Genomic DNA, 72,089 nt, shown 5'->3' with positions numbered 1-72,089 from the left:
ACGAGCAATCGTCTGCTTAGAAGCAGGAGCACCCAGTTTGTTGGGTGCATACAGGATAAACAGCGAGTCAGATTTTCTGACTCCAGCCGTCCTGGAAACATATATTTTCAAGGCCCTGACAACGTCAAGCAACTTAGAGTCCTCTAAGTCCCTGGTAGCCGCAGGTACCACAATAGGTTGGTTCATGTGAAATGCAGAAACCACCTTAGGTAGAAATTGAGGACGAGTCCTCAATTCCGCCCTGTCAGAATGAAAAATTAAGTAAGGGCTTTTATATGATAAACCCGCCAATTCTGACACACGCCAGGCTGAAGCCAAGGCTAACAGCATCGACACCTTCCATGTGAGATATTTTAAGTCCACAGTGGAAAGTGGTTCAAACCAATGTGACTTTAGAAAACTCAACACCACATTGAGATCCCAAGGTGCCACTGGAGGCACAAAAGGAGGCTGTATGTGCAGCACCCCTTTTACAAATGTCTGAACTTCAGGTACTGAAGCCAGTTCTTTTTGGAAGAAAATCGACAGGGCCGAAATTTGAACCTTAATGGACCCTAATTTTAGGCCCATAGACAGTCCTGTTTGCAGGAAATGAAGGAAACGACCCAGTTGAAATTCCTCTGTAGGGGCCCTCTTGGCCTCACACCACGCAACATATTTACGCCAAATGCGGTGATAATGTTTTGCGGTTACGTCCTTCCTGGCTTTGACCAGAGTAGGAATGACTTCTTCTGGAATGCCTTTTTCCCTCAGGATCCGGCGTTCAACCGCCATGCCGTCAAACGCAGCCGCGGTAAGTCTTGAAACAGACAAGGCCCCTGCAGTAGCAGGTCCTGTCTTAGAGGTAGAGGCCACGGTTCGTCCGTGAGCATCTCTTGAAGTTCCGGGTACCAAGTCCTTCTTGGCCAATCCGGGACCACGAGTATAGTTCTTACTCCTCTCCTTCTTATGATTCTCAGTACTTTTGGTATGAGAGGCAGAGGAGGGAACACATACACTGACTGGTACACCCACGGCGTTACCAGAGCGTCCACTGCTATTGCCTGAGGGTCCCTTGACCTGGCGCAATATCTGTCCAGTTTTTTGTTTAGACGTGACGCCATCATGTCCACCTTTGGTTTTTCCCAACGGTTTACAATCAGGTGGAAGACTTCTGGGTGAAGTCCCCACTCTCCCGGGTGAAGGTCGTGTCTGCTGAGGAAGTCTGCTTCCCAGTTGTCCACTCCCGGAATGAACACTGCTGACAGTGCTATCACATGATTTTCCGCCCAGCGAAGAATCCTTGCAGCTTCTGCCATTGCCCTCCTGCTTCTCGTGCCGCCCTGTCTGTTTACGTGGGCGACTGACGTGATGTTGTCCGATTGGATCAACACCGCCTGACCCTGAAGCAGAGGTTTTGCTTGACTTAGGGCATTGTAAATGGCCCTTAGTTCCAGAATGTTTATATGAAGAGATGTTTCCATGCTTGACCACAAGCCCTGGAAATTCCTTCCCTGTGTGACTGCTCCCCAGCCTCTCAGGCTGGCATCCGTGGTTACCAGGATCCAATCCTGAATGCCAAATCTGCGGCCCTCTAGTAGATGAGCACTCTGCAGCCACCACAGGAGAGACACCCTTGTCCTTGGCGACAGGGTTATCCGCTGATGCATCTGCAGATGCGATCCGGACCATTTGTCCAGTAGATCCCACTGAAATGTTCTTGCATGGGATCTTCCGAATGGAATCGCTTCGTAAGAAGCCACCATTTTTCCCAGGACCCTCGTGCACTGATGCACTGAGACCTGGCCTGGTTTTAGGAGGTTCCTGACTAGCTCGGATAACTCCCTGGCCTTCTCCTCCGGGAGAAACACCTTCTTCTGGACTGTGTCCAGAATCATTCCTAGGAACAGTAGACGTGTCGTTGGAATCAGCTGCGATTTTGGAATATTTAGAATCCACCCGTGCTGACGTAACACTACCTGAGATAGTGCTACTCCGACTTCTAACTGTTCCCTGGATCTTGCCCTTATCAGGAGATCGTCCAAGTAAGGGATAATTAAAATGCCTTTTCTTCGTAGAAGAATCATCATTTCGGCCATTACCTTGGTAAAGACCCGAGGTGCCGTGGACAATCCAAACGGCAGCGTCTGAAACTGATAATGACAGTTTTGTACTACAAACCTGAGGTACCCTTGGTGAGAAGGGTATATTGGGACGTGGAGATAAGCATCTTTGATGTCCAGAGACACCATATAGTCCCCTTCTTCCAGGTTCGCTATCACTGCTCTGAGTGACTCCATCTTGAATTTGAACCTTTTTATGTAAGTGTTCAAGGATTTCAGATTTAAAATTGGTCTCACCGAGCCGTCCGGCTTCGGTACCACAAACAGCGTGGAATAATACCCCTTTCCTTGTTGCAGGAGGGGTACCTTGATTATCACCTGCTGGGAATACAGCTTGTGAATGGCTTCCAAAACTGCCTCCCTGTCGGAGGGAGACTTTGGTAAAGCAGACTTCAGGAACCGACGAGGGGGAAACGCCTCGAATTCCAGTTTGTACCCTTGCGATACTACCTGTAGAATCCAGGGATCCACTTGCGAGTGAGCCCACTGCGCGTTGAAATTCTTGAGACGGGCCCCCACCATATCTGAGTCTGCTTGTAAAGCCCCAGCGTCATGCTGAAGACTTGGCAGAAGCAGGGGAGGGCTTCTGCTCCTGTGAAGCGGCTGCATGGTGCAGTCTTTTTCCTCTTCCTCTGCCCCGGGGCAGAAAAGAGTGGCCTTTTGCTCGCTTGTACTTATGGGAACGAAAGGACTGAGTTTGAAAAGACGGTGTCTTTTTCTGCTGATGTGGAGTGACCTGGGGTAAAAAGGTGGATTTTCCAGCCGTTGCCGTGGCCACCAGGTCCGATAGACCAGCCCCAAATAACTCCTCCCCTTTATACGGCAATACTTCCATGTGCCGTTTGGAATCCGCATCCCCTGACCACTGTCGCGTCCATAACGCTCTTCTGGCAGAGATGGACATAGCACTTACTCTTGATGCCAGGGTGCAAATATCCCTCTGTGCATCACGCATATATAGTAATGCATCCTTTAAATGTTCTATAGTTAACAAAATATTGTCCCTATCCAGGGTATCAATATTCTCAGTCAGGGAATCCGACCATGCGACTCCAGCACTGCACATCCAGGCTGAGGCGATTGCTGGTCGCAGTATAACACCAGTATGTGTGTATATACTTTTTAGGATATTTTCCAGCCTTCTATCAGCTGGTTCTTTGAGGGTGGCCGTATCAGGAGACGGTAACGCTACTTGTTTAGATAAACGTGTGAGCGCCTTATCTACCCTAGGGGGTGTTTCCCAACGCGCCCTAACCTCTGGCGGGAAGGGATATAATGCTAATAATTTTTTAGAAATTAGCTGTTTTTTATCGGGGGAAACCCACGCTTTTTCACACACCTCATTTATTTCCTCTGACTCAGGAAAAACTATTGGTAGTTTTTTCTCACCCCACATAATACCCTTCTTTGTGGTACTTGTAGTGTCAGAAAGGTTCAATGCCTCTTTCATTGCCGTGATCATGTAACGTGTGGCCCTACTGGACATTACGTTTGTCTCGTCACCGTCGACACTAGACTCAGTATCTGTGTCAGGGTCTGTGTCGACCCACTGAGGTAACGGGCGTTTTAGCGCCCCTGACGGTGTCTGAGACGCCTGGACAGGCACTAATTGATTTGCCGGCTGTCTCATGTCGTCAACAGTTTTTTGCAAATTGTTGATATTATCACTTAATTGTTTAAATACAATCATCCAGTCAGGTGTCGACTCCCTAGGGGGTGACATCACCAACACAGGCAACTGCCCCGCCTCCACATCATTTTCCTCCTCATACATGTCGACACACGCGTACCGACACACAGCACACACACCGGGAATGCTCTGATAGAGGACAGGACCCCACTTAGCCCTTTGGAGAGACAGAGGGAGAGTCTGCCAGCACACACCCAGCGCTATATATATATACAGGGATAACCTTATATAAGTGTTATTCCCTTATAGCTGCTGTTATTATCGTTATTTGCTGCCAAAAATGCCCCCCCCTTCTCTTTTTTACCCTGATTCTGAAGCAGGACTGCAGGGGAGAGTCAGGGAGCCGTCCTTCCAGCGGAGCTGTGAGGGAAAATGGCGCTTGTGTGCTGAGGACATAGGCTCCGCCCCTTCACGACGTCCTTATCTCCCGCTTTTTTGTGTAAAAATGGCAGGGGATTAAAATACATCCATATAGCCCAGGAGCTATATGTGATGTATTCTTTTTGCCACCTAAGGTATATACTGTTATATTGCGTCTCAGGGCGCTCCCCCCCAGCGCCCTGCACCCTCAGTGACCGGAGTGTGAAGTGTGCTGAGAGCAATGGCGCACAGCTGCGGTGCTGTGCGCTACCTTAGACTGAAGACAGGATGTCTTCTGCCGCCGATTTCACCGGACCTCTTTGTCTCTTCTGGCTCTGTAAGGGGGACGGCGGCGCGGCTCCGGTGACCCATCCAGGCTGAACCTGTGATCGTCCCTCTGGAGCTAATGTCCAGTAGCCTAAGAAACCCGATCCACTCTGCACTCAGGTGAGTCCGTTTCTTCTCCCCTTAGTCCCACGATGCAGTGAGCCTGTTGCCAGCAGGACTCACTGAAAATAAAAAAACCTAAACTAAACTTTTATTCTAAGCAGCTCAGGAGAGCCACCTAGATTGCACCCTTCTCGGCCGGGCACAAAAATCTAACTGAGGCTTGGAGGAGGGTGATAGGGGGAGGAGCCAGTGCACACCACCTGATCCTTAAGCTTTTATTTTGTGCCCTGTCTCCTGCGGAGCCGCTATTCCCCATGGTCCTTACGGAGTCCCAGCATCCACTAGGACGTCAGAGAAACTTAATCGAGAGCCAGTTCCGAGCCTTCAGCGCTTGTCGTTCTGCCCTTAGGCACGCATCACAGTCATTCTTGCCCGGCACCTTGAATGAGCGAATGAACCGAATCATGTGACGTTCAACAGCTTTCACTTCTGCTGGGGTCCACGGATTGCGCTTGGCACCCCTTTTGTCACCTGTGCGGGAGAAGAAAGGTCAGTCACCACGCAACGCCACCACCAGTCATGGACGCATCTCAAATGGAATGGACAGTCACACCCACCTTTAGCTGCACCTCCATCCGCCGCCACCACGCTGCCGGCTTCTTTTCCCATGTGCCCCATGGGAACCTCAGTATCTTGACTCTCTGACTCATCCCCAGAGTCATCGCTCACCACCTGGATCGGCTCTGTGGATAGAGGACAGGGAAACCGATCACACCAGCCCACTTAGACAGTCAGTCCGTGGAGCCACACTGTCAAGTGATACCTACCGTTTGGATCAATGGAGATCTCTTCCAGATTGTGGCCCCGGAATTCAGCCATTCTCCCTTGCTCGAGAGCCAGAAAGAGCTTGCTCAACTTGGCCAGTTGAAGGGTACCCTCCGGGAGGCGGTAATAATGCCGATGCACCCGGATATCATGTCCAAGGAAATCAGCAAGCTGATCCATCTCTGTATCGCTCAGGTTGAGGACCCTGGAAAGTGTAGCCACATGCTTCCGTAGGCGGGTGGAAGATAATGCTTCGGGGTGCTTGGCCCCACACTCCCGGGCGCAGAGACGTATGCAGTCGGATCCCCTATAATGGGACATGGCTGTTGGCCTAGCAAACATGTATATATTGTGTGGGGTCACATCACATTCTGTCCGCTTCTCTGTGAGGAGCTCCATCGCTTTCTGCATGCTTGGGGATAACAGGACAGGGACTTTCCTGCCTCTTTTCCCAGGAATCTCAATACGGGAGAAGTGACGACAGAGTGCCTTCTCCAGCTCTGACAGGGCCTGAGCCACATCACCCTGCAAATCGGCTGTGTGCCGTAAATCGAAGGAGGAGAGCAACATCTTGGAAACCTCACCTTCTCTCCTGCGGTTGAAGAGAATCAACTGTGTGAGGGTAACTTTGGCCAACATGGACCACTGCTGTTTGGAAGGGTGGGCGGACAACTCATCAATGTACTCTCGCTGACGGTCAAGGAGGTACAGGTTCAAGCGCTTAACATCATCAGTGAAGGGCAGAAGCAGCGGTGCATTCCATTTTATCTCTCGAAGTGTCTTCAGGGCAGCAGTGGAGATGAGCTCGCTCCACCTCGCCTCATAAATTTTCCGAAAGTTTCGGGCACGCTCCACTGTCAGGGCACTGCCCTCCATCAGTGCCTGACACTCCACCATAGCAGAAATCTTCTGCAAGCTGTGTCCCACCTTCAGAGCCAACGAGGGTATTTTATATGTATTGGTGCAATCATCGTAACCAGCCAGGCTCCTCACAGCATGCACCACTTGCAGGAAATTCGGTGGGCAAATGAAATCTTCCATACACCGCAACGGTGTGACCTTCATCGCCTTCAGCAGAAGCCGCCCCACCTCTCTGAGCTTCTGACGGATGTAATCATGCTTGCTGACATCAGACCCCAGACGGTTATAGAGGTGCTGACCGAACTGCATAATACAGCGGTCCCCTTTGATTACCGGTACCACATCATCATAATTCATTTCGCTCAGCAACTTCCAGAGGCCGGTGCCAACATCTTTCGGGAGAGGTGTGGCGTAAGTGAAGAGACCCTGCACCCTGGTTCTTCCAGGTTTGGGGCTGTCACTTTTGCGGAGCGGGCACCTCTTCACATGGCGCCACAGGTGCTTCCTGGAGAATAGCCCTTTACATTTTACACAGTGCATGAAATCTTGGGGAGCCGTTGCTTCTTCCGGCTGCTTGCACGGTAGGAGGACTCCGCTGCCCTCACGGAGAACCCCGACATTATGGGCAAAGTTTCCCCGGGTGCGAATCAGGTCTAGCTGCACCGTCCTTTCCCTGGAGCGCTTCGGAAAGCTGAGTGCCCTTGCTACCTCATGCTCATTGTGGTGGACAGCTTGCACATGTCTCGCAATTTTTGAGAATGGCCTCTCGCACCACAGGCAGAAATTTTTCTTGTTACATGCAATCGAACCATCTGCTTTTCGGGTAAGTACCTGGACCGACACTGCGCGGGCCGGATGGAGACTTGGTTCAGCCTCCGTGGAGCAAGCCCCGGACACTTCCAGAACCTGCCTGCCGTGAAAAGACATCTCCTCCCCTCCACTATCATCCAAGCTGCTCAACTCTGACGAGTCGGGGAGATAGTCTTCGTCACTGCCGTCGGTTCCGTCCATTGCCTCAATGTGACCAGCAGACCCAGGACTTCCGGGGTTTGTGGCGCACACACCGTACCAAGCCCGCGCTTTCTGTCTAACCACGCCCACCGTGAATAAAGGTCCCAGGCCCCAGCACGTGCTTTCTATTACACATCCGGAGAGGTGGTTCTTACTAGAGTCACGTGTCGGGTGGCGCGCGCAACACTTTTGCATCACATGCTCCGATTTTCCCCAGGCTCCCGGAAGCCTGTCCCGGCCCGAGGGGTGCCAGTCCGCACTCAACGGCCAGACTTCCACAAATTGCAGTACCCGATTTGGCCCGCCGGGGGGCGCTGCCTGCGGGGGAAAAGGAGACGTGCCCGGGCCGTACGTCGGGCTCCAACGGACGCCCGTCGCGGACCGTTAATAGGAACCATAGGGGAGATGGTCCTGCCCACGCTGTTATCCGAGCTCCACGGCTATCCTGTCACGCGCCCATTCACCAGAGCTCCAAATGATTTTGCTTTTTGGGACCCGGTTCCTGGAGCCCTGCCTGGGCAAAATCGGATGCAAGAAGGCCCTGCCCATGCCGATCTCTGAGCTGTTATCCGAGCTCCACGGCTATCCTGTCACGCGCCCATTCACCAGAGCTCCAAATGATTTTGCTTTTTGGGAACCTGTTCCTGGAGCTCTGCCTGGGCAAAATCGGATGCAAGAAGGCCCTGCCCATGCCGATCTCTGAGCTGTTATCCGAGCTTCACGGCTATCCTGTCACGCGCCCATTCACCAGAGCTCCAAATGATTTTGCTTTTTGGGACCCGGTTCCTGGAGCCCTGCCTGGGCAAAATCGGATGCAAGAAGGCCCTGCCCATGCCGATCTCTGAGCTGTTATCGGAGCTCCACGGCTATCCTGTCACGCTCCCATTCACCAGAGCTCCAAATGATTTTGCTTTTTGGGACACGGTTCCTGGAGCCCTGCCTGGGCAAAATCGGATGCAAGAAGGCCCTGCCCATGCCGATCTCTGAGCTGTTATCCGAGCTCCACGGCTATCCTGTCACGCTCCCATTCACCAGAGCTCCAAATGATTTTGCTTTTTGGGACCCGGTTCCTGGAGCCCTGCCTGGGCAAAATCGGATGCAAGAAGGCCCTGCCCATGCCGATCTCTGAGCTGTTATCCGAGCTCCACGGCTATCCTGTCACGCGCCCATTCACCAGAGCTCCAAATGATTTTGCTTTTTGGGACCCGGTTCCTGGAGCCCTGCCTGGGCAAAATCGGATGCAAGAAGGCCCTGCCCATGCCGATCTCTGAGCTGTTATCCGAGCTCCACGGCTATCCTGTCACGCGCCCATTCACCAGAGCTCCAAATTATTTTGCTTTTTGGGACACGGTTCCTGGAGCCCTGCCTGGGAAAAATCGGATGCAAGAAGGCCCTGCCCATGCCGATCTCTGAGCTATTATCCGAGCTCCACGGCTATCCTGTCACGCGCCCATTCACCAGAGCTCCAAATGATTTTGCTTTTTGGGACACGGTTCCTGGAGCCCTGCCTGGGCAAAATCGGATGCAAGAAGACCCTGCCCATGCCGATCTCTGAGCTGTTATCCGAGCTCCACGGCTATCCTGTCACGCGCCCATTCACCAGAGCTCCAAATGATTTTGCTTTTTGGGACTCGGTTCCTGGAGCCCTGCCTGGGCAAAATCAGATGCAAGAAGGCCCTGATCATGCCGATCTCTGAGCTGTTATCCGAGCTCCACGGCTATCCTGTCACGCGCCCATTCACCAAAGCTCCAAATGATTTTGCTTTTTGGGACCCGGTTCCTGGAGACCTGCCTGGGCAAAATCGGATGCAAGAAGGCCCTGCCCATGCCGATCTCTGAGCTGTTATCCGAGCTCCACGGCTATCCTGTCACGCGCCCATTCACCAGAGCTCCAAATGATTTTGCTTTTTGGGACCCGGTTCCTGGAGCCCTGCCTGGGCAAAATCGGATGCAAGGCCCTGCCCATGCCGATCTCTGAGCTGTTATCCGAGCTCCACGGCTATCCTGTCACGCGCCCATTCACCAGAGCTCCAAATGATTTTGCTTTTTGGGACCCGGTTCCTGGAGCCCTGCCTGGGCATAATCGGATGCAAGAAGGCCCTGCCCATGCCGATCTCTGAGCTGTTATCCGAGCTCCACGGCTATCCTGTCACGCGCCCATTCACCAGAGCTCCAAATGATTTTGCTTTTTGGGACCCGGTTCCTGGAGCCCTGCCTGGGCAAAATCGGATACAAGAAGGCCCTGCCCATGCCGATCTCTGAGCTGTTATCCGAGCTTCACGGCTATCCTGTCACGCGCCCATTCACCAGAGCTCCAAATGATTTTGCTTTTTGGGACCCGGTTCCTGGAGCCCTGCCTGGGCAAAATCGGATGCAAGAAGGCCCTGCCCATGCCGATCTCTGAGCTGTTATCCGAGCTCCACGGCTATCCTGTCACGCGCCCATTCACCAGAGCTCCAAATGATTTTGCTTTTTGGGACCCGGTTCCTGGAGCCCTGCCATGGCAAAATCGGATGCAAGAAGGCCCTGCCCATGCCGATCTCTGAGCTGTTATCCGAGCTCCACAGCTATCCTGTCACGCGCCCATTCACCAGAGCTCCAAATGATTTTGCTTTTTGGGACACGGTTCCTGGAGCCCTGCCTGGGCAAAATCGGATGCAAGAAGGCCCGGGGACTTGGCCGGAGGCACCCCGTCCGCCCGGCGTGTCAGCGCCTCCGAGCGCGGCGGAGCGCGGAAGGGGGGGTCCTTCCCTGGTCCGCCCGGGGGCCGACGTGGACTCCCTGGCCGAGCTTAATAGTCGGGGGCGGGTCCACCGGGAGGGGAGGAGGGGCCGGAAGGCTTAAGCCTCGGGCCGTCAGGACGGCTGGAGCGAGTCCGGGCCTGGCCGCCTCCTCGTTCCGGCCAAATCAACCCCCGGTCCGTCCGGCGGCTCCACGGCCTGGGCTTCCCGTCCAGCGGAGGACACCCCTCCTCTCGCCTGATCTTCACCCGGCGAGAGCCCGGGGCGCGGGCCGGGGGAATCTCCGGTGCCGCGGAAGCCGCAGCACCGGAGATTATTCGGGGAATGCTCCCCAGCGCTGCAGGGGAACTGTTTGCTTTAAACACACTCTGCATTGCATACACACCGACACCCATTCCAGTCTGGTAAACGTGATTCTCGGGGACTTGCGAGAATTGTATGCTGGGTAGTTGAGACATGACTCCTCTATCACCTCCCAGGGTCAGACTCGTGGGGACCTCATTTTAGGTCCCCACCATGTCGGAGGTCCCGCCAGTGTTGGTGTGCTGTCTGGCCCTTGTCCCCATTAGGATATATAAACAAGTGCACACACACACACACACACACACACACACACACACACACACACACACACAAAAATGATTAATTCAGCCTGTTAGATAAAGAGCTTTATTTCCTTATAAAATATAAGTGGTGATTTAGTCTAGAAATTTCTTTCACTTATATGTTCCCTTTACCTATATATTGAGGCATTGCCTTATAGTTAATTTTCTACACTAGTCTCTTTTTTTTTTTTTAACTAGAATTTCATGTAAATCCAGTTATAATTGATGTATAAAATGTATATGTAAGATACTGTAACTATAACTTGGTAGCTTTGCTCTTGGTTACTGTGACATCACACCTAGCCTGTGACATCACTAGCCTGTGACATGACAATGCTACTTACTGTAACATTCTATCTACAGCTGCTGTAGTTTCCAGTTACCATGCAGGAAGACAGGTAGGAGGAGGTGAGTCCTACATAGCAGCATATGATGGAGGGGGGTAAGGAAAACAGAGTGCAGTATAGTCAGCTGAAAGGCAAGACAAGATAGACAGAACAGGGAATATAGGTACAAGGACACATAATTAGGAGAAGCTCAGGAAGGAATTATATATTTAGGAATAAAAATGTAGCATTACAGAAATAAAGAGGGCAGTATGGAGGATAAGCACACATACAGGGGATGCAGATAAGCATCTATGAGGCAGGATCTTGCTTTGGAATGAAAAAGTAAATAAAATATATAAATGGCAAATTGAGTAGTTTTTGCTTATGGAAAAGTGGTTGACTTATGGGCATTTTATTGTACTTAAACTAGTACTATGTTTAAGGTTAGTCTTTTGTGTTTTTTAGATCATCATCTGGCAAAGATATTTGCAGAGTGTCAGCTGACCGGCAAAGAGATCTGCAAAGTGTCAGTTGAAGACAACGGGAGGGAGTCACAGAGCAGAGGCAGCAAGGACTGGAGGATAGCATGCAGGAGGTAAGTTAACATACGTGTGCGTGTGGAGGGGGGGGATAGGGGTATTGAGAGCACAGTACAAAACAGAGACTGGGGTGGGGGAGAGCACAATACAAAACAGGCAGATGGAGGCAGCTCAGTATTGGACATACATATGGTATGGGGGCAGGAGCGGTGCTAGGGTGTTCGGCGCCCCCCTGCAAACAATAAACCATACTTTGAAAAGTGACAGTGGTGTGGTCTCACAAAGGGGTGTGGTCTCACAAAGAAGAGGCGTGGTCACACAATAGTACTCCCAATTCAATTTACATCACACAATAGCACAATCTTATTCACATTACACCAGACGTAGTGCCCCTGATTCATAGTATGCCACATTGTGGTTTTCCTTATTCACGTTATGTCACACAGTAGTGCCACCTAGTCATGTTATGCTACACAGTAGTGCCCTTTATACACATAATGCCCACAGTAGTAAAGCCCCTTACAAATAATGCCCACAGTAGTAGTGTTGCTTATACACATTATGTCCACAGTTGTGCCCCTTATATGCATAATGTCAACAGTAATAATGCCCCTTATACACATGATGCGCACAGTAGTAGTGCCACTTATACACATAATGCCCACAGTAGTAGTGCCCCTTATACGCATAATGTCCACAGTAGTAATGCCCCTTATACACATGTCCATAGTAGTAGTGCCCTTATACACATAATGCCCCTTATACACATAATGGCCACAGTAGTAGTGTCCCTTACACATAAGTCCCATAGTAGTAGTGCCCCTTATACACATTATGTCAACCGTAGTAGCCCCCTTACATATAATGCCCACAGTAGTAGTGTGCCTTACACATAATTTCCACAGCAGTGGTGCCCCTTATACACATAATGTAATTTCTAAAAAGTCAATAAAATAGATAAATTGCAAATGAATAAAGTTGAAAGTATGTAACAAAATGTAGCAGTACAATTATACACATAGTATGTCTGAAAAAAGGGTGTGGTCACAAAGAAGGGGCATGGCCACACATTAGTACTGGCAATTCAAATTACTTCACACAATAGAACAATCTTATTCACATTACACCACATGTAGTGCCTGATTCATAGTACGCCACATAGTAGTGTCCCTTTTTCACATTACATTACACAGTAGCGCCCCCTAGTCATGTTACGCTACACAGTAGTGCCAATTATACACATAATGTCCACGGGAGCAATGCCCCTTACAAATAATGCCCACTGTAGTAGTGCTGCTTATACAAATTATGCCCACACTAGTGCCCCTTATATGCATAATGTCAACAGAAGTAATGCCCCTTATACACATGATGCGCACAGTAGAAGTGCCACTTATAAACATAATGACCACAGTAGTAGTGGGGGGCCTATTTTTATCTGTTAGTTTCCCTAATATCAAAACTGGATAAACTGCTCCTCTGGAGATAGTGAAATGGCTGGCCTTTTTATTAATGAACTGGGGGCAGATATACTAAGCCTGAAAGAGTGATAAAGGGGAGAAAGAATAACTAACAACCAGTTACTATCATTTTTCAAACACAGCCTGTAACATGGCAGCTAGGAGCAAATTGGCTGGAACTTCCTCTCCACTTTATCACTCTGCAGGGCTTAATACATCTCCCCCATAGAATAACCAAATGATGAAATGGAACAAAATGGTATAAATTATGTAAAGTAGAGCTGCAACAAGTGACTATATCCCTATCTTTGCATATAATAAAGGTGACATAGCCCTTTTTCCTAGAGTCCTTTTCCTTACCGCACAGGGGGCCTGATTCACATGCGGACGCAAAGCTGCTGTTGCACGTAAGTGGCTCAATGGTCTTTCATTGCGCATGCGTGTAAGCTGCACTGCGCACAAGGGGTCTAATTCAGTAAGGATAACAAATTCTGCTAATCAGCAGAATTTGCTATCCTTTTCCTAGCATGCTGGGGGCCGCCTATCGCTGGGCAAGGCCGCCCAGCATGCTGACCGGAGCCTCCCCCCCTTCAACAAGCAGAAATTGTGAGTGATCGCAATTTCTGCTTGTTAGCAGAAATACTGGATGCCTCCTGCCGGCGCAGCTTAGCTGCGCCCGCAGGAGACCCGCCACCTTCTCCCTGATCATGGCGGCTGCGTGTGACGTCACACAGCAGCCGTGATCACACCCATGACACTCCCCTGTTTGACCGACTTCCGCTCCGTTCACGCTACACTGCCCACCTCCCCGCCCCGCGACCGCCTCTGCCTGATTGACAGGCAGAGGTGATCACATTTTCTGCGGCCCCCCGCAAAAAGTGCGGGCACAGGACGGGCACTGTGCATGCATCCGCGGGTCGATCCAACCTGAATTAGCCCCAAGATGCGATCAAGCTCACATCGAGGATCCCATTACAAAGTGTTTGACAGGAAGTCGGCATTTGGGGTGGTAACGAGGGTGGCTAACGGTACACAGGCATTTCAGTGGTGTTCAAAAACCTTTCCATGCGCGGGCATAAATTACCCATTGTGACCTGTTTTTCTGCTGGAGAGCCCTCTGTGTCTAGGAGACTTGCTCAGCCATGATCGAATCAGGCCCACAATTACACCATTATATTTTACTATTTTATCGCATTTAACAACCAAGGGGTCAGTTTAATTAGGTGCGAGTTTGTCTTACAACAGCTGCACTTTCCGGCAGCCCAAACTCGCTCAAAAGTGCCCGCAGCCCTATCTGGCCACAAAGGGTGCGAGTTTGGGTGCCGTTGCCAGTGTTGAAATGTCGCAGCAATGGCAACTTGTACCTAATAGGATTAACCCCTAAATATTAGCAATTTATAGCTGGTCAAATTTATTTTCTGAAGGTACCCACTTATTACTATAAGAAAGTGTTATGCACACCAGTGCCTGCAGGAAAGTACTGGTGTCAGAACTGTTATGCACTCCAGTGTCTGCTGGAATGTACTGGTGTTTGAACTGTTATGCAAAACAAATGGACTTACAGACAACCTGGGGAATATGACATAACGTACACAGAAGGTAATAGGGTAACAAAATACACACAAAGTGAACAGAGAAGCCCAGAGGCTAAGGAACTGGGTATCTCCTTTGTATTAGAACTGCACAGATGGAAAAAGCAAGATGTTGTGTTTTAATACATAGAGAACCCGAAATGCTGTTGCTAAGGGCAACAGCAAAACCCTAAAGGGTTACCAACGGGTGTGGCAGTAAACTCCTTGGTCAGAGATGGAATGATAGACACAAGGAGAGTCTCCACAATCCTATTTCTCACTTGCAGTGCACAGGTTTTAGCTTACTGCCACTAAACTGACCCCTGACACCTAGCACAGTGAGACAGGATTAGACAGGCAAGTCTTAGAATACAGCCGCAAACTTGCTAAGTTCACAGAGTGGTAACAGAACCCCAGCAAGCTAAACGACTGACTCCAGTCTTACTGCTAGGTCTGGATTGGCAGAGTGTAATACCAAATCCCCAGGCCTATTTGCAGTAAGCAACAAACAAATACAAAGCTACACAGTACTGGCTAACTTTCATGAACTGACTAACCAACAAAGATTCAGCAGCATCTGCTTACCCTGAAAAGAGGCCTTATAAAGCAGGTGCTGTCCACGCCCCACTCAGACCTCACAGACTGTGAGCACAAAAACCAGCACCGGATCCCCTGCCGTGCACAGAGCCTATAACCACTGCACAGCAAAAGACCCGAACCGGAGTATCAGCTGCGCTCAGGTTACTCCACTAGCACTTGTCTCCCGGTTGCCATGACGACGTGGCAGCACAGGGCAGGAGACCCTAACAGTACCCCCCCTCTGACGAGGGGTCAAAGAACCCCTACCACCGGGTTTATCGGGGAACTGCGAGAAGAAAGAGCGTATCAGTCTGGGGGCATGAAGATCACAACTGCGCACCCACGACCGCTCCTCCGGGCCATACCCCTTCCAGTGCACCAAAAATGACAGCCGACCCCGAACCACCTTGGAGTCAAGAATCCTTTCAACAACAAACTCCCTCTGGCCACGTATCAGAAGAGGGGAAGGTCTTCCACTGGAAGAAGGATTACTAATCGCCCGGAACAATGAAATGTTTTATTGATACCCAAAGAACGGGGCAGATCTAACTGAAATGCCACCGGATTGATAACCCTGGTGATCTTATAAGGGCCGATGAACCGGGGCCCTAACTTATGAGATGGCTGTCTCAACTTCAAATTCTTGGTAGACAACCAGACGAAGTCTCCTAATTTGAAGCTGCAGGGTCTTTTCCGCTTATCAAAAACCCTTTTGGTCACTAATGACACAGACACAAGGGCTTTCTTCACTTTCCGCCAAATACCTCTAAGGACCGAAACCACAGAGGAACCACCAGGCGTGGAGTCCAGGGGGTCAAAAGAATTGGCCTTAGGATGATGCCCATACACACAAAGGAAGGGAGAGATCCCTGTAGCAGAGTGAGCCGCGTTGTTATAGGCAAACTCCGCCATGGACAGATGAGCAACCCAGTCAGTCTGACACTTGGAGACATAACACCTGAGGAACTGCTCCAAGGACTGGTTCACCCTTTCAGTCTGCCCATTAGACTGCGGATGGTAGCCTGACGACAAGCTGACAGAAATCTGGAGATCGGAACAAAATGCCCTCCAGAATTTGGCCACAAACTGGGATCCGCGGTCAGAGACCACATCAAGTGGCAACCCGTGGAGACGCACAACATGCAGCATAAATAATTCAGACAGACAGGCGTCTGGCTGATGGCAGCCCAACCAGTGGAACGAAGTGCGCCATCTTCGAAAACCTGTCAACGACAACCCAGATGGCTGTCATCCCCGAGGATTTGGGCAAGTCCACCACAAAATCCATTGAAATGTGGGTCCATGGCTTAGATGGGATAGAGAGTGGATGTAATGGGCCAACAGGAACCCCTCTAGGAGTCTTATTTCGGGCACAGATGTCACATGCCCGAACCCACTGATCCACATCCTTAGCCACCGAGGGCCACCACACCGCCCTAGATAGCAACTCCCGAGTTCTGGCAATACCCGGGTGACCTGCCGACTTCTTGGCATGGAATTCCAGGAACACTCGCTGTCTTAACCTAGGAGGCACAAACAAAAGACCTACCGGAAGGTCTGGAGGAGCCTGCTCCTGTGCTCTAAGGACTAATGATAAGAGGTCCTGGGTAATGCCCACTTTAATACATGATGGGGAAACAATGGGCAACGGCTCCTCGGTGGTCTCCTGGATTGGAGCAAAACTCCGCGAGAGCGCATCAGCCTTGATGTTTTTTGACCCAGGGCGATATGTTATCAAAAAATTAAAGCGAGCAAAAAACAAAGCCCATCGTGCCTGCCTGGCATTGAGACGCTTCGCTGACTCTAAATATGCCAGATTCTTATGGTCAGTGAGAATTGAGACCACAAACTTAGCCCCCTCAAGCCAGTGTCTCCACTCCTCGAGTGCATCCTTAATAGCCAACAATTCCCGGTTACCCACGTCATAATTCATCTCGGCAGGCGAAAATTTACGGGAAAAGTAAGCACAGGGATGAAGGCGATTATCAGACACTCCCATCTGAGAAAGCACTGCCCCAATACCCATCTCAGAGGCATCCACCTCCACCACAAAAGGACGCTCTGGATCTGGGTGTCGCAGCACCTTGGCCGAAACAAATGCCCTTTTGAGACGGGCAAAAGCCGCTTTAGCCTCACAAGACCAGTGAGCAACATCCGCCCCTTTCTTAGTGAGTGCCACCAAGGGCGCCACTATAGACGAAAATCCAGCGATAAATCGTCTATAAAAATTCGCAAAGCCCAGGAAACGCTGAAGCGCCTTCAAACTAGTGGGCTGCACCCAATCCAGGACTGCCTGTACCTTGGAACCCTCCATTTGGAAACCTTCTGGGGAGATAATATATCCTAGAAATGCGATTTGCTGAACTTCAAATTCGCACTTCTCCAGCTTCGCCCCAAGCCGGTGGTCTCTGAGTTTCTGGAGGACTAAGCGTACATGCTTCCGATGTTCCTCCAGGGAATGGGAGAAGATTAGGATGTCATCTAAGTATACAACTAAGAATCTATCCAAATATTCCCTGAGCACATCATTCATGAAATCCTGGAAGACTGCCGGGGCATTACAGAGCCCAAAAGGCATCACCAAATATTCATAATGCCCTGAGTGGGTATTAAAGGCAGTCTTCCATTCATCCCCCTCTCTTATTCGGATTAGATTGTACGCACCGCGTAGGTCAATCTTAGAAAAAATGGTGGCAGTACGAAGCTGGTCAAACAAGACCGAAATGAGAGGCAGTGGGTATGAGTTTTTAATCGTGATACGGTTCAATTCCCTGAAGTCGATGCAGGGTCGCAACGAACCGTCCTTTTTACCCACGAAGAAGAACCCCGACCCAACTGGAGACTGTGAAGGTCTGATAAATCCCTTAGCCAAGTTCTCCTGAATGTACTCTGCCATAGCCTGAGTCTCAGGACGTGACAGGGAGTACAACCTGCTCTTGGGAAGCTTAGCATTTGGCAACAAATCAATGGCACAGTCATAGGGGCGATGGGGAGGTAGTACCTCTGCAACTTTTTTGGAGAACACGTCCGCAAAATCTGCATAACACCCTGGCAATCCTGGCAAACTTAGCTGCGAGAGCCTGACTGGAAGGCTCAAGCAACTCCTGAAACAATCAGTACCCCAACTAAGAATCTCCCTAGAGACCCAGTCAAATTGAGGATTGTGGGCCCTTAACCAGGGTAACCCCAACACCAATGGGGCAAAAGTACAGACAGTCACATAAAAGGACAATTTTTCAGAGTGTGTGGCTCCAATAAACAAAGAAATCTGGCTAGTGCAAGAGGTAATTTTACCTTGGGATAATGGTTCCCCGTTTAACCCACAAATCTCAATTTCCGATGCCAAGGGTACTAAGGGAACAGAGTGTTTCAGGGCGAATTGGCGGTCCATAAAAACCCCGTCGGCCCCACTGTCCACAAAGGCCTCAGTCTTGACAGTTTGACCGAGGATCTTCAAGGTCACCGGAATGATAAAAGTCTTCTTGGGAAATTCTGACTTCTGGCCTGACAGGATATTTCCCATCACCCTCAGGCCCTGAAGTTTTCTGGCTTTTCTGGGCATGATACTACCACATGACCTTTATTCCCACAGTACAAACACAACCCCTGCTGTCTCCTCCGCGTCTTCTCACGCGAGGAGAGGCGGGTAGCCCCAATCTGCATAGGCTCCTCAGAAAATTCCTCAGAGTCTGAGGTTCCCTTGGGAAGGAAGGAAATCTCAGTCTCCCTTTCAAGCCTACGCTCTCTCAGCCGTCTATCCACCCGGATGGATAACTGCATGAGCTGATCCAAGCTATCAGGCAAGGGATATTGTACCAGTTGGTCCTTTATCTGGTTAGAAAGACCTCTTCGGTACTGGTGTCTCAGGGCTGGGTCATTCCACTGGGTATCATGGGCCAACCTCCGAAACTCCGTACAGTAAACCTCAACTGGCCTTCGCCCTTGCTTAAGGATCGAAATCTGAGCCTCGGCTGAGGCCGTCTTGTCAGGGTCATCATACAACATGCCCAGTGCCGTAAAAAAAGCATCAACACTTTTAAGCGACGGACAGTCAGGCTGCAACCCATATGCCCAGACCTGTGGGTCTCCTTGTAGCAAGGAAATCACTATGCCCACCCGCTGAATCTCCGACCCAGAAGACTGAGGCCTAAGCCGGAAGTATAGCTTGCAGCTCTCCTTGAAACAAAAGAACTGCGAGCGATCTCCAGAAAAACGATCCGGGAGATTTACTTTCGGCTCCTTAACCCCTGCAGGTGCTGCTGCTGCGGGAGCTCCACCAGCAGCCTGGGAGGTGTGCATTTTAATGGACAAATCATTAAATTGTCGAGTCAGGACCTGCACCTGATCGACCACCTGTTGCAACGTATTTTGAGGGGTATGCTCCATATTCCCACAAAATTTCAACAGGAGTATTAGGCTGCTGAATATGTTATGCACACCAGTGCCTGCAGGAAAGTACTGGTGTCAGAACTGTTATGCACTCCAGTGTCTGCAGGAATGTACTGGTGTTTGAACTGTTATGCAAAACAAATGGACTTACAGACAACCTGGGGAATATGACATAACGTACACAGAAGGTAATAGGGTAACAAAATACACACAAAGTGAACAGAGAAGCCCAGAGGCTAAGGAACTGGGTATCTCCTTTGTATTAGAACTGCACAGATGGAAAAAGCAAGATGTTGTGTTTTAATACATAGAGAACCCGAAATGCTGTTGCTAAGGGCAACAGCAAAACCCTAAAGGGTTACCAACGGGTGTGGCAGTAAACTCCTTGGTCAGAGATGGAATGATAGACACAAGGAGAGTCTCCACAATCCTATTTCTCACTTGCAGTGCACAGGTTTTAGCTTACTGCCACTAAACTGACCCCTGACACCTAGCACAGTGAGACAGGATTAGACAGGCAAGTCTTAGAATACAGCCGCAAACTTGCTAAGTTCACAGAGTGGTAACAGAACCCCAGCAAGCTAAACGACTGACTCCAGTCTTACTGCTAGGTCTGGATTGGCAGAGTGTAATACCAAATCCCCAGGCCTATTTGCAGTAAGCAACAAACAAATACAAAGCTACACAGTACTGGCTAACTTTCATGAACTGACTAACCAACAAAGATTCAGCAGCATCTGCTTACCCTGAAAAGAGGCCTTATAAAGCAGGTGCTGTCCACGCCCCACTCAGACCTCACAGACTGTGAGCACAAAAACCAGCACCGGATCCCCTGCCGTGCACAGAGCCTATAACCACTGCACAGCAAAAGACCCGAACCGGAGTATCAGCTGCGCTCAGGTTACTCCACTAGCACTTGTCTCCCGGTTGCCATGACGACGTGGCAGCACAGGGCAGGAGACCCTAACAGAAAGAACTTAGAGGTGTAGCTTTTATGCCATGATCAATCTCATGCCCGTCCCTGCAATGTATAAGAAGTAAAACAATCGTTAATGTGATCACTGTACTTCTGGGTTTAGACCCCAGCTGCGCTACTTCACATGTGCATTCGTCAGACTGCATATGTGAGAGCAGACAGTAATGCATAGGGATCCTTCTACTGGAAAGAATTGCATAATGTAGCCCACGGGCAGCGCCCGTGCTAGGGTGTTCGGCGCCCCCCTGCAAACTATAAATTTGCGCCCTCCCATACTTTACAAAGGGACACCCCAAATGGGTGTAGTCTCACAAAGAAGGGGTGTGGCCACACAATAGTAATCTAATTTCAAATTATGCCACACAGTAGCAGAATATTATTTACATTACACCGCACGTACTAGTGCAGTTCATATACATAATGCCGTAGTAGCGCTGCTTATGCATAATGCCCCTAGTAGTAGCGCCGCTTATAAACATAATGCCCCCAGTAGTAGTTCTGCTTATACACAATGTCCCCACTAGTAGTGACGCTTATGCATAATGCCCACAGTAGTAGCGCGCTTATGTATACTGCCCCCAGTAGTAGCTGCGCTTATGTATAATGCCCCCAGTAGTAGTGCGCTAATGTATAATACCCCAGTAGTAGCGGTGCTTATGCATAATGCCCTCAGTAGTAGCGTGCTTATGCATAATGCCCCCAGTGGTAGCACGCTTTTGAATAATGCCCCCAGTGGTAGCGCGCTTTTGCATAATGCCCCCAGTGGCAGCACGCTTTTGAATAATGCCCCCAGTGGTAGTGTGCTTTTGCATAATGCCCCCCAGTGGCAGCACGCTTATGCAATAATACCCCCAGTAGTAGCGGTGCTTATGCATAATGCCCCCAGTAGTAGCGAGCTTATGCATAATGCCCCCAGTAGTAGCGCACTTATGCATAATGCCCCCAGTAGTAGCAGTGCTTATGTATAATCCCTTCAGTAGTAGCGCTGCTTATGCAAAATGCCCCCAGTACTAGCACCGCTTATACACATAGGGCCCCCAGTACTAGCACCGCTTATACACATAGGGTCCCCAATACTAGCACTGCTTATACACATAGTGCCCCCAGTTGTAGTGCTGCCAATACACATAGTGCCCCCAGTAATAGCGGCGCTTATGCATAATGCCCCCAGTAGTAGTGGCGCTTATGCATAATGTCCCCAGTAGTAGCGGCGCTTATGCATAATGCACCCAGTAGTAGTGGCGCTTATGTATAATGCCCCCAGTAGTTGCATGCTTATGTATACTGCCCCAGTAGTAGTGTGCTTATGCATAATGCCCCCAATAGTAGCACCGCTTATGCATAATGCCCCCAGTAGTAGCGGCGCTTATGCATAATGCCCCCAGTAGTAGCGGCGCTAATGCATAATGCCCCCAGTAGTAGCGGCGCCTATTCATAATGCCCCCAGTAGTAGCGACGCCTATGTATAATGCCCCCATTAGTAGCGGCGCTTATGCATAATGCCCCTAGTATTAGCGCCGCTTATGCATAATGCCCCCAGTGGTAGCGCCGCTTATGCATAATGCCCACAGTGGTAGCGCGCTAATGTATACTGCCCCCAGTGGTAGTGCGCTTATGTATACTGCCACCAGTAGTAGTGTGCTTATGCATAATGCCCCCAGTAGTAGCACCGCTTATGCATAATGCCCCCAGTAGTAGCGGTGCTTATGCATAATGCCCCCAGTATTAGCCCTGCTTATGCATAATGCCCCCAGTGGTAGCGCTGCTTATGCATAATGCCCCCAGTGGTAGCGCGCTAATGTATACTGCCCCCAGTGGTAGTGGCGCTTATGTATACTGCTACCTGTAGTAGTGTGCTTATGCATAATGCCCCCAGTAGTAGCGGCGCTTATGCATAATGCCCCCAGTAGTAGTGGCGCTTATGTATAATGCCCCCAGTAGTAGTGCGCTTATGCATAATGCCCCCAGTAGTAGCAGTGCTTATGTATAATCCCTTCAGTAGTAGCGCTGCTTATGCAAAATGCCCCCAGTACTAGTACCGCTTATACACATAGGGCCCCCAGTGCTAGCACCGCTTATACACATAGGGTCCCCAATACTAGCACTGCTTATACACATAGTGCCCCCAGTTGTAGTGCTGCCAATACACATAGTGCCCCAGTAATAGCGGCGCTTATGCATAATGCCCCCAGTAGTAGCGGCGCTTATGCATAATGCACCCAGTAGTAGTGGCGCTTATGTATACTGCCCCAGTAGTAGCGCGCTTATGTATAATGCCCCCAGTGGTAGCGTGCTAATGTATACTGCCCCCAGTGGTAGTGGCGCTTATGTATACTGCCACCAGTAGTAGTCTGCTTATGCATAATGCCCCCAGTAGTAGCACCGCTTATGCATAATGCCCCCAGTAGTAGCGGCGCTTATGCATAATGCCCCCAGTAGTAGTGGCGCTTATGTATAATGCCCCCAGTAGTAGTGCGCTTATGCATAATGCCTCCAGTAGTAGTGGCGCTTATGCATAATGCCACCAGTAGTAGCGGCGCTTATGCATAATGCCCCCAGTAGTAACTGCGCTTATGCATAATGCCCGCAGTAGTAGTGCCACTTATGCATAATGCCCCCAGTAGTAGCGCCGCTTATGCATAATGCCCCCAGTGGTAGTGCACTTATGTATACTGCCCCCAGTGGTAGTGCGCTTATGTATACTGCCCCCAGTGGTAGTGCGCTTATGTATACTGCCACCAGTAGTAGTGTGCTTATGTAAAATGCCCCCAGTAGTAAGGGCACTTGTGTATAATGCCCCCAGTAGTAGTGCGCTTATGTATAATGCCCCCAGTAGTAGTGCGCATATGTATAATGCCCCCAGTAGTAGCGGCGCTTATGCGTAATGCCCCCAGTAGTAGTGGTGCTTATGTATAATGCCCCCAGTAGTAGTGCGCTTATGCATAATGCCCCCAGTAGCGGCGCTTATGCATAATGCCCCCAGTAGTAGCGGCGCTTATGCATAATACCCCCAGTAGTAGTGCGCATATGTATAATGCCCCCAGTAGTAGCGGCGCTTATGCATAATGCCCCCAGTAGTAGTGGCACTTATGTATAATGCCCCCAGTAGTAGTGGCACTTATGTATAATGCCCCCAGTAGTAGTGGCACTTATGTATAACGCCCCCAGTAGTAGCACGCTTATGTATACTGCCCCCAGTAGTAGCGCGCTTATGTATAATGCCCCCAGTGGTAGCGTGCTTATGCATAATGCCCCCAGTAGTAGCGGCGCTTATGCATAATGCCCCCAGTATTAGCGCTGCTTATGCATAATGCCCCCAGTGGTAGCGCCGCTTATGCATAATGCCCCCAGTATTAGCGCTGCTTATGCATAATGCCCCCAGTGGTAGCGCCGCTTATGCATAATGCCCCCAGTGGTAGTGCGCTTATGTATACTGCCACCAGTAGTAGTGTGCTTATGCATAATGCCCCCAGTAGTAGCACCGCTTATGCATAATGCCCCCAGTAGTAGTGGCGCTTATGTATAATGCCCCCAGTAGTAGTGCGCTTATGCATATTGCCCCCAGTAGTAGCGGCGCTTATGCATAATGCCCCCAGTAGTAGCGGCGCTTATGCATAATGCCCTCAGTAGTAGCGTGCTTATGCATAATGCCCCCAGTGGTAGCACGCTTTTGAATAATGCCCCCAGTGGTAGCGCGCTTTTGCATAATGCCCCCAGTGGCAGCACGCTTTTGAATAATGCCCCCAGTGGTAGTGCGCTTTTGCATAATGCCCCCCAGTGGCAGCACGCTTATGCAATAATACCCCCAAGAGTAGCGGTGCTTATGCATAATGCCCCCAGTAGTAGCGAGCTTATGCATAATGCCCCCAGTAGTAGCGCACTTATGCATAATGCCCCCAGTAGTAGCAGTGCTTATGTATAATCCCTTCAGTAGTAGCGCTGCTTATGCAAAATGCCCCCAGTACTAGCACCGCTTATACACATAGGGCCCCCAGTACTAGCACCGCTTATACACATAGGGTCCCCAATACTAGCACTGCTTATACACATAGTGCCCCCAGTTGTAGTGCTGCCAATACACATAGTGCCCCCAGTAATAGCGGCGCTTATGCATAATGCCCCCAGTAGTAGTGGCGCTTATGCATAATGCACCCAGTAGTAGCGGCGCTTATGCATAATGCCCCCAGTAGTAGCGGCGCTAATGCATAATGCCCCCAGTAGTAGCGGCGCCTATGCATAATGCCCCCAGTAGTAGCGACGCCTATGCATAATGCCCCCATTAGTAGCGGCGCTTATGCATAATGCCCCTAGTATTAGCGCCGCTTATGCATAATGCCCCCAGTGGTAGCGCCGCTTATGCATAATGCCCACAGTGGTAGCGCGCTAATGTATACTGCCCCCAGTGGTAGTGCGCTTATGTATACTGCCACCAGTAGTAGTGTGCTTATGCATAATGCCCCCAGTAGTAGCACCGCTTATGCATAATGCCCCCAGTAGTAGCGGTGCTTATGCATAATGCCCCCAGTATTAGCCCTGCTTATGCATAATGCCCCCAGTGGTAGCGCTGCTTATGCATAATGCCCCCAGTGGTAGCGCGCTAATGTATACTGCCCCCAGTGGTAGTGGCGCTTATGTATACTGCTACCTGTAGTAGTGTGCTTATGCATAATGCCCCCAGTAGTAGCGGCGCTTATGCATAATGCCCCCAGTAGTAGTGGCGCTTATGTATAATGCCCCCAGTAGTAGTGCGCTTATGCATAATGCCCCCAGTAGTAGCAGTGCTTATGTATAATCCCTTCAGTAGTAGCGCTGCTTATGCAAAATGCCCCCAGTACTAGTACCGCTTATACACATAGGGCCCCCAGTGCTAGCACCGCTTATACACATAGGGTCCCCAATACTAGCACTGCTTATACACATAGTGCCCCCAGTTGTAGTGCTGCCAATACACATAGTGCCCCAGTAATAGCGGCGCTTATGCATAATGCCCCCAGTAGTAGCGGCGCTTATGCATAATGCACCCAGTAGTAGTGGCGCTTATGTATACTGCCCCAGTAGTAGCGCGCTTATGTATAATGCCCCCAGTGGTAGCGTGCTAATGTATACTGCCCCCAGTGGTAGTGGCGCTTATGTATACTGCCACCAGTAGTAGTCTGCTTATGCATAATGCCCCCAGTAGTAGCACCGCTTATGCATAATGCCCCCAGTAGTAGCGGCGCTTATGCATAATGCCCCCAGTAGTAGTGGCGCTTATGTATAATGCCCCCAGTAGTAGTGCGCTTATGCATAATGCCTCCAGTAGTAGTGGCGCTTATGCATAATGCCACCAGTAGTAGCGGCGCTTATGCATAATGCCCCCAGTAGTAACTGCGCTTATGCATAATGCCCGCAGTAGTAGTGCCACTTATGCATAATGCCCCCAGTAGTAGCGCCGCTTATGCATAATGCCCCCAGTGGTAGTGCACTTATGTATACTGCCCCCAGTGGTAGTGCGCTTATGTATACTGCCCCCAGTGGTAGTGCGCTTATGTATACTGCCACCAGTAGTAGTGTGCTTATGTAAAATGCCCCCAGTAGTAAGGGCACTTGTGTATAATGCCCCCAGTAGTAGTGCGCTTATGTATAATGCCCCCAGTAGTAGTGCGCATATGTATAATGCCCCCAGTAGTAGCGGCGCTTATGCGTAATGCCCCCAGTAGTAGTGGTGCTTATGTATAATGCCCCCAGTAGTAGTGCGCTTATGCATAATGCCCCCAGTAGCGGCGCTTATGCATAATGCCCCCAGTAGTAGCGGCGCTTATGCATAATACCCCCAGTAGTAGTGCGCATATGTATAATGCCCCCAGTAGTAGCGGCGCTTATGCATAATGCCCCCAGTAGTAGTGGCACTTATGTATAATGCCCCCAGTAGTAGTGGCACTTATGTATAATGCCCCCAGTAGTAGTGGCACTTATGTATAACGCCCCCAGTAGTAGCACGCTTATGTATACTGCCCCCAGTAGTAGCGCGCTTATGTATAATGCCCCCAGTGGTAGCGTGCTTATGCATAATGCCCCCAGTAGTAGCGGCGCTTATGCATAATGCCCCCAGTATTAGCGCTGCTTATGCATAATGCCCCCAGTGGTAGCGCCGCTTATGCATAATGCCCCCAGTATTAGCGCTGCTTATGCATAATGCCCCCAGTGGTAGCGCCGCTTATGCATAATGCCCCCAGTGGTAGTGCGCTTATGTATACTGCCACCAGTAGTAGTGTGCTTATGCATAATGCCCCCAGTAGTAGCACCGCTTATGCATAATGCCCCCAGTAGTAGTGGCGCTTATGTATAATGCCCCCAGTAGTAGTGCGCTTATGCATATTGCCCCCAGTAGTAGCGGCGCTTATGCATAATGCCCCCAGTAGTAGCGGCGCTTATGCATAATGCCCTCAGTAGTAGCGTGCTTATGCATAATGCCCCCAGTGGTAGCACGCTTTTGAATAATGCCCCCAGTGGTAGCGCGCTTTTGCATAATGCCCCCAGTGGCAGCACGCTTTTGAATAATGCCCCCCAGTGGTAGTGCGCTTTTGCATAATGCCCCCCAGTGGCAGCACGCTTATGCAATAATACCCCCAAGAGTAGCGGTGCTTATGCATAATGCCCCCAGTAGTAGCGAGCTTATGCATAATGCCCCCAGTAGTAGCGCACTTATGCATAATGCCCCCAGTAGTAGCAGTGCTTATGTATAATCCCTTCAGTAGTAGCGCTGCTTATGCAAAATGCCCCCAGTACTAGCACCGCTTATACACATAGGGCCCCCAGTACTAGCACCGCTTATACACATAGGGTCCCCAATACTAGCACTGCTTATACACATAGTGCCCCCAGTTGTAGAGCTGCCAATACACATAGTGCCCCCAGTAATAGCGGCGCTTATGCATAATGCCCCCAGTAGTAGTGGCGCTTATGCATAATGTCCCCAGTAGTAGCGGCGCTTATGCATAATGCACCCAGTAGTAGTGGCGCTTATGTATAATGCCCCCAGTAGTTGCACGCTTATGTATACTGCCCCAGTAGTAGTGTGCTTATGCATAATGCCCCCAATAGTAGCACCGCTTATGCATAATGCCCCCAGTAGTAGTGGCGCTTATGTATAATGCCCCCAGTAGTAGTGCGCTTATGCATATTGCCCCCAGTAGTAGCGGCGCTTATGCATAATGCCCCCAGTAGTAGCGGCGCTTATGCATAATGCCCTCAGTAGTAGCGTGCTTATGCATAATGCCCTCAGTAGTAGCGTGCTTATGCATAAAGCCCCCAGTGGTAGCACGCTTTTGAATAATGCCCCCAGTGGTAGCGCGCTTTTGCATAATGCCCCCAGTGGCAGCACGCTTTTGAATAATGCCCCCAGTGGTAGTGCGCTTTTGCATAATGCCCCCAGTGGCAGCACGCTTATGCAATAATACCCCCAAGAGTAGCGGTGCTTATGCATAATGCCCCCAGTAGTAGCGAGCTTATGCATAATGCCCCCAGTAGTAGCGCACTTATGCATAATGCCCCCAGTAGTAGCGCACTTATGCATAATGCCCCCAGTAGTAGCAGTGCTTATGTATAATCCCTTCAGTAGTAGCGCTGCTTATGCAAAATGCCCCCAGTACTAGCACCGCTTATACACATAGGGCCCCCAGTACTAGCACCGCTTATACACATAGGGTCCCCAATACTAGCACTGCTTATACACATAGTGCCCCCAGTTGTAGTGCTGCCAATACACATAGTGCCCCAGTAATAGCGGCGCTTATGCATAATGCCCCCAGTAGTAGTGGCGCTTATGCATTTTGTCCCCAGTAGTAGCGGCGCTTATGCATAATGCACCCAGTAGTAGTGGCGCTTATGTATAATGCCCCCAGTAGTTGCACGCTTATGTATAATGCCCCCAGTGGTAGCGTGCTAATGTATACTGCCCCCAGTGGTAGTGGCGCTTATGTATACTGCCACCAGTAGTAGTCTGCTTATGCATAATGCCCCCAGTAGTAGCACCGCTTATGCATAATGCCCCCAGTAGTAGCGGCGCTTATGCATAATGCCCCCAGTAGTAGTGGCGCTTATGTATAATGCCCCCAGTAGTAGTGCGCTTATGCATAATGCCCCAGTAGTAGCGGCGCTTATGCATAATGCCTCCAGTAGTAGTGGCGCTTATGCATAATGCCACCAGTAGTAGCGGCGCTTATGCATAATGCCCCCAGTAGTAACTGCGCTTATGCATAATGCCCGCAGTAGTAGTGCCACTTATGCATAATGCCCCCAGTAGTAGCGCCGCTTATGCATAATGCCCCCAGTGGTAGTGCACTTATGTATACTGCCCCCAGTGGTAGTGCGCTTATGTATACTGCCCCCAGTGGTAGTGCGCTTATGTATACTGCCACCAGTAGTAGTGTGCTTATGTAAAATGCCCCCAGTAGTAGGGGCACTTGTGTATAATGCCCCCAGTAGTAGTGCGCTTATGTATAATGCCCCCAGTAGTAGTGCGCATATGTATAATGCCCCCAGTAGTAGCGGCGCTTATGCGTAATGCCCCCAGTAGTAGTGGTGCTTATGTATAATGCCCCCAGTAGTAGTGCGCTTATGCATAATGCCCCCAGTAGTAGCGGCGCTAATGCATAATGCCCCCAGTAGTAGCGGCGCCTATGCATAATGCCCCCAGTAGTAGCGACGCCTATGCATAATGCCCCCATTAGTAGCGGCGCTTATGCATAATGCCCCCAGTATTAGCGCCGCTTATGCATAATGCCCCCAGTGGTAGCGCCGCTTATGCATAATGCCCCCAGTGGTAGCGCCGCTTATGCATAATGCCCCCAGTGGTAGCGCGCTAATGTATACTGCCCCCAGTGGTAGTGCGCTTATGTATACTGCCACCAGTAGTAGTGTGCTTATGCATAATGGCCCCAGTAGTAGCACCGCTTATGCATAATGCCCCCAGTAGTAGCACCGCTTATGCATAGTGCCCCCAGTAGTAGTGGCGCTTATGCATAATGGCCCCAGTATTAGCGGCGCTCATGCATAATGCCCCCAGTAGTAGCACGCTTATGTATACTGCCCCCAGTAGTAGCGCGCTTATGTATAATGCCCCTAGTGGTAGCGTGCTTATGCATAATGCCCCCAGTAGTAGCGGTGCTTATGCATAATGCCCCCAGTATTAGCCCTGCTTATGCATAATGCCCCCAGTGGTAGCGCTGCTTATGCATAATGCCCCCAGTGGTAGCGCGCTAATGTATACTGCCCCCAGTGGTACTGGCGCTTATGTATACTGCTACCAGTAGTAGTGTGCTTATGCATAATGCCCCCAGTAGTAGCGGCGCTTATGCATAATGCCCCCAGTAGTAGTGGCGCTTATGCATAATGCCCCCAGTAGTAGCGGTGCTTATGCATAATGCCCCCAGTATTAGCCCTGCTTATGCATAATGCCCCCAGTGGTAGCGCTGCTTATGCATAATGCCCCCAGTGGTAGCGCGCTAATGTATACTGCCCCCAGTGGTAGTGGCGCTTATTTATACTGCTACCTGTAGTAGTGTGCTTATGCATAATGCCCCCAGTAGTAGCGGCGCTTATGCATAATGCCTCCAGTAGTAGTGGCGCTTATGCATAATGCCACCAGTAGTAGCGGCGCTTATGCATAATGCCCCCAGTAGTAACTGCGCTTATGCATAATGCCCGCAGTAGTAGTGCCACTTATGCATAATGCCCCCAGTAGTAGCGCCGCTTATGCATAATGCCCCCAGTGGTAGTGCACTTATGTATACTGCCCCCAGTGGTAGTGCGCTTATGTATACTGCCCCCAGTGGTAGTGCGCTTATGTATACTGCCACCAGTAGTAGTGTGCTTATGTAAAATGCCCCCAGTAGTAGGGGCACTTGTGTATAATGCCCCCAGTAGTAGTGCGCTTATGTATAATGCCCCCAGTAGTAGTGCGCATATGTATAATGCCCCCAGTAGTAGCGGCGCTTATGCGTAATGCCCCCAGTAGTAGTGGTGCTTATGTATAATGCCCCCAGTAGTAGTGCGCTTATGCATAATGCCCCCAGTAGTAGCGGCGCTAATGCATAATGCCCCCAGTAGTAGCGGCGCCTATGCATAATGCCCCCAGTAGTAGCGACGCCTATGCATAATGCCCCCATTAGTAGCGGCGCTTATGCATAATGCCCCCAGTATTAGCGCCGCTTATGCATAATGCCCCCAGTGGTAGCGCCGCTTATGCATAATGCCCCCAGTGGTAGCGCCGCTTATGCATAATGCCCCCAGTGGTAGCGCGCTAATGTATACTGCCCCCAGTGGTAGTGCGCTTATGTATACTGCCACCAGTAGTAGTGTGCTTATGCATAATGGCCCCAGTAGTAGCACCGCTTATGCATAATGCCCCCAGTAGTAGCACTGCTTATGCATAGTGCCCCCAGTAGTAGTGGCGCTTATGCATAATGGCCCCAGTATTAGCGGCGCTCATGCATAATGCCCCCAGTAGTAGCACGCTTATGTATACTGCCCCCAGTAGTAGCGCGCTTATGTATAATGCCCCTAGTGGTAGCGTGCTTATGCATAATGCCCCCAGTAGTAGCGGTGCTTATGCATAATGCCCCCAGTATTAGCCCTGCTTATGCATAATGCCCCCAGTGGTAGCGCTGCTTATGCATAATGCCCCCAGTGGTAGCGCGCTAATGTATACTGCCCCCAGTGGTAGTGGCGCTTATGTATACTGCTACCAGTAGTAGTGTGCTTATGCATAATGCCCCCAGTAGTAGCGGCGCTTATGCATAATGCCCCCAGTAGTAGTGGCGCTTATGCATAATGCCCCCAGTAGTAGCGGTGCTTATGCATAATGCCCCCAGTATTAGCCCTGCTTATGCATAATGCCCCCAGTGGTAGCGCTGCTTATGCATAATGCCCCCAGTGGTAGCGCGCTAATGTATACTGCCCCCAGTGGTAGTGGCGCTTATTTATACTGCTACCTGTAGTAGTGTGCTTATGCATAATGCCCCCAGTAGTAGCGGCGCTTATGCATAATGCCCCCAGTAGTAGTGGCGCTTATGTATAATGCCCCCAGTAGTAGTGCGCTTATGCATAATGCCCCCAGTAGTAGCAGTGCTTATGTATAATCCCTTCAGTAGTAGCGCTGCTTATGCAAAATGCCCCCAGTACTAGTACCGCTTATACACATAGGGCCCCCAGTGCTAGCACCGCTTATACACATAGGGTCCCCAATACTAGCACTGCTTATACACATAGTGCCCCCAGTTGTAGTGCTGCCAATACACATAGTGCCCCAGTAATAGCGGCGCTTATGCATAATGCCCCCAGTAGTAGTGGCGCTTATGCATTTTGTCCCCAGTAGTAGCGGCGCTTATGCATAATGCACCCAGTAGTAGTGGCGCTTATGTATACTGCCCCAGTAGTAGCGCGCTTATGTATAATGCCCCCAGTGGTAGCGTGCTAATGTATACTGCCCCCAGTGGTAGTGGCGCTTATGTATACTGCCACCAGTAGTAGTCTGCTTATGCATAATGCCCCCAGTAGTAGCACCGCTTATGCATAATGCCCCCAGTAGTAGCGGCGCTTATGCATAATGCCCCCAGTAGTAGTGGCGCTTATGTATAATGCCCCCAGTAGTAGTGCGCTTATGCATAATGCCCCAGTAGTAGCGGCGCTTATGCATAATGCCTCCAGTAGTAGTGGCGCTTATGCATAATGCCACCAGTAGTAGCGGCGCTTATGCATAATGCCCCCAGTAGTAACTGCGCTTATGCATAATGCCCGCAGTAGTAGTGCCACTTATGCATAATGCCCCAGTAGTAGCGCCGCTTATGCATAATGCCCCCAGTGGTAGTGCACTTATGTATACTGCCCCCAGTGGTAGTGCGCTTATGTATACTGCCCCCAGTGGTAGTGCGCTTATGTATACTGCCACCAGTAGTAGTGTGCTTATGTAAAATGCCCCCAGTAGTAGGGGCACTTGTGTATAATGCCCCCAGTAGTAGTGCGCTTATGTATAATGCCCCCAGTAGTAGTGCGCATATGTATAATGCCCCCAGTAGTAGCGGCGCTTATGCGTAATGCCCCCAGTAGTAGTGGTGCTTATGTATAATGCCCCCAGTAGTAGTGCGCTTATGCATAATGCCCCCAGTAGCGGCGCTTATGCATAATGCCCCCAGTAGTAGCGGCGCTTATGCATAATACCCCCAGTAGTAGTGCGCATATGTATAATGCCCCCAGTAGTAGCGACGCTTATGCATAATGCCCCCAGTAGTAGTGGCACTTATGTATAATGCCCCCAGTAGTAGTGGCACTTATGTATAACGCCCCCAGTAGTAGCACGCTTATGTATACTGCCCCCAGTAGTAGCGCGCTTATGTATAATGCCCCCAGTGGTAGCGTGCTTATGCATAATGCCCCCAGTAGTAGCGGCGCTTATGCATAATGCCCCCAGTATTAGCGCTGCTTATGCATAATGCCCCCAGTGGTAGCGCCGCTTATGCATAATGCCCCCAGTATTAGCGCTGCTTATGCATAATGCCCCCAGTGGTAGCGCCGCTTATGCATAATGCCCCCAGTGGTAGTGCGCTTATGTATAATGCCACCAGTAGTAGTGTGCTTATGCATAATGCCCCCAGTAGTAGCACCGCTTATGCATAATGCCCCCAGTAGTAGTGGCGCTTATGTATAATGCCCCCAGTAGTAGTGCGCTTATGCATATTGCCCCCAGTAGTAGCGGCGCTTATGCATAATGCCCCCAGTAGTAGCGGCGCTTATGCATAATGCCCTCAGTAGTAGCGTGCTTATGCATAATGCCCCCAGTGGTAGCACGCTTTTGAATAATGCCCCCAGTGGTAGCGCGCTTTTGCATAATGCCCCCAGTGGCAGCACGCTTTTGAATAATGCCCCCAGTGGTAGTGCGCTTTTGCATAATGCCCCCCAGTGGCAGCACGCTTATGCAATAATACCCCCAAGAGTAGCGGTGCTTATGCATAATGCCCCCAGTAGTAGCGAGCTTATGCATAATGCCCCCAGTAGTAGCGCACTTATGCATAATGACCCCAGTAGTAGCGCACTTATGCATAATGCCCCCAGTAGTAGCAGTGCTTATGTATAATCCCTTCAGTAGTAGCGCTGCTTATGCAAAATGCCCCCAGTACTAGCACCGCTTATACACATAGGGCCCCCAGTACTAGCACCGCTTATACACATAGGGTCCCCAATACTAGCACTGCTTATACACATAGTGCCCCCAGTTGTAGTGCTGCCAATACACATAGTGCCCCCAGTAATAGCGGCGCTTATGCATAATGCCCCCAGTAGTAGTGGCGCTTATGCATAATGTCCCCAGTAGTAGCGGCGCTTATGCATAATGCACCCAGTAGTAGTGGCGCTTATGTATAATGCCCCCAGTAGTTGCACGCTTATGTATACTGCCCCAGTAGTAGTGTGCTTATGCATAATGCCCCCAGTAGTAGTGGCGCTTATGTATAATGCCCCCAGTAGTAGTGCGCTTATGCATATTGCCCCCAGTAGTAGCGGCGCTTATGCATAATGCCCCCAGTAGTAGCGGCGCTTATGCATAATGCCCTCAGTAGTAGCGTGCTTATGCATAAAGCCCCCAGTGGTAGCACGCTTTTGAATAATGCCCCCAGTGGTAGCGCGCTTTTGCATAATGCCCCCAGTGGCAGCACGCTTTTGAATAATGCCCCCAGTGGTAGTGCGCTTTTGCATAATGCCCCCAGTGGCAGCACGCTTATGCAATAATACCCCCAAGAGTAGCGGTGCTTATGCATAATGCCCCCAGTAGTAGCGCACTTATGCATAATGCCCCCAGTAGTAGCAGTGCTTATGTATAATCCCTTCAGTAGTAGCGCTGCTTATGCAAAATGCCCCCAGTACTAGCACCGCTTATACACATAGGGCCCCCAGTACTAGCACCGCTTATACACATAGGGTCCCCAATACTAGCACTGCTTATACACATAGTGCCCCCAGTTGTAGTGCTGCCAATACACATAGTGCCCCAGTAATAGCGGCGCTTATGCATAATGCCCCCAGTAGTAGTGGCGCTTATGCATTTTGTCCCCAGTAGTAGTGGCGCTTATGCATTTTGTCCCCAGTAGTAGTGGCGCTTATGTATAATGCCCCCAGTAGTTGCACGCTTATGTATACTGCCCCAGTAGTAGCGCGCTTATGTATAATGCCCCCAGTGGTAGCGTGCTAATGTATACTGCCCCCAGTGGTAGTGGCGCTTATGTATACTGCCACCAGTAGTAGTCTGCTTATGCATAATGCCCCCAGTAGTAGCACCGCTTATGCATAATGCCCCCAGTAGTAGCGGCGCTTATGCATAATGCCCCCAGTAGTAGTGGCGCTTATGTATAATGCCCCCAGTAGTAGTGCGCTTATGCATAATGCCCCAGTAGTAGCGGCGCTTATGCATAATGCCTCCAGTAGTAGTGGCGCTTATGCATAATGCCACCAGTAGTAGCGGCGCTTATGCATAATGCCCCCAGTAGTAACTGCGCTTATGCATAATGCCCGCAGTAGTAGTGCCACTTATGCATAATGCCCCCAGTAGTAGCGCCGCTTATGCATAATGCCCCCAGTGGTAGTGCACTTATGTATACTGCCCCCAGTGGTAGTGCGCTTATGTATACTGCCCCCAGTGGTAGTGCGCTTATGTATACTGCCACCAGTAGTAGTGTGCTTATGTAAAATGCCCCCAGTAGTAGGGGCACTTGTGTATAATGCCCCCAGTAGTAGTGCGCTTATGTATAATGCCCCCAGTAGTAGTGCGCATATGTATAATGCCCCCAGTAGTAGCGGCGCTTATGCGTAATGCCCCCAGTAGTAGTGGTGCTTATGTATAATGCCCCCAGTAGTAGTGCGCTTATGCATAATGCCCCCAGTAGTAGCGGCGCTAATGCATAATGCCCCCAGTAGTAGCGGCGCCTATGCATAATGCCCCCAGTAGTAGCGACGCCTATGCATAATGCCCCCATTAGTAGCGGCGCTTATGCATAATGCCCCCAGTATTAGCGCCGCTTATGCATAATGCCCCCAGTGGTAGCGCCGCTTATGCATAATGCCCCCAGTGGTAGCGCGCTAATGTATACTGCCCCCAGTGGTAGTGCACTTATGTATACTGCCACCAGTAGTAGTGTGCTTATGCATAATGGCCCCAGTAGTAGCACCGCTTATGCATAATGCCCCCAGTAGTAGCACCGCTTATGCATAGTGCCCCCAGTAGTAGTGGCGCTTATGCATAATGGCCCCAGTATTAGCGGCGCTCATGCATAATGCCTCCAGTAGTAGCACGCTTATATATACTGCCCCCAGTAGTAGCGCGCTTATGTATAATGCCCCTAGTGGTAGCGTGCTTATGCATAATGCCCCCAGTAGTAGCGGTGCTTATGCATAATGCCCCCAGTATTAGCCCTGCTTATGCATAATGCCCCCAGTGGTAGCGCTGCTTATGCATAATGCCCCCAGTGGTAGCGCGCTAATGTATACTGCCCCCAGTGGTAGTGGCGCTTATGTATACTGCTACCAGTAGTAGTGTGCTTATGCATAATGCCCCCAGTAGTAGCGGCGCTTATGCATAATGCCCCCAGTAGTAGTGGCGCTTATGTATAATGCCCCCAGTAGTAGTGCGCTTATGCATAACGCCCCCAGTAGTAGCAGTGCTTATGTATAATCCCTTCAGTAGTAGCGCTGCTTATGCAAAATGCCCCCAGTACTAGTACCGCTTATACACATAGGGCCCCCAGTGCTAGCACCGCTTATACACATAGGGTCCCCAATACTAGCACTGCTTATACACATAGTGCCCCCAGTTGTAGTGCTGCCAATACACATAGTGCCCCAGTAATAGCGGCGCTTATGCATAATGCCCCCAGTAGTAGTGGCGCTTATGCATTTTGTCCCCAGTAGTAGCGGCGCTTATGCATAATGCACCCAGTAGTAGTGGCGCTTATGTATAATGCCCCCAGTAGTTGCACGCTTATGTATACTGCCCCAGTAGTAGCGCGCTTATGTATAATGCCCCCAGTGGTAGCGTGCTAATGTATACTGCCCCCAGTGGTAGTGGCGCTTATGTATACTGCCACCAGTAGTAGTCTGCTTATGCATAATGCCCCCAGTAGTAGCACCGCTTATGCATAATGCCCCCAGTAGTAGCGGCGCTCATGCATAATGCCCCCAGTAGTAGTGGCGCTTATGTATAATGCCCCCAGTAGTGCGCTTATGCATAATGCCCCAGTAGTAGCGGCGCTTATGCATAATGCCTCCAGAAGTAGTGGCGCTTATGCATAATGCCACCAGTAGTAGCGGCGCTTATGCATAATGCCCCCAGTAGTAACTGCGCTTATGCATAATGCCCGCAGTAGTAGTGCCACTTATGCATAATGCCCCCAGTAGTAGCGCCGCTTATGCATAATGCCCCCAGTGGTAGTGCACTTATGTATACTGCCCCCAGTGGTAGTGCGCTTATGTATACTGCCACCAGTAGTAGTGCGCTTATGTAAAATGCCCCCAGTAGTAGGGGCAATTGTGTATAATGCCCCCAGTAGTAGTGCGCTTATGTATAATGCCCCCAGTAGTAGTGCGCATATGTATAATGCCCCCAGTAGTAGCGGCGCTTATGCGTAATGCCCCCAGTAGTAGTGGTGCTTATGTATAATGCCCCCAGTAGTAGTGCGCTTATGCATAATGCCCCCAGTAGCGGCGCTTATGCATAATGCCCCCAGTAGTAGCGGCGCTTATGCATAATGCCCCCAGTAGTAGTGCGCATATGTAAAATGCCTCCAGTAGTAGCGGCGCTTATGCATAATGCCCCCAGTAGTAGTGGCACTTATGTATAATGCCCCCAGTAGTAGTGGCGCTTATGTATAACGCCCCCAGTAGTAGCACGCTTATGTATACTGCCCCCAGTAGTAGCGCGCTTATGTATAATGCCCCCAGTGGTAGCGTGCTTATGCATAATGCCCCCAGTAGTAGCGGCGCTTATGCATAATGCCCCCAGTATTAGCGCTGCTTATGCATAATGCCCCCAGTGGTAGCGCCGCTTATGCATAATGCCCCCAGTATTAGCGCTGCTTATGCATAATGCCCCCAGTGGTAGCCCCGCTTATGCATAATGCCCCAGTGGTAGTGCGCTTATGTATACTGCCACCAGTAGTAGTGTGCTTATGCATAATGCCCCCAGTAGTAGCACCGCTTATGCATAATGCCCCCAGTAGTAGTGGCGCTTATGTATAATGCCCCCAGTAGTAGTGCGCTTATGCATATTGCCCCCAGTAGTAGCGGCGCTTATGCATAATGCCCCCAGTAGTAGCGGCGCTTATGCATAATGCCCTCAGTAGTAGCGTGCTTATGCATAATGCCCCCAGTGGTAGCACGCTTTTGAATAATGCCCCCAGTGGTAGCGCGCTTTTGCATAATGCCCCCAGTGGCAGCACGCTTTTGAATAATGCCCCCAGTGGTGGTGCACTTTTGCATAATGCCCCCAGTGGCAGCACGCTTATGCAATAATACCCCCAAGAGTAGCGGTGCTTATGCATAATGCCCCCAGTAGTAGCGAGCTTATGCATAATGCCCCCAGTAGTAGCGCACTTATGCATAATGCCCCCAGTAGTAGCGCACTTATGCATAATGCCCCCAGTAGTAGCAGTGCTTATGTATAATCCCTTCAGTAGTAGCGCTGCTTATGCAAAATGCCCCCAGTACTAGCACCGCTTATACACATAGGGCCCCCAGTACTAGCACCGCTTATACACATAGGGTCCCCAATACTAGCACTGCTTATACACAGTGCCCCCAGTTGTAGTGCTGCCAATACACATAGTGCCTCCAGTAATAGCGGCGCTTATGCATAATGCCCCCAGTAGTAGTGGCGCTTATGCATAATGTCCCCAGTAGTAGCGGCGCTTATGCATAATGCACCCAGTAGTAGTGGCGCTTATGTATAATGCCCCCAGTAGTTGCACGCTTATGTATACTGCCCCAGTAGTAGTGTGCTTATGCATAATGCCCCCAATAGTAGCACCGCTTATGCATAATGCCCCCAGTAGCAGTGGCGCTTATGTATAATGCCCCCAGTAGTAGTGCGCTTATGCATATTGCCCCCAGTAGTAGCGGCGCTTATGCATAATGCCCCCAGTAGTAGTGGCGCTTATGTATAATGCCCCCAGTAGTAGTGCGCTTATGCATAATGCCCCAGTAGTAGCGGCGCTTATGCATAATGCCTCCAGTAGTAGTGGCGCTTATGCATAATGCCACCAGTAGTAGCGGCGCTTATGCATAATGCCCCCAGTAGTAACTGCGCTTATGCATAATGCCCGCAGTAGTAGTGCCACTTATGCATAATGCCCCAGTAGTAGCGCCGCTTATGCATAATGCCCCCAGTGGTAGTGCACTTATGTATACTGCCCCCAGTGGTAGTGCGCTTATGTATACTGCCCCCAGTGGTAGTGCGCTTATGTATACTGCCACCAGTAGTAGTGTGCTTATGTAAAATGCCCCCAGTAGTAGGGGCACTTGTGTATAATGCCCCCAGTAGTAGTGCGCTTATGTATAATGCCCCCAGTAGTAGTGCGCATATGTATAATGCCCCCAGTAGTAGCGGCGCTTATGCGTAATGCCCCCAGTAGTAGTGGTGCTTATGTATAATGCCCCCAGTAGTAGTGCGCTTATGCATAATGCCCCCAGTAGTAGCGGCGCTAATGCATAATGCCCCCAGTAGTAGCGGCGCCTATGCATAATGCCCCCAGTAGTAGCGACGCCTATGCATAATGCCCCCATTAGTAGCGGCGCTTATGCATAATGCCCCCAGTATTAGCGCCGCTTATGCATAATGCCCCCAGTGGTAGCGCCGCTTATGCATAATGCCCCCAGTGGTAGCGCGCTAATGTATACTGCCCCCAGTGGTAGTGCGCTTATGTATACTGCCACCAGTAGTAGTGTGCTTATGCATAATGGCCCCAGTAGTAGCACCGCTTATGCATAATGCCCCCAGTAGTAGCACCGCTTATGCATAGTGCCCCCAGTAGTAGTGGCGCTTATGCATAATGGCCCCAGTATTAGCGGCGCTCATGCATAATGCCCCCAGTAGTAGCACGCTTATGTATACTGCCCCCAGTAGTAGCGCGCTTATGTATAATGCCCCTAGTGGTAGCGTGCTTATGCATAATGCCCCCAGTAGTAGCGGTGCTTATGCATAATGCCCCCAGTATTAGCCCTGCTTATGCATAATGCCCCCAGTGGTAGCGCTGCTTATGCATAATGCCCCCAGTGGTAGCGCGCTAATGTATACTGCCCCCAGTGGTAGTGGCGCTTATGTATACTGCTACCAGTAGTAGTGTGCTTATGCATAATGCCCCCAGTAGTAGCGGCGCTTATGCATAATGCCCCCAGTAGTAGTGGCGCTTATGCATAATGCCCCCAGTAGTAGCGGTGCTTATGCATAATGCCCCCAGTATTAGCCCTGCTTATGCATAATGCCCCCAGTGGTAGCGCTGCTTATGCATAATGCCCCCAGTGGTAGCGCGCTAATGTATACTGCCCCCAGTGGTAGTGGCGCTTATTTATACTGCTACCTGTAGTAGTGTGCTTATGCATAATGCCCCCAGTAGTAGCGGCGCTTATGCATAATGCCCCCAGTAGTAGTGGCGCTTATGTATAATGCCCCCAGTAGTAGTGCGCTTATGCATAATGCCCCCAGTAGTAGCAGTGCTTATGTATAATCCCTTCAGTAGTAGCGCTGCTTATGCAAAATGCCCCCAGTACTAGTACCGCTTATACACATAGGGCCCCCAGTGCTAGCACCGCTTATACACATAGGGTCCCCAATACTAGCACTGCTTATACACATAGTGCCCCCAGTTGTAGTGCTGCCAATACACATAGTGCCCCAGTAATAGCGGCGCTTATGCATAATGCCCCCAGTAGTAGTGGCGCTTATGCATTTTGTCCCCAGTAGTAGCGGCGCTTATGCATAATGCACCCAGTAGTAGTGGCGCTTATGTATACTGCCCCAGTAGTAGCGCGCTTATGTATAATGCCCCCAGTGGTAGCGTGCTAATGTATACTGCCCCCAGTGGTAGTGGCGCTTATGTATACTGCCACCAGTAGTAGTCTGCTTATGCATAATGCCCCCAGTAGTAGCACCGCTTATGCATAATGCCCCCAGTAGTAGCGGCGCTTATGCATAATGCCCCCAGTAGTAGTGGCGCTTATGTATAATGCCCCCAGTAGTAGTGCGCTTATGCATAATGCCCCAGTAGTAGCGGCGCTTATGCATAATGCCTCCAGTAGTAGTGGCGCTTATGCATAATGCCACCAGTAGTAGCGGCGCTTATGCATAATGCCCCCAGTAGTAACTGCGCTTATGCATAATGCCCGCAGTAGTAGTGCCACTTATGCATAATGCCCCAGTAGTAGCGCCGCTTATGCATAATGCCCCCAGTGGTAGTGCACTTATGTATACTGCCCCCAGTGGTAGTGCGCTTATGTATACTGCCCCCAGTGGTAGTGCGCTTATGTATACTGCCACCAGTAGTAGTGTGCTTATGTAAAATGCCCCCAGTAGTAGGGGCACTTGTGTATAATGCCCCCAGTAGTAGTGCGCTTATGTATAATGCCCCCAGTAGTAGTGCGCATATGTATAATGCCCCCAGTAGTAGCGGCGCTTATGCGTAATGCCCCCAGTAGTAGTGGTGCTTATGTATAATGCCCCCAGTAGTAGTGCGCTTATGCATAATGCCCCCAGTAGCGGCGCTTATGCATAATGCCCCCAGTAGTAGCGGCGCTTATGCATAATACCCCCAGTAGTAGTGCGCATATGTATAATGCCCCCAGTAGTAGCGACGCTTATGCATAATGCCCCCAGTAGTAGTGGCACTTATGTATAATGCCCCCAGTAGTAGTGGCACTTATGTATAACGCCCCCAGTAGTAGCACGCTTATGTATACTGCCCCCAGTAGTTGCGCGCTTATGTATAATGCCCCCAGTGGTAGCGTGCTTATGCATAATGCCCCCAGTAGTAGCGGCGCTTATGCATAATGCCCCCAGTATTAGCGCTGCTTATGCATAATGCCCCCAGTGGTAGCGCCGCTTATGCATAATGCCCCCAGTATTAGCGCTGCTTATGCATAATGCCCCCAGTGGTAGCGCCGCTTATGCATAATGCCCCCAGTGGTAGTGCGCTTATGTATAATGCCACCAGTAGTAGTGTGCTTATGCATAATGCCCCCAGTAGTAGCACCGCTTATGCATAATGCCCCCAGTAGTAGTGGCGCTTATGTATAATGCCCCCAGTAGTAGTGCGCTTATGCATATTGCCCCCAGTAGTAGCGGCGCTTATGCATAATGCCCCCAGTAGTAGCGGCGCTTATGCATAATGCCCTCAGTAGTAGCGTGCTTATGCATAATGCCCCCAGTGGTAGCACGCTTTTGAATAATGCCCCCAGTGGTAGCGCGCTTTTGCATAATGCCCCCAGTGGCAGCACGCTTTTGAATAATGCCCCCAGTGGTAGTGCGCTTTTGCATAATGCCCCCCAGTGGCAGCACGCTTATGCAATAATACCCCCAAGAGTAGCGGTGCTTATGCATAATGCCCCCAGTAGTAGCGAGCTTATGCATAATGCCCCCAGTAGTAGCGCACTTATGCATAATGACCCCAGTAGTAGCGCACTTATGCATAATGCCCCCAGTAGTAGCAGTGCTTATGTATAATCCCTTCAGTAGTAGCGCTGCTTATGCAAAATGCCCCCAGTACTAGCACCGCTTATACACATAGGGCCCCCAGTACTAGCACCGCTTATACACATAGGGTCCCCAATACTAGCACTGCTTATACACATAGTGCCCCCAGTTGTAGTGCTGCCAATACACATAGTGCCCCCAGTAATAGCGGCGCTTATGCATAATGCCCCCAGTAGTAGTGGCGCTTATGCATAATGTCCCCAGTAGTAGCGGCGCTTATGCATAATGCACCCAGTAGTAGTGGCGCTTATGTATAATGCCCCCAGTAGTAGTGCGCTTATGCATATTGCCCCCAGTAGTAGCGGCGCTTATGCATAATGCCCCCAGTAGTAGCGGCGCTTATGCATAATGCCCTCAGTAGTAGCGTGCTTATGCATAAAGCCCCCAGTGGTAGCACGCTTTTGAATAATGCCCCCAGTGGTAGCGCGCTTTTGCATAATGCCCCCAGTGGCAGCACGCTTTTGAATAATGCCCCCAGTGGTAGTGCGCTTTTGCATAATGCCCCCAGTGGCAGCACGCTTATGCAATAATACCCCCAAGAGTAGCGGTGCTTATGCATAATGCCCCCAGTAGTAGCGCACTTATGCATAATGCCCCCAGTAGTAGCAGTGCTTATGTATAATCCCTTCAGTAGTAGCGCTGCTTATGCAAAATGCCCCCAGTACTAGCACCGCTTATACACATAGGGCCCCCAGTACTAGCACCGCTTATACACATAGGGTCCCCAATACTAGCACTGCTTATACACATAGTGCCCCCAGTTGTAGTGCTGCCAATACACATAGTGCCCCAGTAATAGCGGCGCTTATGCATAATGCCCCCAGTAGTAGTGGCGCTTATGCATTTTGTCCCCAGTAGTAGTGGCGCTTATGCATTTTGTCCCCAGTAGTAGTGGCGCTTATGTATAATGCCCCCAGTAGTTGCACGCTTATGTATACTGCCCCAGTAGTAGCGCGCTTATGTATAATGCCCCCAGTGGTAGCGTGCTAATGTATACTGCCCCCAGTGGTAGTGGCGCTTATGTATACTGCCACCAGTAGTAGTCTGCTTATGCATAATGCCCCCAGTAGTAGCACCGCTTATGCATAATGCCCCCAGTAGTAGCGGCGCTTATGCATAATGCCCCCAGTAGTAGTGGCGCTTATGTATAATGCCCCCAGTAGTAGTGCGCTTATGCATAATGCCCCAGTAGTAGCGGCGCTTATGCATAATGCCTCCAGTAGTAGTGGCGCTTATGCATAATGCCACCAGTAGTAGCGGCGCTTATGCATAATGCCCCCAGTAGTAACTGCGCTTATGCATAATGCCCGCAGTAGTAGTGCCACTTATGCATAATGCCCCCAGTAGTAGCGCCGCTTATGCATAATGCCCCCAGTGGTAGTGCACTTATGTATACTGCCCCCAGTGGTAGTGCGCTTATGCATACTGCCCCCAGTGGTAGTGCGCTTATGTATACTGCCACCAGTAGTAGTGTGCTTATGTAAAATGCCCCCAGTAGTAGGGGCACTTGTGTATAATGCCCCCAGTAGTAGTGCGCTTATGTATAATGCCCCCAGTAGTAGTGCGCATATGTATAATGCCCCCAGTAGTAGCGGCGCTTATGCGTAATGCCCCCAGTAGTAGTGGTGCTTATGTATAATGCCCCCAGTAGTAGTGCGCTTATGCATAATGCCCCCAGTAGTAGCGGCGCTAATGCATAATGCCCCCAGTAGTAGCGGCGCCTATGCATAATGCCCCCAGTAGTAGCGACGCCTATGCATAATGCCCCCATTAGTAGCGGCGCTTATGCATAATGCCCCCAGTATTAGCGCCGCTTATGCATAATGCCCCCAGTGGTAGCGCCGCTTATGCATAATGCCCCCAGTGGTAGCGCGCTAATGTATACTGCCCCCAGTGGTAGTGCACTTATGTATACTGCCACCAGTAGTAGTGTGCTTATGCATAATGGCCCCAGTAGTAGCACCGCTTATGCATAATGCCCCCAGTAGTAGCACCGCTTATGCATAGTGCCCCCAGTAGTAGTGGCGCTTATGCATAATGGCCCCAGTATTAGCGGCGCTCATGCATAATGCCTCCAGTAGTAGCACGCTTATATATACTGCCCCCAGTAGTAGCGCGCTTATGTATAATGCCCCTAGTGGTAGCGTGCTTATGCATAATGCCCCCAGTAGTAGCGGTGCTTATGCATAATGCCCCCAGTATTAGCCCTGCTTATGCATAATGCCCCCAGTGGTAGCGCTGCTTATGCATAATGCCCCCAGTGGTAGCGCGCTAATGTATACTGCCCCCAGTGGTAGTGGCGCTTATGTATACTGCTACCAGTAGTAGTGTGCTTATGCATAATGCCCCCAGTAGTAGCGGCGCTTATGCATAATGCCCCCAGTAGTAGTGGCGCTTATGTATAATGCCCCCAGTAGTAGTGCGCTTATGCATAATGCCCCCAGTAGTAGCAGTGCTTATGTATAATCCCTTCAGTAGTAGCGCTGCTTATGCAAAATGCCCCCAGTACTAGTACCGCTTATACACATAGGGCCCCCAGTGCTAGCACCGCTTATACACATAGGGTCCCCAATACTAGCACTGCTTATACACATAGTGCCCCCAGTTGTAGTGCTGCCAATACACATAGTGCCCCAGTAATAGCGGCGCTTATGCATAATGCCCCCAGTAGTAGTGGCGCTTATGCATTTTGTCCCCAGTAGTAGCGGCGCTTATGCATAATGCACCCAGTAGTAGTGGCGCTTATGTATAATGCCCCCAGTAGTTGCACGCTTATGTATACTGCCCCAGTAGTAGCGCGCTTATGTATAATGCCCCCAGTGGTAGCGTGCTAATGTATACTGCCCCCAGTGGTAGTGGCGCTTATGTATACTGCCACCAGTAGTAGTCTGCTTATGCATAATGCCCCCAGTAGTAGCACCGCTTATGCATAATGCCCCCAGTAGTAGCGGCGCTCATGCATAATGCCCCCAGTAGTAGTGGCGCTTATGTATAATGCCCCCAGTAGTGCGCTTATGCATAATGCCCCAGTAGTAGCGGCGCTTATGCATAATGCCTCCAGAAGTAGTGGCGCTTATGCATAATGCCACCAGTAGTAGCGGCGCTTATGCATAATGCCCCCAGTAGTAACTGCGCTTATGCATAATGCCCGCAGTAGTAGTGCCACTTATGCATAATGCCCCCAGTAGTAGCGCCGCTTATGCATAATGCCCCCAGTGGTAGTGCACTTATGTATACTGCCCCCAGTGGTAGTGCGCTTATGTATACTGCCACCAGTAGTAGTGCGCTTATGTAAAATGCCCCCAGTAGTAGGGGCAATTGTGTATAATGCCCCCAGTAGTAGTGCGCTTATGTATAATGCCCCCAGTAGTAGTGCGCATATGTATAATGCCCCCAGTAGTAGCGGCGCTTATGCGTAATGCCCCCAGTAGTAGTGGTGCTTATGTATAATGCCCCCAGTAGTAGTGCGCTTATGCATAATGCCCCCAGTAGCGGCGCTTATGCATAATGCCCCCAGTAGTAGCGGCGCTTATGCATAATGCCCCCAGTAGTAGTGCGCATATGTAAAATGCCTCCAGTAGTAGCGGCGCTTATGCATAATGCCCCCAGTAGTAGTGGCACTTATGTATAATGCCCCCAGTAGTAGTGGCGCTTATGTATAACGCCCCCAGTAGTAGCACGCTTATGTATACTGCCCCCAGTAGTAGCGCGCTTATGTATAATGCCCCCAGTGGTAGCGTGCTTATGCATAATGCCCCCAGTAGTAGCGGCGCTTATGCATAATGCCCCCAGTATTAGCGCTGCTTATGCATAATGCCCCCAGTGGTAGCGCCGCTTATGCATAATGCCCCCAGTATTAGCGCTGCTTATGCATAATGCCCCCAGTGGTAGCCCCGCTTATGCATAATGCCCCAGTGGTAGTGCGCTTATGTATACTGCCACCAGTAGTAGTGTGCTTATGCATAATGCCCCCAGTAGTAGCACCGCTTATGCATAATGCCCCCAGTAGTAGTGGCGCTTATGTATAATGCCCCCAGTAGTAGTGCGCTTATGCATATTGCCCCCAGTAGTAGCGGCGCTTATGCATAATGCCCCCAGTAGTAGCGGCGCTTATGCATAATGCCCTCAGTAGTAGCGTGCTTATGCATAATGCCCCCAGTGGTAGCACGCTTTTGAATAATGCCCCCAGTGGTAGCGCGCTTTTGCATAATGCCCCCAGTGGCAGCACGCTTTTGAATAATGCCCCCAGTGGTGGTGCACTTTTGCATAATGCCCCCAGTGGCAGCACGCTTATGCAATAATACCCCCAAGAGTAGCGGTGCTTATGCATAATGCCCCCAGTAGTAGCGAGCTTATGCATAATGCCCCCAGTAGTAGCGCACTTATGCATAATGCCCCCAGTTGTAGCGCACTTATGCATAATGCCCCCAGTAGTAGCAGTGCTTATGTATAATCCCTTCAGTAGTAGCGCTGCTTATGCAAAATGCCCCCAGTACTAGCACCGCTTATACACATAGGGCCCCCAGTACTAGCACCGCTTATACACATAGGGTCCCCAATACTAGCACTGCTTATACACAGTGCCCCCAGTTGTAGTGCTGCCAATACACATAGTGCCTCCAGTAATAGCGGCGCTTATGCATAATGCCCCCAGTAGTAGTGGCGCTTATGCATAATGTCCCCAGTAGTAGCGGCGCTTATGCATAATGCACCCAGTAGTAGTGGCGCTTATGTATAATGCCCCCAGTAGTTGCACGCTTATGTATACTGCCCCAGTAGTAGTGTGCTTATGCATAATGCCCCCAATAGTAGCACCGCTTATGCATAATGCCCCCAGTAGCAGTGGCGCTTATGTATAATGCCCCCAGTAGTAGTGCGCTTATGCATATTGCCCCCAGTAGTAGCGGCGCTTATGCATAATGCCCCCAGTAGTAGCGGCGCTTATGCATAATGCCCTCAGTAGTAGCGTGCTTATGCATAATGCCCTCAGTAGTAGCGTGCTTATGCATAATGCCCCCAGTAGTAGCGAGCTTATGCATAATGCCCCCAGTAGTAGCGCACTTATGCATAATGCCCCCAGTAGTAGCGCACTTATGCATAATGCCCCTAGTAGTAGCAGTGCTTATGTATAATCCCTTCAGTAGTAGCGCTGCTTATGCAAAATGCCCCCAGTACTAGCACCGCTTATACACATAGGGCCCCCAGTACTAGCACCGCTTATACACATAGGGTCACCAATACTAGCACTGCTTATACACATAGTGCCCCCAGTTGTAGTGCTGCCAATACACATAGTGCCCCCAGTAATAGCGGCGCTTATGCATAATGCCCCCAGTAGTAGTGGCGCTTATGCATAATGTCCCCAGTAGTAGCGGCGCTTATGCATAATGCACCCAGTAGTAGTGGCGCTTATGTATAATGCCCCCAGTAGTTGCACGCTTATGTATACTGCCCCCAGTAGTAGCACACTTATGTATAATGCCCCCAGTGGTAGCGTGCTTATGCATAATGCCCCCAGTAGTAGCGGCGCTTATGCATAATGCCCCCAGTAGTAGCGGCGCTTATGCATAATGCCCCCAGTAGTAGCGGCGCTTATGCATAATGCCCCCAGTGGTAGCGGCGCTTATGCATAATGCCCCCAGTAGTAGCGGCGCTTATGCATAATGCCCCCAGTAGTAGCGGCGCTTATGCATAATGCCCCCAGTAGTAGCGGCGCCTATGCATAATGCCCCCAGTAGTAGCGGCGCTTATGCATAATGCCTCCAGTATTAGCGCTGCTTATGCATAATGCCCCCAGTGGTAGCGCGCTAATGTATACTGCCCCCAGAGGTAGTGCGCTTATGTATACTGCCACCAGTAGTAGTGTGCTTATGCATAATGCCGCTTATGTATACTGCCACCAGTAGTAGTGTGCTTATGCATAATGCCCCCAGTAGTAGCACCGCTTACAGTGGCAAACGCAGGATTTTCATGGGGGGGTTTCCATACATGTATACAATGCATGAATATATATATATATATATATATATATATATATATATATATATATATATACATATATATACATACACTAATATATATATATATATATATATATATATACATACTGGTAGCCAGCACTCCTGATTTCCTTATGGTCACTTTGCGCCATTGCACAGCTAAAACTGAGCTCCTACCAGAGGTCATTTAAAACATGTATGCATCGAGGCGGCACTCTTAAGGACTTGCAATAAAAAGACTCTCAGTCCTGTTGCAATTAACGTTTCAGAACTCTTAATGTGCATACTCACGGTGCAATATGCACTAACTTTCCTTACGATTTGACTATAAGGTCAAAACCGAAAGGAAAGTTATTGCATATTGCACCATGTGTACACAGCTTGCAATGCCGATGCGCGGTTATGCGGGATCGGCATCACAAGAAAAAACAGACTGTGCAGGCAGCCCAACATTGACTATGTTGGTGGCGCCAGGTTCCGGCCACATCACATAGTCAATGTTGGACATTGAGTGCATCGCACCCTGTGTATGCCCCATTACTTTTGTTCTTTCATCAGGACCCTATAAATAAAAAAATAAATTATATATATATATGTGTGTGTATATATATGTGTGTATATATATATATGTATATATGTGTGTGTATATATATATATATATATATATATATATATACACACACACACACATATACATAGTGCATATACATAGGCATACATACAACATACTATCAAACATACACACAGCATACATACATATAGCATATACATTACATACACAGAATACATATATACATTCTGTATACACACACATATCACATTACACACACACACACACACACACACACACACACACACACACACACACACACACTTTATTTATTATAACTGCTTTCCCCTCACTGAGTCTCCCCAATTTATGAGGCACACACACCTGGCAGCTGCAGTCAGTGGGTCAGTCACTGCCTCTCTCTGGTTCAGCCTTTTTCCCTCCACTGATACCTTGCACCTCGTTCGGCTCTCAAGAACTGCCTGCAGCCTGAGAGGAGCTAAGCTGCGTGCTTCCGCTGCAGCTCCCTCTACTGGCAGCCAGCGGATCACTGTCAATGTTAGGAAGCAGCTACAGTACCGCAGCGGCATCGCAGATACTGGCTGCACGTGCGTAAAAATAATAAATTAGATGCTCTGCAGCGCTGACAGTTCAGAGGCCAGGGGGGGTGGGTTTCTAGGTACTCGGAAACCCCCCCTGCGTGCGTGTATGGCTTATGCATAATGCCCCCAGTAGTAGCGGCGCTTATGCATAATGCCCCCAGTAGTAGTGGCGCTTATGCATAATGTCCCCAGTAGTAGCGGCGCTTATGCATAATGGGGGTCATTCCGAGTTGTGCGCTCTGTAAATTTCTTCGCATCGCAGCGATTTTCCGCGTAGTGCGCATGCGCAATGTCCGCACTGCGACTGCGCCAAGTAAATTTGCTATGCAGTTAGGAATTTTACTCACGTTTTTTTCTTCGTTCTGGTGATCGTAATGTGATTGACAGGAAGTGGGTGTTTCTGGGCGGAAACAGACCGATTTATGGGAGTGTGTGAAAAAACGCTACCGTTTCTGGAAAAAACGCGGGAGTGGCTGGAGAAACGGAGGAGAGTCTGGGCGAACGCTGGGTGTGTTTGTGACGTCAAACCAGGAACGACAAGCACTGAACTGATCGCAGAAGCCGAGTAAGTCTCGAGTTACTCAGAAACTGCACAGAGATGTCTTATCGCAATATTGCAAATCTTTCGTTCGCAATTTTAAGAAGCTAAGATTCACTCCCAGTAGGCGGCGGCTTAGCTGCTAAAAGCAGCTTGCGAGCGAACAACTCGGAATGACCACCTATGCCCCCAGTAGTAGTGGCGCTTATGTATAATGCCCCCAATAGTAGTACGCTTATGTATACTGCCCCTAGTAGTAGCGCGCTTATGTATAATGTTCCCAGTGGTAGCGTGCTTATGCATAATGCCCCCAGTCAGTGGCGGATCCAGGGGGGGGGGGCACTCGGGCCCGTGCCCCCCCTGTCGTTACCCAGGAATTGATATGGGTACACAAAAACATAAAAAAACGCTGGGTCCCGACTCACTCAGGACGCGCTGTGAGCCGCAGCGCTGTCCTGTCCTGTCAATCAGTCCGGTGGGAGGGACGGAACGGAGGGAGGAACTTGGAAGAGGCGGAGACCATGAAGAGTGTGATCTCCCGCCCTCCCCTCCTCCTCTGCTCCGCATGCTCTCCCCCCACAATGAACTCCGTCAACGCTGCTGTACCTGAGGTGGGGGCAGTTTGGTCCCTGGTCCCCCAGCTGGATGCCGCCGCACTCCCCACTGATTCCCCTCTTCTCCCTCCTCGACCATGCGGCCGCCCCATCAGCGTTTTCCGCTCCCCCCTGGCCGCATCCTGAGACTCCATGCTGGCGAACTATAACCCCCGGCCTGACAGCGCTGCTGGCTGCTTACAGTGTCCATGGTAAGCAGTGGGGGCCTGGTCCCTGGAGGGAGTTATTTGGTGGGGTTTCTGGCTGCACACTCTCCTGCCTGTCTGTCCCTACCCCCTGGTGCCTCTGTCCCTACCCCCCTGGTGCCTCTGTCCCTACCCCCCTGGTGCCTCTGTCCCTACCCCCCTGGTGCCTCTGTCCCTACCCCCTGGTGCCTCTGTCCCTACCACCTGGTGCCTCTGTCCCTACCCCCTGGTGCCTCCGTCCCTTCCCCCTGCTGTCTCCGTCCCTACCCCCTGGTGCCTCCGTCCCTACCCCCTGGTGCCTCCGTCCCTACCCCCTGGTGCCTCTGTCCCTACTCCTTGCTACCTTTGTCCCTACCCCCTGGTGCCTCTCTCTGTCCCTACCCCCTGGTGCCTCTCTCTGTCCCTACCCCCTTGTGCCTCTGTCCCTACTCCTTGCTCTCTCTGTCCCTATACCCTGGTGCCTATCTCTGTCCCTGCTACCTCTGTCCCTTCTCCCTGCTACCTCTGTCGCTACTCCCTAGTACCATATAAAACGTGTATAACATGCTCTACCTGGCGCAATGTGTATAGAACACTAACTGGTGCAATGTGTGTAACGTGTTCTACCTGGTGCAGTGTGTATAACGTGTTCTACCTGGCGCAATGTATATAATGTGCTCTACCTGGCGCAATCTGTATAATGTGCTCTACCTGGCGCAGTGTGTGTAACGTGCTCTACCTGGCGCATTGTGTATAACGTGCTCTACCTGGCGCATTGTGTATAACGTGCTCTACCTGGCGCATTATGTAGAACGTGCTCTAACTGGTGCAGTGTGTATAACGTGTTGTAACTGGCGCATTGTGTATAACGTGCTCTACCTGGCGCATTGTGTATAACGTGCTCTACCTGGCGCATTGTGTAGAACGTGCTCTAACTGGTGCAGTGTGTATAACGTGTTGTAACTGGCACAATCTGTATAACGTGTTCTACCTGGCTCTGTCTGTATAATGTGTTCTACCTGGCGCAGTGTGTGTAACGTGCTCTACCTGGCGCAGCGTGTGTAACGTGCTCTACCTGGCGCAATGTGTATAGGGTGTTCTAACTGGCGCAATGTGTGTAACGTGCTCTACCTGGTGCAATGTGTATATAACGTGCTCTACCTGTGTGGTGTAATGTGAATTGGTACTGTTATGTGGCCATGCTCTTTCCCCATGAAGCCACACCCCTAAATTTCCTTGGTTTGAAATGTGGCAGGGGGACCACCAATTTACTTTCTGCCAAAGGGCACTGAAATGTCTAGTTACAGCTCTGGGGCAGAGTGTCCTGTTGGCTACACAGCCAAGCAGCATTGTCACCCCCTCCTCCCCCTCGCAATACTTTTGTAGTGTCCAAATCAAGTCTGTTTTTATATTTGAATAATTAATAAGATTAATATGAACCTTCATTCCGATGGGACCCAGAAAAGGACAGATAGGACCCCAATTTTTAAAAGTGAGGGGTCCGTGGGACCCACTTTTCCTTGGGCTCAGCGCGATCACTGACACTTCTTTTTTATTTTTTTTCAAAAGGAGAACCACACTCCTTATCTGGAGCACGCGTGCCTTAGGTGCATGTAAATATAGCTATTACTGTTCCCATATTATGGTGCTCCCCCTTTCATTTTCTTCTGGATCCGCCCCTGCCCCCAGTAGTAGCGGTGCTTATGCATAATGCCCCCAGTATTAGCCCTGCTTATGCATAATGCCCCCAGTGGTAGCGCCGCTTATGCATAATGCCCCCAGTGGTAGCGCGCTAATGTATACTGCCCCCAGTGGTAGTGCGCTTATGTATACTGCCCCCAGTGGTAGTCTGCTTATGCATAATGCCCCCAGTAGTAGCACCGCTTATGCATAATGCCCCCAGTAGTAGCGGTGCTTATGTATAATGCCCCCAGTAGTAGTAGCAGCGCTTATGTATAATGCCCCCAGTAGTAGTGCGCTTATGCATAATGCCCCCAGTAGTAGCAGGGCTTATGCATAATGCCCCCAGTAGTAGTGGCGCTTATGCATAATGCCACCAGTAGTAGCGGCGCTTATGCATAATGCCCCCAGTAGTAACTGCGCTTATGCATAATGCCCCCAGTAGTAGCGCCGCTTATGCATAATGCCCCCAGTGGTAGTGCACTTATGTATACTGCCCCCAGTGGTAGTGCGCCTTTGTATACTGCCCCCAGTGGTAGTGCGCTTATGTATACTGCCACCAGTAGTAGTGTGCTTATGTATAATGCCCCCAGTAGTAGCGGCGCTTGTGTATAATGCCCCCAGTAGTAGCGGCGCTTATGCATAATGCCCCCAGTAGTAGTGGAGCTTATGTATAATGCCCCCAGTAGTAGTGCGCTTATGCATAATGCCCCCAGTAGCGGCGCTTATGCATAATGCCCCCAGTAGTAGCGGCGCTTATGCATAATGCCCCCAGTAGTAGTGCGCATATGTATAATGCCCCCAGTAGTAGCGGCGCTTATGCATAATGCCCCCAGTAGTAGTGACACTTATGTAAAATGCCCCCAGTAGTAGTGGCGCTTATGTGTAATGCCCCCAGTAGTAGCACGCTTATGTATACTGCCCCCAGTAGTAGCGCGCTTATGTATAATGCCCCCAGTGGTAGCGTGCTTATGCATAATGCCCCCAGTAGTAGCGGCGCTTATGCATAATGCCCCCAGTATTAGCGCTGCTTATGCATAATGCCCCCAGTATTAGCGCTGCTTATGCATAATGCCCCCAGTGGTAGCGCCGCTTATGCATAATGCCCCCAGTGGTAGCGCGCTAATGTATACTGCCCCCAGTGGTAGTGCGCTTATGCATAATGCCCCCAGTAGTAGCACCGCTTATGCATAATGCCCCCAGTAGTAGCGGCGCTTATGCATAATGCCCAGTAGTAGTGGCGCTAATGTATAATGCCCCCAGTAGTAGTGCGCTTATGCATAATGCCCCCAGTAGTAGCGGCGCTTATGCATAATGCCCCCAGTAGTAGCGGCGCTTATGCATAATGCCCCCAGTAGTAGCGGCGCTTATGCATAATGCCCCCAGTAGTAACGGCGCTTATGCATAATGCCCCCAGTAGTAGCGCCACTTATGCATAATGCCCCCAGTAGTAGCGCCACTTATGCATAATGTCCCCAGTAGTAGCGCCGCTTATGCATAATGCCCCCAGTGGTAGTGCCGCTTATGTATACTGACCCCAGTGGTAGTGCGCTTATGTATACTGCCCCCAGTGGTAGTGCGCTTATGTATACTGCCACCAGTGGTAGTGCGCTTATGTATAATGCCCCCAGTAGTAGTGCGCTTATGCATAATGCCCCCAGTAGTAGTGCGCATATGTATAATGCCCCCAGTAGTAGCGGCGCTTATGCATAATGCCCCCAGTAGTAGTGGCGCTTATGTATAATGCCCCCAGTAGTAGCGGCGCTTATGCATAATGCCCCCAGTAATAGCGGCGCTTATGCATAATGCCCCCAGTAGTAGCGGCGCTTATGCATAATGCCCCCAGTAATAGCGGCGCTTATGCATAATGCCCCCAGTGGTAGTGCGCTTATGCATAATGCCACCAGTAGTAGTGCGCTTATGCATAATGCCCCCAGTAGTAGTGCGCTTATGCATAATGCCACCAGTAGTAGCGCCGCTTATGCATAATGCTTCCAGTAGTAGCGGCACTTATGCATAATGCCCCCAGTAGTAGCACCGCTTATGCATAATGCCCCCAGTAGTAGCGGCACTTATGCATAATGCCCCCAGTAGTAGCGGCGCTTATGCATAATGCCCCCAGTAGTAGTGAGCTTATGCATAATGCCCCCAGTAGTAGTGAGCTTATGCATAATGTCACCAGTAGTAGCGGCGCTTATGTCTAATGCCCCCAGTAGTAGTGAGTTTATGCACAATGCCCCCAGTAGTAGCAGCGCTTATGTATAATGCACCCAGTAGTAGCGGCGCTTATGCATAATGCCACCAGTAGTAGTGGCGCTTATGTATAATGCACCCAGTAGTAGTGCGCTTATGCATAATGCCCGCAAAAGTGCCACTACAGGTAATAGCCAAACACACACACATATACACACACACATACACAGTACGGGTGGTCTTCTGTATGCCGACTGACGGGATCCCGGCGCACAGTATACCGGCGCCGGCATACCGACAGCCGGCATACCGACACTTATTCTCCCTCGTGGACGCTTATGTATACTGCCCCCAGTAGTAGCGCGCTTATGTATAATGCCCCCAGTGGTAGCGTGCTTATGCATAATGCCCCCAGTAGTAGCAACGCTTATGCATAATGCCCCCAGTATTAGCGCTGCTTATGCATAATGCCCCCAGTGGTAGCGCAGTGGTAGTGCGCTTATGTATGCTGCCACCAGTAGTAGTGCGCTTATGTATAATGCCCCCAGTAGTAGTGCGCTTATGCATAATGCCCCCAGTAGTAGTGCGCATATGTATAATGCCCCCAGTAGTAGCGGCGCTTATGCATAATGGCCCCAGTAGTAGTGGCGCTTATGTATAATGCCCCCAGTAGTAGCGGCGCTTATGCATAATGCCCCCAGTAATAGCGGCGCTTATGCATAATGCCCCCAGTAGTAGCGGCGCTTATGCGTAATGCCCCCAGTAATAGCGGCGCTTATGCATAATGCCCCCAGTGGTAGTGCGCTTATGCATAATGCCACCAGTAGTAGTGCGCTTATGCATAATGCCCCCAGTAGTAGTGCGCTTATGCATAATGCCACCAGTAGTAGCGCCGCTTATGCATAATGCCCCCAGTAGTAGCGGCACTTATGCATAATGCCCCCAGTAGTAGCGCCGCTTATGCATAATGCCCCCAGTAGTAGCGGCACTTATGCATAATGCCCCCAGTAGTAGCGCCGCTTACGCATAATACCCCCAGTAGTAGCGGCGCTTATGCATAATGCCCCCAGTAGTAGCGGCGCTTATGCATAATGCCCCCAGTAGTAGTGAGCTTATGCATAATGCCCCCAGTAGTAGTGAGCTTATGCATAATGCCACCAGTAGTAGCGGCGCTTATGTCTAATGCCCCCAGTAGTAGTGAGTTTATGCATAATGCCCCCAGTAGTAGCAGCGCTTATGTATAATGCACCCAGTAGTAGTGCGCTTATGCATAATGCCACCAGTAGTAGCGGCGCTTATGTATAATGCACCCAGTAGTAGTGCGCTTATGCATAATGCCCGCAAAAGTGCCTCTACAGGTAATAGCCAAACACACACACATATACATACACACACACATACACAGTACGGGTGGTCTTCTGTATGCCGACTGACGGGATCCCGGCGCACAGTATACCGATGCCGGCATACCGATAGCCGGCATACCGACACTTATTCTCCCTCGTGGGGGTCCACGACCCCCCTGGAGGGAGAACAAAATAGTGTTGCGCGCGTAGCGCGCCACCGTGCCCGTAGCATGGCGAGCGCAGCGAGCCCGCAAGGGGCTCATTTGCGCTCGCCACACTGTCGGTATGCTGGTCGCCGGGAGCCCGACCGTCGGCATATCGTAGTGAACCCCACAGTACAGTAGTCTGACTGGCAGGATCTGTAGCAACCTGGGCCCATTTAGCTTTACCCCTTTGTCCAGTTTAACTTCGCCCAGTTTAGCTACGCCTCCTTTCCGCCCTGGACAGACACTGAAGATGATGCTGTCAGGGGGGTAAGTGTAGATTCAAGCTGCCGGCGCCGCTGCCTGCCAAACTGTGACAGGCACAGCAGCCGGCAGCAGCAGCAGGGGGGACAGGATGTCGCAGCAGCGGGGATGCAGAGCAGGGAGAGCGTCTCTCCAGCCTGGCGCCTACCTGCTCTGCATCCCTTTGCTGAGCGGGTAGTGCCGGGCCTGCCCACGGGCTTCAAACGCCATTTAGAAATGGCATTAGCTGCCGGGCCAAGCTCAGAAATGCTTTGCATTCTGGAGCTTGGTGAGTTTCGTAGTTTGCCAACTGCCGTAGAAACTTCTGGCGGCTGCTTTTGTGATCACAATAGGAGGAATGCAGCAGATATCTCCAATATCCATTGCAGTTCCTAATACATACATTCAGGTGATGTTTAATATTTATGGGCAGCCTCCAAAACCAACTGTTTTCAGAGATTAAATATTCTTCATAATAAACTTTTTATATTTTAGCATAAACGAAAAAATTTTTTATGTATTCATTGACTGAGTCTCCGTTCTTTATTGCATGCTAATTTCACAGGGTCCGCAAGTTATTACTGATATGACTGTTACTCTACTGTCCTGCTGGTGCTGCTGACCTGCTATATAGCAGCTAGACATATATTTGATATACAGCACTCTTGGGGAGATGTATCAAGCCTTGGAGAGAGAGAAAAGCACCCAATCATCTTCTGCCACTTATCCAGTACAGTACATGAAATGATACCTGTAGTTAGGGGATGCGGTTATGTGACCGGCAGTCAGGAGACCGCCGGTCACAATACCGACGCCGGAATCCCAAACAATGAATATTCCACCAGTCAGCGTGCAGACCAACAGGAACCATTCCCACTCATGGGTGTGTCCACGACACCCATAGAGTGGGAATAGAGCCACCGTGCCCAGCAGGGAACTGCGTTGCGCTCGCCCCCCGCCGGCCATCTAAGAGTCGGGTTCTCAGCATTGGTATTGTGACCGACGGTCTCCTGACCCAACCCGTAGGTAGAAGCATCATTTGCTTTGGACAAATACCCAACTTTGGGGGTCATTCCGAGTTGTTCGCTCGCAAGCTGCTTTTAGCAGCTTTGCACACGCTAAGCCGCCGCCTACTGGGAGTGAATCTTAGCATAGTAAAATTGCGAACGAAAGATTAGCAGAATTGCGAATAGACACTTCTTAGCAGTTTCTGAGTAGCTCCAGACTTACTTGGCATCTGCGATCAGTTCAGTGCTTGTCGTTCCTGGTTTGACGTCACAAACACACCCAGCGTTCGCCCAGACTCTCCTCCGTTTCTCCAGCCACTCCCACGTTTTTCCCAGAAACGGTAGCGTTTTTTCGCACACACCCATAAAACGGCCAGTTTCCGCCCAGAAACACCCACTTCCTGTCAATCACACTACGATCACCAGAACGAAGAAAAAACCTCGTAATGCCATGAGTAAAATACCTAACTGCATAGCAAATTTACTTGGCGCAGTCGCACTGTGGACATTGCGCATGCGCATTAGTGACTAATCACTCCGTTGCGGGGAAAAAATAACGAGCGAACAACTCGGAATGACCCCCTTTATCTCTCTCATGGCTTGATACATCTGCCGGAAAATATCATGTCTCCCTTTCACTTACTTAACAAGTTAAATTGATTATTGACATTGGTGATCATTCCGAGTTGATCGCACATAGCAACTTTTTGCTGCTCGTGCGATCAACTTGACGACGCCTCTGGGGGAGTATATTTTAGCATAGCAAGGCTGCAATCACTTGTGCAGCCCTGCTATGCTAAAAAAGTTTCCTGCAAAACAAGACCTGGGTCAGACCTACTTACCCTGTGCGACGGATCCAGCGACGAAGGTCCCGGGATTGACGTCAGACATCCGCCCTCCATACACCTGGATCTGCCTGCGTTCGCCTCACCATGCCTTGAAAACAGTGCAGTTGACGCCCCGAAACACCTCCCGCCTGTCAATCTTCATGCGATCGCCGCTGTAATCTCTTTCTGCATTGGCGGTGGCGCTGCCCGGCGACCACCATCACCGGGCAATGACGCGCGTGCGCATTGGGCACCACGCAGCTGCAGTCCCGACCCATTCGCACCACAGCGAAGTACCGCTAGGGATGAGCGGGTTCGGTTCCTCGGAATCCGAACCCGCCCGAACTTCATGTTTTTTTACACGGGTCCGAGCGACTCGGATCTTCCCGCCTTGCTCGGTTAACCCGAGCGCGCCCGAACGTCATCATCCCGCTGTCGGATTCTCGCGAGGCTCGGATTCTATCGCGAGACTCGGATTCTATATAAGGAGCCGCGCGTCGCCGCCATTTTCACACGTGCATTGAGATTCATAGGGAGAGGACGTGGCTGGCGTCCTCTCCGTTTAGAGAAGAGAGTGAGACAGTAGAGAGAGACACAGTAGTAGTAATTTTGGGGAGCATTATTAGGAGGAGTACTACTATACTACTACTACTTGCTGAAGTGATATAGATTAGATAGTGTGACTGACTGTATTAATTATCTGACTTGTGTGTGCGTCGCCGCCATTTTCACACGTGCATTGAGATTCATAGGGAGAGGACGTGGCTGGCGTCCTCTCCGTTTAGAGAAGAGAGTGAGACAGTAGAGAGAGACACAGTAGTAGTAATTTTGGGGAGCATTATTAGGAGTACTACTATACTACTACTACTTGCTGAAGTGATATAGATTAGATAGTGTGACTGTATTAATTATCTGACTTGTGGGGGAGACACTGACAGTGGGGAGCAGTTAGAGTCTGAGAGCAGGACTCAGGAGTACATATAACGTACAGTGCACACTTTTGCTGCCAGAGTCAGTGCCACACTGCCATTGTGACCACACTGACCACCAGACCAGTATAATATATTTTGTGATTGTCTGCTTAGGAGTACTACTTGCAAGTTGCTGATAGTGTGACCAGTGACCTGACCACCAGTTTAATAATCAATCACCACCAGTTTAATATATATATATATATATATATATATATATAATTGTATATAATATATATATATATATAATATTGTATACCACCTCCCCGTGGTTTTTTTTTTTTTCATTCTTCTTTATACATACTACTATAGTAGCTTACTGTAGCAGTCTGCGGTGCTGCTAAGCGGAAAGTGTCTGTCCAGCAGGTCCGTCATCAGTCATTACATAATAAATATACATACCTGTCCGGCTGCAGTACTAGTGATATTATATTGATTTCATCTCATTATCATCCAGTCTATATTAGCAGCAGACACAGTACGTTAGTCCACGGCTGTAGCTACCTCTGTGTCGGCACTCGGCAGTCCATCCATAATTGTATACCACCTCCCCGTGGTTTTTTTTTTTTCTTTCTTCTTTGTACATACTACTATAGTATAGTAGCTTACTGTAGCAGTCTGCGGTGCTGCTGAGCTGACAGTGTCCAGCAGGTCCGTCATCAGTCATTACATAATAAATATACATACCTGTCCGGCTGCAGTACTAGTGATATTATATTGATTTCATCTCATTATCATCCAGTCTATATTAGCAGCAGACACAGTACGTTAGTCCACGGCTGTAGCTACCTCTGTGTCGGCACTCGGCAGTCCATCCATAATTGTATACCACCTCCCCGTGGTTTTTTTTTTTTCTTTCTTCTTTGTACATACTACTATAGTATAGTAGCTTACTGTAGCAGTCTGCGGTGCTGCTGAGCTGACAGTGTCTGTCCAGCAGGTCCGTCATCAGTCATTACATAATAAATATACATACCTGTCCGGCTGCAGTACTAGTGATATTATATTGATTTCATCTCATTATCATCCAGTCTATATTAGCAGCAGACACAGTACGGTAGTCCACGGCTGTAGCTACCTCTGTGTCGGCACTCGGCAGTCCATCCATAATTGTATACCACCTCCCCGTAGTTTTTTTTTCTTCTTTCTTCTTTGTACATACTACTATAGTATAGTAGCTTACTGTAGCAGTCTGCGATGCTGCTGAGCTGACAGTGTCCAGCAGGTCCGTCATCAGTCATTACATAATAAATATACATACCTGTCCGGCTGCAGTACTAGTGATATTATATTGATTTCATCTCATTATCATCCAGTCTATATTAGCAGCAGACACAGTACGGTAGTCCACGGCTGTAGCTACCTCTGTGTCGGCACTCGGCAGTCCATCCATAAGTTTACTGGTATCCATCCATCTCCATTGTTTACCTGAGGTGCCTTTTAGTTGTGCCTATTAAAATATGGAGAACAAAAATGTTGAGGTTCCAAAATTAGGGAAAGATCAAGATCCACTTCCACCTCGTGCTGAAGCTGCTGCCACTAGTCATGGCCGAGACGATGAAATGCCAGCAACATCGTCTGCCAAGGCCGATGCCCAATGTCATAGTACAGAGCATGTAAAATCCAAAACACCAAATATCAGTAAAAAAAGGACTCCAAAACCTAAAATAAAATTGTCGGAGGAGAAGCGTAAACTTGGCAATATGCCATTTACCACACGGAGTGGCAAGGAACGGCTGAGGCCCTGGCCTATGTTCATGGCTAGTGGTTCAGCTTCACATGAGGATGGAAGCACTCAGCCTCTCGCTAGAAAACTGAAAAGACTGAAGCTGGCAAAAGCACCGCAAAGAACTGTGCGTTATTCGAAATCCCAAATCCACAAGGAGAGTCCAATTGTGTCGGTTGCGATGCCTGACCTTCCCAACACTGGACGTGAAGAGCATGCGCCTTCCACCATTTGCACGCCCCCTGCAAGTGCTGGAAGGAGCACCCGCAGTCCAGTTCCTGATAGTCAAACTGAAGATGTCAGTGTTGAAGTACACCAGGATGAGGATATGGGTGTTGCTGGCGCTGGGGAGGAAATTGACAAGGAGGATTCTGATGGTGAGGTGGTTTGTTTAAGTCAGGCACCCGGGGAGACACCTGTTGTCCGTGGGAGGAATAGGGCCGTTGACATGCCTGGTGAAAATACCAAAAAAATCAGCTCTTCGGTGTGGAAGTATTTCACCAGAAATGCCGACAACATTTGTCAAGCCGTGTGTTGCCTTTGTCAAGCTGTAATAAGTAGGGGTAAGGACGTTAACCACCTCGGAACATCCTCCCTTATACGTCACCTGCAGCGCATTCATAATAAGTCAGTGACAAGTTCAAAAACTTTGGGCGACAGCGGAAGCAGTCCACTGACCAGTAAATCCCTTCCTCTTGTAACCAAGCTCACGCAAACCACCCCACCAACTCCCTCAGTGTCAATTTCCTCCTTCCCCAGGAATGCCAATAGTCCTGCATGCCATGTCACTGGCAATTCTGACGAGTCCTCTCCTGCCTGGGATTCCTCCGATGCATCCTTGCGTGTAACGCCTACTGCTGCTGGCGCTGCTGTTGTTGCTGCTGGGAGTCGATGGTCATCCCAGAGGGGAAGTCGTAAGCCCACTTTTACTACTTCCACCAAGCAATTGACTGTCCAACAGTCCTTTGCGAGGAAGATGAAATATCACAGCAGTCATCCTGTTGCAAAGCGGATAACTGAGGCCTTGACAACTATGTTGGTGTTAGACGTGCGTCCGGTATCCGCCGTTAGTTCACAGGGAACTAGACAATTTATTGAGGTAGTGTGCCCCCGTTACCAAATACCATCTAGGTTCCACTTCTCTAGGCAGGCGATACCGAGAATGTACACGGACGTCAGAAAAAGACTCACCAGTGTCCTAAAAAATGCAGTTGTACCCAATGTCCACTTAACCACGGACATGTGGACAAGTGGAGCAGGGCAGGGTCAGGACTATATGACTGTGACAGCCCACTGGGTAGATGTATGGACTCCCGCCGCAAGAACAGCAGCGGCGGCACCAGTAGCAGCATCTCGCAAACGCCAACTCTTTCCTAGGCAGGCTACGCTTTGTATCACCGGTTTCCAGAATACGCACACAGCTGAAAACCTCTTACGGCAACTGAGGAAGATCATCGCGGAATGGCTTACCCCAATTGGACTCTCCTGTGGATTTGTGGCATCGGACAACGCCAGCAATATTGTGTGTGCATTAAATATGGGCAAATTCCAGCACGTCCCATGTTTTGCACATACCTTGAATTTGGTGGTGCAGAATTTTTTAAAAAACGAGAGGGGCGTGCAAGAGATGCTGTCGGTGGCCAGAAGAATTGCGGGACACTTTCGGCGTACAGGCACCACGTACAGAAAACTGGAGCACCACAAAAGACGCCTGAACCTGCCCTGCCATCATCTGAAGCAAGAAGTGGTAACGAGGTGGAATTCAACCCTCTATATGCTTCAGAGGTTGGAGGAGCAGCAAAAGGCCATTCAAGCCTATACAATTGAGCACGATATAGGAGGTGGAATGTACCTGTCTCAAGCGCAGTGGAGAATGATTTCAACGTTGTGCAAGGTTCTGCAACCTTTTGAACTTGCCACACGTGAAGTCAGTTCAGACACTGCCAGCCTGAGTCAGGTCATTCCCCTCATCAGGCTTTTGCAGAAGAAGCTGGAGGCATTGAAGGAGGAGCTAAAAGGGAGCGATTCCGCTAGGCATGTGGGACTTGTGGATGCAGCCCTTAATTCGCTTAACAAGGATTCACGGGTGGTCAATCTGTTGAAATCAGAGCACTACATTTTGGCCACCGTGCTCGATCCTAGATTTAAAACCTACCTTGGATCTCTCTTTCCGGCAGACACAAGTCTGCTGGGGTTCAAAGACCTGCTGGTGACAAAATTGTCAAGTCAAGCGGAACGCGACCTGTCAACATCTCCTCCTTCACATTCTCCCGCAACTGGGGGTGCGAGGAAAAGGCTCAGAATTCCGAGCCCACCCGCTGGCGGTGATGCAGGGCAGTCTGGAGCGACTGCTGATGCTGACATCTGGTCCGGACTGAAGGACCTGACAACGATTACGGACATGTCGTCTACTGTCACTGCATATGATTCTGTCACCATTGAAAGAATGGTGGAGGATTATATGAGTGACCGCATCCAAGTAGGCACGTCAGACAGTCCGTACTTATACTGGCAGGAAAAAGAGGCAATTTGGAGGCCCTTGCACAAACTGGCTTTATTCTACCTAAGTTGCCCTCCCACAAGTGTGTACTCCGAAAGAGTGTTTAGTGCCGCCGCTCACCTTGTCAGCAATCTGCGTACGAGGTTACTTCCAGAAAATGTGGAGAAGATGATGTTCATTAAAATGAATTATAATCAATTCCTCCGTGGAGACATTGACCAGCAGCAATTGCCTCCACAAAGTACACAGGGAGCTGAGATGGTGGATTCCAGTGGGGACGAATTGATAATCTGTGAGGAGCGGGATGTACACGGTGATATATCGGAGGATGATGATGAGGTGGACATCTTGCCTCTAGAGCCAGTTTGTGCAAGGAGAGATTAATTGCTTCTTTTTCGGTGGGGGTCCAAACCAACCCGTAATTTCAGTCACAGTCGTGTGGCAGACCCTGTCACTGAAATGATGGGTTGGTTAAAGTGTGCATGTCCTGTTTATACAACATAAGGGTGGGTGGGAGGGCCCAAGGACAATTCCATCTTGCACCTCTTTTTTCTTTCATTTTTAGTTGCGTCATGTGCTGTTTGGGGAGTGTTTTTTGGAAGGGACATCCTGCGTGACACTGCAGTGCCACTCCTAGATGGGCCAGGTGTTTGTGTCGGCCACTAGGGTCGCTTAGCTTACTCACACAGCTACCTCATTGCGCCTCTTTTTTTCTTTGCGTCATGTGCTGTTTGGGGAGGGTTTTTTGGAAGGGACATCCTGCGTGACACTGCAGTGCCACTCCTAGATGGGCCAGGTGTTTGTGTCGGCCACTAGGGTCGCTTAGCTTACTCACACAGCTACCTCATTGCGCCTCTTTTTTTCTTTGCGTCATGTGCTGTTTGGGGAGGGTTTTTTGGAAGGGACATCCTGCGTGACACTGCAGTGCCACTCCTAGATGGGCCAGGTGTTTGTGTCGGCCACTAGGGTCGCTTAGCTTACTCACACAGCTACCTCATTGCGCCTCTTTTTTTCTTTGCGTCATGTGCTGTTTGGGGAGGTTTTTTTGGAAGGGACATCCTGCGTGACACTGCAGTGCCACTCCTAGATGGGCCAGGTGTTTGTGTCGGCCACTGGGGTCGCTTAGCTTAGTCATCCAGCGACCTCGGTGCAAATTTTAGGACTAAAAATAATATTGTGAGGTGTGAGGTATTCAGAATAGACTGAAAATGAGTGTAAAATATGGTTTTTGAGGTTAATAATACTTTGGGATCAAAATGACCCCCAAATTCTATGATTTAAGCTGTTTTTTAGGGTTTTTTGAAAAAAACACCCGAATCCAAAACACACCCGAATCCGACAAAAAAAATTCGGTGAGGTTTTGCCAAAACGCGTTCGAACCCAAAACACGGCCGCGGAACCGAACCCAAAACCAAAACACAAAACCCGAAAAATTTCAAGTGCACATCCCTAAGTACCGCTGCATGCGAATGGGTCGGAATGACCCCAAATGTCTTTGTCTTGGAAACAGGGTAAGAAATTCACAGTATAAGATAATGTTAAAAAGGATTTCCATCTTCCGATAACTTTCTAATGGTTTGTCAATACCCTCCTGGTACATTTACTTTGGTTTATCATTCACGTTTCTTCTATGCCAGACAGGGGCGGATTGGGAACTAAAAGTGGCCCTGGAAAAAATAAGATTTTACTCACCGGTAAATCTATTTCTCGTAGTCCGTAGTGGATGCTGGGAACTCCGTAAGGACCATGGGGAATAGACGGGCTCCGCAGGAGACTGGGCACTCTAAAAGAAAGATTAGGTACTATCTGGTGTGTACTGGCTCCTCCCACTATGACCCTCCTCCAGACCTCAGTTAGGATACTGTGCCCGGAAGAGCTGACACAATAAGGAAGGATTTTGAATCCCGGGTAAGACTCATACCAGCCACACCAATCACACCGTATAACTCGTGATACTACACCCATTTAACAGTATGAAATATAACTGAGCCTCTCAACAGATGGCTCAACAATAACCCTTAGTTAGGCAATAACTACATACAAGTATTGCAGACAATCCGCACTTGGGATGGGCGCCCAGCATCCACTACAGACTACGAGAAATAGATTTACCGGTGAGTAAAATCTTATTTTCTCTGACGTCCTAGTGGATGCTGGGAACTCCGTAAGGACCATGGGGATTATACCAAAGCTCCCAAACGGGCGGGAGAGTGCGGATGACTCTGCAGCACCGAATGAGAGAACTCCAGGTCCTCCTCAGCCAGGGTATCAATTTTGTAGAATTTAGCAAACGTGTTTGCCCCTGACCAAGTTGCAGCTCGGCAAAATTGTAAAGCCGAGACCCCTCGGGCAGCAGCCCAAGATGAGCCCACTTTCCTCGTGGAATGGGCTTTTACTGATTTAGGATGCGGCAATCCAGCCGCAGAATGCTTCAGCTGAATTGTGCTACAAATTCAGCGAGCAATAGTCTGCTTAGAAGCAGGAGCACCTATTTTGTTGGGTGCCTACAGGATAAAAAGTGAGTCAGTTTTCCTGACTCCAGCCGTCCTGGAAATATAAATTTTTAAGGCCCTGACTACGTCCAGTAACTTGGAATCTTCCAAGTCCCTAGTAGCTGCAGGCACTACAATAGGTTGGTTCAAGTGAAAAGCTGATACCACCTTAGGGAGAAAAAAAGAATTTACTTACCGATAATTCTATTTCTCATAGTCCGTAGTAGATGCTGGGAACTCCGAAAGGACCATGGGGAATAGCGGCTCCGCAGGAGACTGGGCACAAAAGTAAAAGCTTTAGGACTACCTGGTGTGCACTGGCTCCTCCCCCTATGACCCTCCTCCAAGCCTCAGTTAGGATACTGTGCCCGGACGAGCGTACACAATAAGGAAGGATTTTGAATCCCGGGTAAGACTCATACCAGCCACACCAATCACACCGTACAACTTGTGATCTGAACCCAGTTAACAGCATGATAACAGAGGAGCCTCTGAAAAGATGGCTCACAACAATAATAACCCGATTTTTGTAACAATAACTATGTACAAGTATTGCAGACAATCCGCACTTGGGATGGGCGCCCAGCATGCACTACGGACTATGAGAAATAGAATTATCGGTAAGTAAATTCTTATTTTCTCTGACGTCCTAGTGGATGCTGGGAACTCCGAAAGGACCATGGGGATTATACCAAAGCTCCCAAACGGGCGGGAGAGTGCGGATGACTCTGCAGCACCGAATGAGAGAACTCCAGGTCCTCCTCAGCCAGGGTATCAAATTTGTAGAATTTAGCAAACGTGTTTGCCCCTGACCAAGTAGCTGCTCTGCAAAGTTGTAAAGCCGAGACCCCTCGGGCAGCCGCCCAAGATGAGCCCACTTTCCTTGTGGAATGGGCTTTTACAGATTTTGGCTGTGGCAGGCCTGCCACAGAATGTGCAAGCTGAATTGTACTACAAATCCAACGAGCAATAGTCTGCTTAGAAGCAGGAGCACCCAGCTTGTTGGGTGCATACAGGATAAACAGCGAGTCAGATTTTCTGACTCCAGCCGTCCTGGAAACATATATTTTCAGGGCCCTGACTACGTCCAGCAACTTGGAGTCCTCCAAGTCCCTAGTAGCCGCAGGTACCACAATAGGCTGGTTTAAGTGAAACGCTGAAACCACCTTAGGGAGAAATTGAGGACGAGTCCTCAATTCTGCCCTGTCCGTATGAAAAATTAGGTAAGGGCTTTTATAGGATAAAGCCGCCAATTCTGAGACACGCCTGGCTGAAGCCAGGGCTAACAGCATTACCACTTTCCATGTGAGATATTTTAAGTCCACAGTGGTGAGTGGTTCAAACCAATGTGATTTTAGGAACCCCAAAACTACATTGAGATCCCAAGGTGCCACTGGAGGCACAAAAGGAGGCTGTATATGCAGTACCCCCTTGACAAACGTCTGAACTTCAGGAACTGAAGCTAGTTCTTTCTGGAAGAAAATCGACAGGGCCGAAATTTGAACCTTAATGGACCCTAATTTTAAGCCCATAGACAGTCCTGTTTGCAGGAAATGCAGGAAACGACCCTGTTGAAATTCCTCTGTAGGGGCCTTCCTGGCCTCACACCACGCAACATATTTACGCCAAATACGGTGATAATGTTGCACAGTTACATCCTTCCTGGCTTTGATCAGGGTAGGGATGACTTCATCCGGAATGCCTTTTTCCTTCAGGATCCGGCGTTCAACCGCCATGCCGTCAAACGCAGCCGCGGTAAGTCTTGGAACAGACAGGGTCCCTGCTGGAGCAGGTCCTTTCTTAGAGGTAGAGGCCACGGGTCCTCCGTGAGCATCTCTTGAAGTTCCGGGTACCAAGTCCTTCTTGGCCAATCCGGAGCCACGAATATAGTCTTTACTCCTCTCCTTCTTATGATTCTCAGTACCTTGGGTATGAGAGGCAGAGGAGGGAACACATACACTGACTGGTACACCCACGGTGTTACCAGAGCGTCCACAGCTATTGCCTGAGGGTCCCTTGACCTGGCGCAATATCTGTCTAGTTTTTTGTTGAGGCGGGACGCCATCATGTCCACCTTTGGTTTTTCCCAACGGTTCACAATCATGTGGAAGACTTCTGGGTGAAGTCCCCACTCCCCCGGATGGAGGTCGTGTCTGCTGAGGAAGTCTGCTTCCCAGTTGTCCACTCCCGGAATGAACACTGCTGACAGCGCTATCACATGATTTTCCGCCCAGCGAAGAATCCTTGCAACTTCCGTCATTGCCCTCCTGCTTCTTGTGCCGCCCTGTCTGTTTACGTAGGCGACTGCCGTGATGTTGTCCGACTGGATCAACACCGGCTGACCCTGAAGCAGAGGCCTTGCTTGACTTAGGGCATTGTAAATGGCCCTTAGTTCCAGGATATTTATGTGAAATGACGTTTCCATGCTTGACCACAAGCCCTGGAAATTTCTTCCCTGTGTGACTGCTCCCCAGCCTCTCAGGCTGGCATCCGTGGTCACCAGGACCCAGTCCTGAATGCCGAATCTGCGGCCCTCTAGAAGATGAGCACTCTGCAACCACCACAGGAGAGACACCCTTGTCCTTGGAGACAGGGTTATCCGCTGATGCATCTGAAGATGCGATCCGGACCATTTGTCCAGCAGATCCCACTGAAAAGTTCTTGCGTGGAATCTGCCGAATGGAATCGCTTCGTAAGAAGCCACCATTTTTCCCAGGACCCTTGTGCATTGATGCACTGACACTTGGCCTGGTTTTAGGAGGTTCCTGACTAGCTCGGATAACTCCCTGGCTTTCTCCTCCGGGAGAAACACCTTTTTCTGGACTGTGTCCAGAATCATCCCTAGGAACAGCAGACGTGTCGTCGGAATCAGCTGCGATTTTGGAATATTTAGAATCCACCCGTGCTGTCGTAGTACTACTTGAGATAGTGCTACTCCGACCTCTAACTGTTCCCTGGACCTTGCCCTTATCAGGAGATCGTCCAAGTAAGGGATAATTAAGACGCCTTTTCTTCGAAGAAGAATCATCATTTCGGCCATTACCTTGGTAAAGACCCGGGGTGCCGTGGACAATCCAAACGGCAGCGTCTGAAACTGATAGTGACAGTTCTGTACCACAAACCTGAGGTACCCTTGGTGAGAAGGGCAAATTGGGACATGGAGGTAAGCATCCTTGATGTCCAGAGACACCATATAGTCCCCTTCTTCCAGGTTCGCTATCACTGCTCTGAGTGACTCCATCTTGAATTTGAACCTTTGTATGTAAGTGTTCAAGGATTTCAGATTTAAAATAGGTCTCACCGAGCCGTCCGGCTTCGGTACCACAAACAGCGTGGAATAATACCCCTTTCCCTGTTGTAGGAGGGGTACCTTGATTATCACCTGCTGGGAATACAGCTTGTGAATGGCTTCCAATACCGCCTCCCTGTCGGAGGGAGACGTTGGTAAAGCAGACTTCAGGAACCGGCGAGGGGGAGACGTCTCGAATTCCAATTTGTAGCCCTGAGATACTACCTGCAGGATCCAGGGGTCCACGTGCGAGTGAGCCCACTGCACGCTGAAATTCTTGAGACGGGCCCCCACCGTGCCTGAGTCCGCTTGTAAGGCCCCAGCGTCATGCTGAGGACTTGGCAGAAGCGGGGGAGGGCTTCTGTTCCTGGGAAGAGGCTGCCTGCTGCAGTCTTTTTCCCCTTCCTCTGCCCCGGGGCAGATATGAGTGGCCTTTTGCCCGCTTGCCCTTATGGGGACGAAAGGACTGAGCCTGAAAAGACGGTGTCTTTTTCTGCTGAGAGGTGACCTGGGGTAAAAAGGTGGATTTCCCAGCCGTTGCCGTGGCCACCAGGTCCGATAGACCGACCCCAAATAACTCCTCCCCTTTATACGGCAATACTTCCATATGCCGTTTGGAATCCGCATCACCTGACCACTGTCGTGTCCATAACCCTCTTCTGGCAGAAATGGACAGCGCACTTACTCTTGATGCCAGAGTGCAAATATCCCTCTGTGCATCTCGCATATATAGAAATGCATCCTTTAAATGCTCTATAGTCAATAATATACTGTCCCTGTCCAGGGTATCAATATTTTCAGTCAGGGAATCCGACCAAGCCACCCCAGCACTGCACATCCAGGCTGAGGCGATTGCTGGTCGCAGTATAATACCAGTATGTGTGTATATACTTTTTAGGATATTTTCCAGCTTCCTATCAGCTGGTTCCTTGAGGGCGGCCGTATCAGGAGACGGTAACGCCACTTGTTTTGATAAGCGTGTGAGCGCCTTATCTACCCTAGGGGGTGTTTCCCAATGCGCCCTAACCTCTGGCGGGAAAGGGTATAATGCCAATAATTTTTTAGAAATTAGCAGTTTTTTATCGGGGGAAACCCACGCTTCATCACACACCTCATTTAATTCATCTGATTCAGGAAAAACTACGGGTAGTTTTTTCACACCCCACATAATACCCTTTTTTGTGGTACTTGTAGTATCAGAAATGTTCAAAACCTCCTTCATTGCCGTGATCATGTAACGTGTGGCCCTACTGGAAAATACGTTTGTTTCCTCACCGTCGACACTGGAGTCAGTGTCCGTGTCTGGTTCTGTGTCGACCATCTGAGGTAACTGGCGCTTTAGAGCCCCTGACGGTGTTTGAGACGCCTGTACAGGTAATAACTGATTTTCTGGCTGTCTCATGTCGTCAACAGTCTTTTGTAAAGTGCTGACGCTATTACGTAATTCCTTCCATACGACCATCCAGTCAGGTGTCGACTCCCTAGGGGGTGACATCACTATTACAGGCAATTGCTCCGCCTCCATACCATTTTCCTCCTCATACATGTCGACACAACGTACCGACACACAGCACACACACAGGGAATGCTCTGATAGAGGACAGGACCCCACTAGCCCTTTGGGGAGACAGAGGGAGAGTTTGCCAGCACACACCAGAGCGCTATATATATACAGGGATAACCTTATATAAGTGTTTTTCCCTTATATAGCTGCTGTATCGATTAATCTGCCAAATTAGTGCCCCCACTCTCTTGTTTTACCCTGTTTCTGTAGTGCAGGACTGCAGGGGAGAGTCAGGGAGCCTTCCCTCCAACGGAGCTGTGAGGAAAAATGGCGCTTGTGTGCTGAGGAGATAGGCTCCGCCCCCTTCTCGGCGGCCTTTCTCCCGCTTTTTTAAGGAAAAACTGGCAGGGGTTAAATGCATCCATATAGCCCAGGAGCTATATGTGATGTATTTTTTGCCATCTAAGGTGTTTTTATTGCGTCTCAGGGCGCCCCCCCCCCCCAGCGCCCTGCACCCTCAGTGACCGGAGTGTGAAGTGTGCTGAGAGCAATGGCGCACAGCTGCGGTGCTGTGCGCTACCTTATTGAAGACAGGACGTCTTCTGCCGCCGATTTCCCGGACCTCTTCAGTCTTCTGGCTCTGTAAGGGGGCCGGCGGCGCGGCTCTGGTACCCATCCATGGCTGGGCCTGTGATCGTCCCTCTGGAGCTAATGTCCAGTAGCCTAAGAAGCCCAATCCACTCTGCACGCAGGTGAGTTCGCTTCTCTCCCCTTAGTCCCTCGATGCAGTGAGCCTGTTGCCAGCAGGTCTCACTGAAAATAAAAAACCTAAAACTAAACTTTTCACTAAGAAGCTCAGGAGAGCCCCTAGTGTGCACCCTTCTCGTTCGGGCACAAAAATCTAACTGAGGCTTGGAGGAGGGTCATAAGGGGAGGAGACAGTGCACACCAGGTAGTCCTAAAGCTTTTAGTTTTGTGCCCAGTCTCCTGCGGAGCCGCTATTCCCCATGGTCCTTTCGGAGTTCCCAGCATCCACTAGGACGTCAGAGAAACTGGGGACGAGTCCTCAATTCTGCCCTATCCATATGGAAAATCAGATAAGGGCTTTTACATGACAAAGCCGCCAATTCTGACACACGCCTGGCCGAAGCCAAGGCCAATAACATGACCACTTTCCACGTGAGATATTTCAAATCCACAGTTTTAAGTGGCTCAAACCAATGTGATTTTAAGAAACTCAACACCACGTTGAGATCCCAAGGTGCCACAGGAGGCACAAAAGGGGGCTGAATATGTAGCACTCCCTTTACAAATGTCTGAACTCCAGGCAGTGAAGCCAGTTCTTTCTGTAAGAAAATCGACAGAGCCGAAATCTGGACCTTAATGGAACCCAATTTTAGGCCCATAGTCACCCCTGACTGTAGGAAGTGCAGAAAACGACCCAGCTGAA

Source organism: Pseudophryne corroboree, chromosome 10 (genome assembly GCF_028390025.1).
Source record: "Pseudophryne corroboree isolate aPseCor3 chromosome 10, aPseCor3.hap2, whole genome shotgun sequence".
Lineage (NCBI taxonomy): Eukaryota > Metazoa > Chordata > Amphibia > Anura > Myobatrachidae > Pseudophryne > Pseudophryne corroboree.
The sequence above is the reverse complement of the archived record's forward strand: the minus strand, read 5'-3'. Positions refer to the sequence as shown.